This window comes from Cryptomeria japonica, unplaced genomic scaffold, assembly GCF_030272615.1.
Source record: "Cryptomeria japonica unplaced genomic scaffold, Sugi_1.0 HiC_scaffold_914, whole genome shotgun sequence".
Taxonomy (NCBI): domain Eukaryota; kingdom Viridiplantae; phylum Streptophyta; class Pinopsida; order Cupressales; family Cupressaceae; genus Cryptomeria; species Cryptomeria japonica.
The window spans coordinates 1-51,000 of NW_026729620.1; the positions used below are offsets into that span (position 1 = coordinate 1).

General features: G+C 34.1%; 5 protein-coding genes and 1 long non-coding RNA gene across 6 annotated transcripts; 1 reads left to right on the top strand and 5 right to left on the bottom strand.

Moving 5' to 3' along the window:
- Window positions 1-15,098: 15,098 nt before the first annotated feature.
- LOC131050538 (uncharacterized) lies at window positions 15,099-15,707 on the bottom strand. The gene has a single exon (XM_057984741.1). It carries the CDS (start codon window positions 15,705-15,707, stop codon window positions 15,099-15,101), a length of 609 nt encoding a protein of 202 aa, XP_057840724.1.
- Window positions 15,708-15,731: 24 nt separating this feature from the next.
- Window positions 15,732-17,735, bottom strand: LOC131050537 (uncharacterized). The gene has a single exon (XM_057984740.2). The coding sequence runs from the start codon at window positions 17,733-17,735 to the stop codon at window positions 15,732-15,734; it is 2,004 nt and encodes a 667-aa protein (XP_057840723.2).
- Window positions 17,736-17,759: 24 nt separating this feature from the next.
- Window positions 17,760-19,691, bottom strand: LOC131050536 (uncharacterized). The gene is made up of 2 exons (XM_057984738.2): window positions 19,404-19,691; window positions 17,760-19,310 (listed from the first exon to the last, which is right to left on the bottom strand). Exons 1-2 carry the CDS (start codon window positions 19,689-19,691, stop codon window positions 17,760-17,762), a joined length of 1,839 nt encoding a protein of 612 aa, XP_057840721.2.
- Window positions 19,692-21,262: 1,571 nt separating this feature from the next.
- LOC131050535 (replication protein A 70 kDa DNA-binding subunit A-like) lies at window positions 21,263-23,217 on the bottom strand. The gene is made up of 3 exons (XM_057984737.2): window positions 23,200-23,217; window positions 22,874-23,151; window positions 21,263-22,772 (listed from the first exon to the last, which is right to left on the bottom strand). Exons 1-3 carry the CDS (start codon window positions 23,215-23,217, stop codon window positions 21,263-21,265), a joined length of 1,806 nt encoding a protein of 601 aa, XP_057840720.2.
- Window positions 23,218-23,480: 263 nt separating this feature from the next.
- LOC131050542 (uncharacterized) lies at window positions 23,481-30,636 on the bottom strand. Its single transcript, XR_009106967.2, has 3 exons — window positions 30,536-30,636; window positions 28,855-28,939; window positions 23,481-23,668 (listed from the first exon to the last, which is right to left on the bottom strand). It is a non-coding gene; the product is annotated as an uncharacterized LOC131050542 (long non-coding RNA).
- Window positions 30,637-47,736: 17,100 nt separating this feature from the next.
- LOC131050541 (protein MNN4-like) lies at window positions 47,737-48,825 on the top strand. Its single transcript, XM_057984744.2, has 2 exons — window positions 47,737-48,082; window positions 48,199-48,825. Exons 1-2 carry the CDS (start codon window positions 47,741-47,743, stop codon window positions 48,586-48,588), a joined length of 732 nt encoding a protein of 243 aa, XP_057840727.1. The 5' UTR covers window positions 47,737-47,740; the 3' UTR covers window positions 48,589-48,825.
- The last annotated feature ends 2,175 nt before the right edge of the window (window positions 48,826-51,000 follow it).

The following is a 51,000-nucleotide window of genomic DNA, read 5'->3' on the forward strand; positions in this document are numbered from 1 at the left end:
CTAGGAGAGAGAAAGGAAGTCACTAGGATGATTTTCACTTGGGAGAAAATTTACATTCAAAAGAGGGGCTTGAATCCACTAGATCCAAATCTAAGGGAAACAAGGATAAGAATTCCAAGTGGATTGCAAAGGTTGGAAAGTGATTTGCCCTCTTTTGTAAATAGATATGTTGACTTTGTGACTATGTAGAAAAGGGAAATAAAATGAATGAAATAAGGAGCTACCCGTTCGGGATTGCGTTGTAACTTCAGATCTGAGATAATCAGACTAATATGGATCCGCCCTGCAAATTTGGAGAAAAGTCATTAGGACCGTGTTGAAAGTGCACACGGGCATCCAAAAAATTTGCGTGCGGAAAAGGGTTTTTTTGTCTTTGTAAATGGATTCCAATCCTGCAATTCAAGTTGCGCACCTGCAACCTACACAGAGAAAAGAAGGGAAGAAGGGTTGTGGATAGGGGTTTGCCTCAGTCAAATCCCAATTGAGGAATCAAGCTTGATAGAAAGTAATTGCAAATGCTTAAATGTAAATAATAGAAATGTATACCTTGTAGATCTGCAATTGATGATGATGATTACTTTGCTTCTTGATTGTAATCACAAATGTTGTATGAAATGGCATGTAACATGATAAAACCCTAATACACACATTCTTACAAATGAATTTTGTAATTTTGCTCCAATGGATGAATGAAGAAGACACATGAAGAAGAGAACTTGGTGGATGCTTGAAGACTTGAATTCTTGATGAAGACCTTTCGCTTGAATTTCTCTTATTATCCTTATCTTGCCTATGTATCGCAATTGTCCTTCGTCTCTATCAAATGAGGGAATTAAATCTCCTTTTATTAATGCCTAAGAGGATTACTTTTCATCCATTGAAGGCCAACAAAGGAATATTGCAATCCACGAAGAATGAAATTAAGCAAAAGGGGTCGGATGGACCCATCTTAGGGCCTCCCTAAGAGGGAGGACAGGGGTGCCACGCCCCTATCCTGTCCTATCTTGGGGCCCGGACAAGGCCTTAAAATAGCAAAATGGTGACAATAGGAAGAGACTTGGGATGAAAGTGAAGAAAGGGGTCTCAATCGAGAGAGAAATGTAGTCGCTTAGGTGAGGACCTAAAATGTGATTGAAATTACGAGGGTCACACTTTTAGGACACTACATTAAGCCCCACTTTATTGGGAGTATGGCTTACACCAATACAGTCGGAAAAGTAGAAGAAAGAGAAAGATGAAGATGAGAGATACATAGCAATACCACAAGGAGTATAAGACATCACTAATCTTGAGGAACAAATCCCCCAATCTTAAGATCTTAACTCACTCAAACATATATGCAAGAGCATACAAGACCTACCAAAAAAAGAAAAAGCACAAATGACACACAAAAAAGATAAAACACACAAAACCACACATCAACTAGCCGAAGAGACCTTGATACCAACATCTCAAACAACCAACTCAAACACAAAGACCAATGTCATCACATAAACACCAATAATCACATAAAAGAGCAAAGTTGACATCATCCATCAACCATCAATAGTAGAACTATGGTTTCAAGAGAGGAAGGAGAGAGAGGAAATGAATACACACATTTGTGATCCATGAGAAGAAAGGCTAACAAGAAGAAACCATGGACATCTCAGCCCTAAAATTAGGTGATCCATGGAGAAAAGGGACATAGAAAACTAGTCCTTAGAGTTTGTCTAAGTGATCCAAGTAAGGGAGGAAGGTGAGATCATCATTATTTCCACTCAACCTCATGCGCATGTGTGTAAGTGAGGTTCGAAGCACCTCATAGGAGTCTATGCCCGGGTATGCTATAGCCTGTATAAGACGTATAGCAAAAATGTCATGAAAGGCATGGCATCTCACTCTAAGAGACCGTGCTCTGGTTCCGAGAATAATCACCTTGTATAAAAGAAAAAGTGGTGGCATCTCTCTCTAAGAGGTTGTGATTTGGTTCCGAGAGTGTCCCACTGTATAGGAGGAAAGTGGTGACATCTTTCTATAAGAGGCTGCCCTCTGGTTTTGAGAATGACCCACTCTACAAGAGAAAAGTGGCGACATCTTTCTCTAAGAGGCTACCCTCTGGTTCCAAGAAAGACCCACTATACAAGAGAAAAGTGGCGACATCTTTCTCTAAGAGGCTACCCTCTGGTTCCAAGAATGACCCATTGTTCAAGAGATGCCATGTGTGAGAGAAATATAGAACAAAAGGAGCAGTGCAGGTGCCCCCCCTTAAGATGTCAACATAGTTTTATGTTGATATCTTAAGGAAAGTAGAACAAGGATACCTACCTTCAATGCAAAGAAGATATGCATTCTGCAACAATGTCATAAATCCAAGAAAGAGAGGGAATACTCTTCAAGCAAGGGTAAGATAGTTGAAAAGAGATATCTTGATGTAAGTGTAAAGGAGATCCTTGGAGGAGAAGAGATATTTATTCAAAAGAGATCTACCTCCAAGAGGAGTTGTCTTAGACAAATATAACATCTTCTAGAATGAAGCATAGAAGAGAACCAGAATGCAATCCTTCCTCCTATTGCTAGGTGAAAAGGATTCTTAATAAATGATGACTCACTTTTATCCCGATGTGGATGGGTGAATTTATTATAGATGTACATTACCAAGTGTAAAAGAGGTTGTAGTCAAGGAGTTACAACTCTTGTATAAGAGAAAACCCTTGAGCGAACAACAACGATTTCACACAAGGATAGACATCAAGTAATGAAACTCACATCATCCCCAGCATAGGAAAGAGTGGATCCTTAAAGAAAGAGATAAAATGAGAGATCATTATCCCCCAAGTGTAGGAACAATGAGAAGAGTTTACACAATCTTCTAGAGAGAGATTAAACATAAGCAAATGCCCAATAAACTTACATGAACATATGCAAGAAAAAACATTAGTAAATGTAAAATACACGTCTCAAGAAGTGTTAATCTTCTAAGAGAGGAAAGAAAGAAAATAGCATATTCCTCAAGAGGGATTAGTCATGAGTACATACCAAATATGATAAATGCAGCCCCTAAAGGAAATAATGATAAATGAGATAAAAAGGGGTAGAAATGAGTGAAGTCCTTGCCTCCCAAGTGAGGAGAACAAGGAGAAATATTACACATCTTCTAGTGGAGATCAATTTCAAGCAATATGCCTTCCTAATGGAGTGAATCCTCTCAAGGAAGGGTCGTGTACTTTACAGGAAACCGTTCTATGCTAGGGGCATATCATATTTGTAAATAATCAAAACCGTAGAATAGTTACTTTTTCCAATAGAATGAAAGCAAGAGAAGAAGTGTATTACTCATTAAAGATGCTCCTCTTCAAGCAAATATTAAAAACCCAAGAACAATTATATGCTCTCATAAGATTAACTCTATGCAAGAAAGGAGATCTAATAATGAATAATGCATGAAGAGAAATTAATGGAAAAAAGAAGAAGAAGTGAGCCTCATTTTGCTACCCCAAATTATTAAAATTGAAACAATACCACCACAAATGATAAAGAGACCCTAGTTAAGTTGGCTAGTTATGTCATCAGGTGAAGAGCAACATGAAAATAAAAGAAGTGCTAAGGCACTATGTTCATGTCAAGGAAGACATCTAGATCTATTGTAGGAGAAATTCGTGCATGATCATATTCCTTTTGAAAAAAATTCTTAAATGCATGACATTTCCCAAGAGAATGTGAATATGAATCATGAAAAATTCCATATTTCTCACCTTTCACTTGCTTAAGATTCTTGATTGGATTTCTAGGAGGAAAGGAAATATTCTTATCAAATTTTAATCTCCAATAGATTTTTGTCGCTAGTCTATCAGGAAGATAAATGTGTTTTAAGTGATTTTATTGACATGGAAGAGGAGAATAATTAGAAGAAGAAGCTTTATCATACACAATTATAATTTTGCCACTGTCAATGCCATCTTGAATAGATTTTTGAAAATCAGGCCAATCATCAGCATTATGATCATGGGTTTGATGAAATGAGAAAAATGGATGTTTTTAAGAAGAAGCATTCTTGCGGGCTCTTTTGATTTGTTGCTTTTGAAGATAGTTATTAAAATTTTCAAGTCTAAGGAGTTCATCCTTAGAGAGAGGAATTTCTCTTTGTAGGCGTTCTGTAGTAGCTTGAATAAATGGGTTTATAGGGATACAGATTCCTTGTTCAAATTTCCCAATTCCTTGTCCTCTAAAACCTTGTTTTGTTATTATATTAAAGCCACAACTGTAAGAATGTTGCAAATGGAAATTTGGGGGAATAAGATCATAAATTTCTTATAAACCAAATGTGTAAGGTGGAATGAGAGGTTTTATAGATGAAGAAGGAATATCATGGGAAAGGATAACCTTCTTTCCTGTGTCAGGATTATCCTTTTCGGGAGATTTGTGATGAACATCTTCATCATCTAAAGGTTCATCTTTACTCATTTCTATGCGAGGGGAAAGATCATGAAAAACATCATCCTCTCTATATATACTTTGATGTTAAAGATAAGTCCTAGGAGAATAAGGAGGGTCTAAAGATGTAAGAATGTTGATATTATGATTTTGCCCCCCTTGCTCAAGGGTACGTGTATAAGAAGAGGATGGGTCCATATTGTTTTCCAATTCTTTCTCTTTTACAAAAAGATCATTGGTTGATATAGTAGCTCTCATCTTATTCACACAGGATACTCTAGGAGAGGTGCAAGAATTAGGTTTCTTGGGTTGTGATCTACAAAAGCCTTAAGGTGATTAATACATGAAATGCATTTTGTTAATATCCCCATAATGCATCAAAAATGATACACGAAAGCTTTGAGATCAAATTGAAAAGGAAATGACTTTGAAATCCAAGCAACACAATATGACTAAGTGCTATGAATGAAAAGAAGTAACATGAAATCAAACACATGATTATAATAAATATATGTTAAAATTAATGTAATCATATGTGAAATAGCAAATAAATCTAATCCATTGATTGCCATTGAAAGTCTCTTAATTAAAATCTTAATTTAATTGAAAAGAAGATCTAAAATTAGGACCTTTTTATGAAAATAAATTTAAGTGTAGAAATTTGAATTTGTATTCGACCTAAGGGGTGCAAAAATTGATAAAGTACGCCAATGTTTTGGATTTAAGCATAAAAATACAGTCAATTCCAACTCCCAAAATTTCGGGAAAAAAGTTAGGGACCGTGTGCAAAGTGCACTCAGTCCGACCAACTTTTTTAAAAATTTTCAGGGATGATAGAAATTATGATTTTATTGGAGAATCCAAAAAAACTGTCGATTTGGAGATGTCTAGATTGGTCAAATTAGTAGCCAAAGGTCGAAATAGGAGATTCTTAAAAATTAGGGTTTTGCCTTTTAACCACATAATTTTTAGAATGAAAAGATAAATTTGAATTACAATTTTGAAATAGAAATCAGATCTGAAACAAGCAATTAAAATGCTACACTTCACAAGCTTAATTTTGTCAAAAAGAAAAATTAGCGTTTTTATGCAATTAACCTCTAAATTTTGTAAAAAGATTAAACATGGAAATGAATGTTTGAAATTCAAATTGCAATAATTCAGATCTAACAATAAGAGATCAGAATTAGAGTGTAAGACGTCGGGTTCACCAAAATGTAAAGTGGAAAATTGGACCCTAGTGACTCCCCACCTAGGAGAGAGAAAGGAAGTCACTAGGATGATTTTCACTTGGGAGAAACTTTACATTCAAAAGAGGGGCTTGAATCCACTAGATCCAAATCCAAGGGAAACAAGGATATTAATTCCAAGTGGATTGAAAGGGTTGGAAAATGATTTTCCCTCTTTTGCAAGTAGATATGTTGACTTGCTGACTATGTAGAAAAGGGAGATAAAATGAATGAAATGAGGAGCTACTTGTTCAAGATCGCTCTATAATTTTGGATCTGAGATATTCAAACTGATGTGGATCTGCCCTGCAAATTTGGAAAAAGTCATCGGGATCGTGTTGAAAGTGCACACGATCCTTCGAAAAATCCACGCGCCGAAAAGGGTTTTTTTGTCTTTGTAAAGGGAGTCCAATCCTTCAATTACAGTTGTGCACCTGCAACCTACACACAGAAAAGAAGGGAATAAGGATTGTGGATAGGGGTTTGCCTCAGTCAAACCCCGATTGAGGAATCAACCTTGAAAGAAAGTAATTGCAAATTCTTAAATGTAAATAATGGAATTGTATACCTTGTAGATCTGCAATTGATGATGATGATTTCTTTCCTTCTTGAATGTAATCACAAATGTTGTATGAAATGGCATGTAACATGAAAAAACCCTAACACACACATGCTTCCAAATGAATGTTGTAATGTTGCTCCAATGGATGAATGCAGAAGACACATGAAGAAGATATCTTGGTGGATGCTTGAAGACTTGAATGTTTGATGAAGACCTTTCGCTTGAATTTCTCTTATTATCCTTATCTTGCCCATGTATCGCAATTGTCCTTCGTCTCTATCGAATGAGGGAATTGAATGTACTTTTATACATGCCCAAGAGGATTACTTTTCATCCATCGAAGGCCGACAAAGGAAGATTGCAATCCCTGAAGAATGAAATTATGCAAAAGGTGCCGAATGGACCCATCTTAGGGTCTCCCTAAGAGGGAGGACAGGGGCGCCACACCCTTGTCGTACCCTATCTTGGGGCTCGAACGGGGTCTTAAGGTAGCATAAGGGTCACAATAGGAAGAGACTCGGGATGAAAGTGTAGAAAGAGGTCTTAGTCGAGAGAGAAGTGTAGTCGCTTAAGTGAGGACCTAAAACGTGTTCGAAATTATGGGGGTCGGAATTTTAGGACACACACACACATACGATGATAGAGAGCATGTAGAAGTGAGAAGATGTCACCCTTCTTTGATCGTTGTGCCTCCTCCCTCCTTTTTAGCTACCTTGGTTTGCTTCTTGGACATCTTCTCACTTATGCATGCTCTCTATTATCTTGATGATGGATCATGGAGTGTGATCCAAAAGGTTGATGCAAAAAATTCACACACAATGTAATCCAGAAATAGTCAAGATTAATATCTCATGGATTGTGGAAGCTTGATGTCTGTTATCACTTCTAAGTTTGTTGATTATTTTAAATATGAAAAAAAGGTTCATGTGAAACAAAAGAAAATTAATATATCATTAACCTTAGGATATAAATATATATTTGGATGACCTTTTCTAAAATCAAACAAATATTAACTTATTTTACATCTTATCCTTGATCAACAGTTAGCAAAGTTGTCGATGATTACTAAAGAAATTCAAAATTAACAATTAAATGAAGATAATAATTACAAACCATAAAGAAAATATTTGGAAAATGATGAAAGAAAGGAATAAATGAACAATTCCACTAAAAAATAGCATGTGTAATTTTGCCAGTTTTATATATATATATATATATATATATATATATATATATATATATATATATATATATATATATATATACGCACACACACACACACACACACACACACATATATATAACTAATCATACCTATACACATAGTTATATTATGCTCATAGTTGAATTCAAAAAAAGCTTATTACACTTCTCCTTTTTGACAAAATTATCATATTAAAACTCCATGACAATATTCAAATCACATAATATAAAAAATAAAATAAATCAATTCAAAAAAAAAATCTTTTTAAACTAAGAGTAAGAATGTGGCATACTATAAATCAAATCCAAAAAATAAGATTCATCGGTTTTTTAACAAAATATTTGAGATGGTGTGTGAATGCTTAAACAGTGTGATGGTGGTCACACTATTGTTTTTTATTACGAGTAAAACAAGTTTTGAAGGGACCTGAAACCTTATATACAAAATGTTGTCATAAGGATACTCACAACCAACCAATAGCCAACAATCAACAAAAACTCAAAAACACACAAGTGAGAAAGACACCAACATATGATAGCAAAAAATAGGAAGCATACCCACATGATACTAATGGGGTTTTTGAGTGCTTCCACAACCTTAGCCACTGATCAAGATTATGAGACAGATTATTTATATCATGCAAATCAATTTTTGCCTACTCCATGGACTTCTTTAAGTTGCCTCGAGGTTGAGTTTATAGGCCCTTCTCATCAATACCCCGTTTACCCTTATCAACATTATTCGGATCAATATAAGTATTATTCTAGAAGACTTTGGAACTTGGAACTTCTGTAATTTTTCATCCATCACCTTTATGTTGTTCACAATGGTTTGAGTGGTTTTATAACTCATATTGACTACATTAATAAGATTATCATTAATATTCTTCATCTTAGCCTCGAGCACTCCAATACATTCCTCATAATTAGTTTTCAAGATGTTGACATCTTTGGCAATTTTTATAAAAATCACCAATATTTTCTTCTCATCCTCCTCAGGCTCGGAAATACCATCTCTTTATCAAGTGCTTCATTTTTTCTCTTCATGGAACAAATGTTAATATTGATACGATTAATTTCTAAAAACAACCATTTAGACATTCTCATTTGGTCAATAGTTGCATCCCTAACAACACCAAATAGGCCCTTTACATTATTGTTACGATATATTGATGTAATGTTATAACCTTATGTAATATTTTTAGAAAGAGCATCTATTATCTCTTTCTTCCTTGTTCAAGTCAAAGAGTAGTGAAACAAGCACAAATTTACACTTAGTCTCTGAATTCAATAATTTAAGCATTTATCTAATATCAAAAGTTTCAAATATTCTCTCTAACTTCATATTTTTGTCTAAGAAATTCTCTCAAAATTTTAACTATAAATACATTTCGAAGACTCAAACACATATCTTAGAGACTAAACAACATATTCGGGAACAAGCATGTAATATACATGATTACATCACTATCTATTTATTCTTGTTCATTCCACTCCATAGATTGAAAAAGCAAAACACATGCATTCAATTCATAAATTTGAAAATAATCAATGATATATTTTACAACAAATACAACACAACCATTTAATTGAAAATACTATCAAAATGATGTCTACACTCACATAAGGTGGTGTCTACACAACTATTTTATTTGATTGTAAAACACTTTTAACAACTAACAAGAGAATCATTTTGTTAGTTGGATAGCCATTTCGCTCAAACAACACCAAGGGAAGAGCACTAGTATTTGTTATGGCTAACTTTGTGCACCCAGAGATCTTAAACGGTACATTGGATTTTGAGGATTTTTTTTGTTCTCTCTATGTGACTTAGTTGCTTATAGCTATTGTTTTGGCTTCTAGGTAGTAACGACACACATTGTAAGATCCATAGAAATCTGCAAAATCCAATAATAAAAAATAAATTTTCTATTTAAAAACATCATAACTAACTTCGTGCATCCACAGATTATTAAAAACATCATTACACAAGCAGTTGCACGCTATTGTGCGCGCAACGGGAAGCCGATAGGTAAAATGGTTCGGGGAACTGGTTTGGTTAACGAAGCAGAAATATGTGCAGTATTTTTTTAAGTATGGACAATTAAATAAGCATTTGGCAGCGTGAATTTTGCAAATTTATTTGACCTCTGTTTTACCAAATTACCGCAAAGAAAATGCATCATAGCAGAAGCCAAAACTTTGTATAGAAAATATTAATATTTGAGTGACAAATTTGCACAAGGGTGAAGAGAAAGCAGCAAGTTATGCTCATTCATTGAATTCAGTTGTTAAACATAGTAGATTTCAGCAAAGGGGAACATTGAATTAAATGTAGCAATGATGGAAGAGAGTAACACAAGCAAGAAACCGTGAATGTTACAATGTCAATAAGTGTAAGCAGTCACTGTGGGAGTCTAGATCTTAACGACTCTTTAAAACATGATACGGTAACGGTGTAGTAATCTTTAACATGTTAATATTTGAGAACATAGGGCTGTGAGATGTAAAACAACAGGTTTGAAAGAATCAAATAATTTGAAAGTTGTTGAACGCTGCAAGAGGTGTAATGGCTGATGACGGATTGACCTGCAGTGCATGGAAATCAAGTAAATATATTTGTCAGCAATAAAAAGTGTTACAGAGAACGAAATATGCAAGGTTTAAACCTAAATGAGAACAACTTACTTCTTGATGAGGAACAGCATTAAGCCAATGCGATCAACTTGTTTTAAATTACAACGCCTGCTGAGTTGTAAAGCCTGCAAATTTTGGAATACGGTAAATTTTAAAGTTGTGTATCAAAGTGTTGGGCACATTTAAAAGTGAATTTTGTGTTTCAATGAATGAAGAGTTAAATATATTATTTACGTCATGTTTAGTAGCATGGAGTGAGCAAATGACCTGGTAAAGTAGAATAAATATACATTAAAATTGCAGTATAGAAAGAGTTTTAAAGCTTGTAACTTGGGAATTTTTCAAGTGTTACTTTTATTGAATAGTACAATGCTACAATTTATAAAATAATTTAATAAATACAAAAAAAAATTGGCATGTGAAAATGAGAGTAACAAGTAATATCTGACAAGAAAGAGGAACTGGCAATATATATTTTGCTTATCATGGTGATGAAGGTCATGCCTATCAAGCAAGTCAACCTTCATAGATTTGTAAGAGGCAATTTGTAACTATTGCAACTTGAATGAAGTGCAATTTGCTAAAGTTGGAAAGCAGATATAAAGTATAAATCGGGAAATGACCTGAAAATGTTTGTTTGTAATCGGCATGGAGTGCAATCATGGGTATGTTGTTGTCTGGTAATATGTATCTCTACATCAAAAAGAAGAAATATGGTTAGTTTCTTAAATTCAACATATATACAATTCATGTGCTAAAAGAACTGAAGGGGCGTGGCAAAGGGAAGTAATTGTCATACTTGGGTGAGTTGTTTATGTTGGAGCAGCGACTTTTGAATGGTACAGACACTTTTGTAACGAAAGTCACCAGAGGACAATACACAAGTGCTGTAACAATGAGAATAATAAAAGATGTTAGAAATGTTTGAGTAGTGTAAAGTTTAAAACTGATTAGAAATATATTCATGTTAGTGTTAAAAGTGGTAGAAAGTTAATTCTATGTCTACCTTTCTCTTTAGGGCCCAATCGAATGTATCCTATACTAACTTGTGCTTTGCAAAGTAGCATTTTGGTATGAAGTAACCTTCATATCTTGATATGCTGGGCAGGAAAAGAATCTTTTATTATTCAAAAAGTACCAATGTACACTATGCAACATAAAATCTAATAAAATAACGTATGAGAATCTTTTAATAATTACTTCATATCTTGATATGCGTTAGCAGGAAAAGAATCTTTTATTATTCAAAAAGTACCGATGTACACTATGTAACATAAAATCTAATGAAATAACATATGAGAAGCTTTTAATAATTAACAAGTTACAATAATGCATTTGCAATGCAAACAGAAAATTGGGCTATGGTTTTATATTATAAGCCTTTACCTGTCATGCCCCAATCCTCAAAACTGGCATATGGAAATTGGAGGCTTTGAGATTGGCTCAAGTTGCCCGGTGTGTTGCAGGCCTTGGATCCTTCCTTTGAAATCACACCTGGAAAGTATTTGTAAAGCAAAAGTTTCATATGAGAGGGAAAGATGCAATGATCCATAGGTTTTATGTTGTCTTCTATTTAACTGTCAAATTGTACAGATAAATATTTCTGATACTGTGAGATGGAGCTTAATATTGGTGTACATTGAAAGAAATTTTTCATAGCATATACAGAAACTTAGATACTATTATTTCTCTCTTTTCTATCTATGCATATTAAAAAAAAGAAAGAAAAAGAACAGAGTAAGCATAGCATTGTTATGTCATACCTGGGTGAGCTGTTTATGTTGCAGCAGCGAGTTTTGAATGGAACAAATAGTTTTGTAACAAAAGTTATCAGAGGATAATACACAGATGCTCTAACAATGAGATCAATAAAAGTTGTTAGAAATGTTTGAACAATGTAAAGTTTAAAACTGATTAGAAATATATTCATTTTAGTGTTAAAAGAGTTAGAAAGTTCATGTTTTGCAAAGAAAAAGTACAGAGTAAGTATAGCATTTTTTTTTGTGTGTATAACTTTGTATAATCGACATTGACAAGAGTTTTTAGCTACAACCAGTGCTAACTTGAAAAGTTAGAAGTGTGCAAGCATGGGTATGTTGTTATTTGTTAATATGTTTGTGTACAACAAAAAGAAGGATTGAAATTTGTAACTGACCTGATTAGTGTCATAAATCTGGAATGTAGTGAAGTTTGAAAACACCCTAAATTTTCTTGTTTGTTGTCTGCAATTTTTGCAAGGGCAACACAGTCATAGATTTGAGATATTTAAATCTGTTTGCAATGAGGAGATAAAACATTAGAATAAAGAATGGGAGAAGTGGTCAATAGCTATAATGGTCAAATGTGAATTATTTTAAGAAAGAAAAAGGAATACGACCTGAAATATGGGGAACAAAATGAATGGATATTGGTGAAATAGGAAAGGTGATTTAGTGTGGTTGGTCAAAGGTTTTGCCTGCATTGAAGAAAGGCACGTCAGAAGGATTAATTTGGTAAAGTTGGAAAGCAGATATAAAGTATAAATTTAGATATGACAATAAAATGTTTGGTTGTAATCGACACGGAGTGCAATCATGGGTATGTTGTTGTCTGTTAATATGTATCTCTACAACAAAAAGAAGAAATATGGTTAGTTTCTTAAATTCAACATATATACAATTCATGTGCTAAAAGAACTGAAGTGGCGTGGCAAAGGGAAGTTAATGTCATACCTGGGTGAGTTGTTTATGTTGCAGCAGTGACTTTTGAATGGAACAGAGACTTTTGTAACTAAAGTCACCAGAGGATAATACACAGGTGCTGTAACAATGAGAATAATAAAAGCTGTTAGAAATGTCTGAGTAGTGTAAAGTTTAAAACTGATTAGAAATATATTCATATTAGTGTTAAAAGAGTTAGAAAGCTAATTGTATCTGTATCTTTCTCTTCAGGGCCCCATGGAATGCATCCCATACTAACTTGTGCTTTGTAAAGTAGCATTTTGCCACCAAGTCACCTTCATATCTTGATATGCTCTGGCAGGGAAAGAATCTTTTATTACTCGAAAAGTACAAATGTACAATATGAAACATAATTTGTAATAAAATAACATATGTGAATCTTGTAATAATAACTTCATATGTTGATATGCATTAGCAGGAAAAGAATCTTTTATGATTCAAAAAGTAGCAATGTACATTACGAAACATAAATTGTAATGAAATAACGTACGAGAAGGTTTTAATAATTAACAAGTTACAATAATGCATTTGCATTGCAAACAGAAAATTGGGCTATTGTTTTATATTATAAGCCCTTACCTGCTATGCCCTAATCTTGAAAACTGGCATATGGAAATTGGAGGCTTTGAGATTGGCTCAGGTTGCCTGGTGTGTTGCAAGCCTTGCATCGTTCCTTTGAAATCACACCTGGAAAGTATTTGTAAAACAAAAGTTTCACATGAGAGGGAAAGATGCAGTCATCCACAAGTTTTATGTCGTCTTCTATTTAACTGTCAAATTGTACAGATAGATATTTCTGATACTGTGAGATGGAGCTTAATAGTGGTATACATTGAAACAAATGTTTCATAGCATATATAGAAACTTAGATACTATTATTTCTCTCTTTTCTATCTTTGCATATAAAAAAAACAAAGAAAAAGAACAGACTAAACATAGGATTGTTATGTCATACCTGGTTGAGTTGTTTATGTTGCAACAGTCAGTTTTGAATGGAACAAACATTTTTGTAACAAAAGTTATCAGAGGATAATACACAGATGCTCTAACAACGAGATTAATAAAAGCTGTTAGAAATGTTTGAGTAGTGTAAAGTTTAAAATTGATTAGAAATATATTCATTGTAGTTTTAAAAGAGTTAGAAAGTTCATGTTTTGTAGAGAAAAAGAACAGAGTAAGCATAGCATTGTTTTTTTTGTGTATAACTTTGTATAATTGACATTGAGAAGACTTTTTAGCTACAACGAGTGCTAACTTGAAAAGTGAGAAGAGTGCAAGCATGGGTATGTTGTTCTTTGTTAATATGTATCTCTACAACAAAAAGAAGAAATAGAATTAGTTTCTTAAATTCAACATATATACAATTTATGTGCCAAAACAACTGAAGTGGCGTGGTAAAGAGAAGTTTGTTTATTAATTGATTTTATTCGAAGATTTATTAGAATATGCCTTGAAAGGATTACATGGCCACATAAAAAGAAGAGAATGTAAACTATATGTGTTGGGTAGGTATGCATACCTTCAATTTGCAGTAGGAAAACTAGACTGAATGGTTGATTGAGAAGGTTTGCACTGGAGAGGCAATGTACTGTAGCTGGCGTACAAGGAGGGAAGTTAGTTAAAAGTGACAGAGAGCAATGTTAGAGCAGTAAAAGGTGTCAATAAAGTATGCTTGAAGCCAAAAAAATGTAAATATCATACCTGGGAGAGTTGTTTATGTTGCAGCAGTAACTTTTGAATGCAAGAGACACTTTTGTAACAAAACTTATCAGAGGTATAATACACAGTTCCTCTAACAATGAGATTCATAAAAGCTGTTACAAATGTTCGAGTTGTATAAAGTTTTAAACTGATTAGAAATATACTCATTTTAGTGTTAAAATACTTAGAAAGTTAATTATGGGGTGAGGAACACATGTTTTGCAGTCAAAAAGAACATAGTATAAAATTGACATCAAGCAATGTTGGAGTATAAAAGTTTGTTAACAGAGTATATTCTAAGCAATAAAAGTGACATATCATACCTGAGATAGCTGTATATGTTGGAGCAGTGAGTGATGTGAATGCGCAATGCATTGCAGCTGTATTATACCTGATATATCTTTAGACAATCATTGAAGACTGTATAGATAGGAAGATTTGTGTGTGGTGTTCAATGGAGCATGGAGGATGTCTTAGAATGAATGCAATCTAAAATGAACAATGAGGGAAAAAGAGTTAGTACGAGGCACGATTAAGAAAGTGCATGTTGTGAAGATGTATGACAATGTAAAATTGTAATTACCTTGTTGAAAGTAGAGGAATGTAACAAAGATGGTTTTGGAGCAAAAGATTTTAAGGTGAATAGATATCTGTTTGCGCAGAGAGCAGCTGCAAACGAGTTTCTTCTTTCTTTCTAATGGTTGTATAAGCATTATTTTGCAGTTTGGAAAACCTTTCAAAAGAGAATGGTGGTTCGATCCGTATTCCATCAATTGTCTTCACTCTTGAAATAGCTGTGAATGTGAGCCCTTTCTTTTCAGTATTACCTATGTCAATGGTAGCTCTGTCTAATGTAAGACCTTGGGATTTGTGAATAGTGATGGCCCAAGACATTGTTAAAGGCACTTGCGTACGCCTGCCTCGCGTTATTGGCAAAATGGGTATGTCTTTTGGATGTGCTATATCCCATGGAGGTCCATTATAATCGTTGAATTGGACAACCACATATTTTGGCAAGTCCGGTGGTTTTGTATTGTTTTCATATACAATTTGTTTTATGAGACCAATAGCGCCATTAACAAGGCCAACTTTGATCCACAAGTTAGCTATTAACATCACTTGCTGATCAATAGAAAGTAATACTTCCAATGGTAGCTGTTCATTGGTGTCATATTCAGTATTTGTTTGCTTAGCAATTTTAGCTAAACTTAGAGCGACAGGCAAATTTAATTCTTTGAGCATTTTCCTGTTATGCAAGCGTGCAGATTAATTTGTTGCAAACAGGTGGATCGAAGAGTCGAAATCTTTCTTTTGTTGAATAGTTAATGTTGCATTTGTCTGGCACATCAGAAACTGCCAATCATGTTGGAGTGCTTGAGCGTTTCTTAAGTTGTGAAGAAGTGCTCTGAATTGTTGTTGTCTTATAGATGCAGCTTGCTGGCGGAAAATAGTGTCCAATGTTATGACAATAGTAAAAGAATGCCATAAACTGAGGGCTGTAGAGTGCGAAGCATATACAGGTTTATCCATTACAGGGGGAAGCTGAGCAAGATCACCAACAAGAATCATGGACACGCCACCAAAGTTGTCATGTTGTTTGTTAGGGAATGCTTGGCGTAAACGGTTATCTATCTTAAGTAGTAGTTTCGGGCCCAAAAAGCTCATTTCATCTATCAGAATATATTTGATAGGTTTCAATTGCTCTTGCAATGTCATTAATGACTGCCCTGTCAAAGGATGCATTTCTCTTATAGGTATGCGCAACCCTGCATGGATTGTTGTCGCTTGTATATTAAATGCAGCAACTCCTGTTGGTGCTAAAACAAGCAATGGGTTTGCCGTCATAGGTGGAGATATGTTTAATTCTTTTCTAATACAATCTATTAAAAATGATTTACCAGTGCCAGCAATGCCTTGAACAATCATTCGTAAAGGTGTTGTTACAGATTGATTATTATGATGTTGTAGAATAATGTTGAGCGCAACTTGTTGCTGAGGCGATAGCTGTTTTTTTTTTGTGTCTTGGCTGGAGATTTGCATGCTAGTGTGTTGGGGTGTTAGCTTGCTTGTAGCTATGAACTGAAGGGCAGTGGAGTCTAGTTGATCAACCACAACAGTTGCTCCCCAAAAGTGGCTAATATCGTAATCACGACGGCCTAGCATTTGCAGATCATTCTGGACAAAGTTATTTGTAGCTCCCATTTGTGAGATCTGCTCCCACTCGTACAGATTTGTATCATCTTGATGTTGGGAACCATTATTGTCACTGTCATCTTCGTTTGGAAGGCTGCAATCATCTATAATCTGTTGATTTCCCAAACGGTTGTAATTTGTCTTTTTAAAGTTTTTCCAATTTTTTATAATTTGTTCCTTTGAAGCTCCTATTTCAGTTGGGATGTCACGGAATGGTTTGTATAGCAGCAATTCAGACAAACAAAAAATCTCAAACTGATTGATATCTTCATTTGGAGGCTCTATAAACTGAGGATATACAGTCACAATTGCTTTTTTATCCCTGATGTGCCATTTTGTTTTTTTGCGTTGAGAATTATATGAAAACCCTTGTGCTGATTGTAGCAAATTTGTTGCATTTAATTCAAAAGGGCGCTGCATATAAGCATGGATATAAGTTGTGGAAAGGTCAGCTCCATTATCTGATTTTATGACACGGTGCAGTATTTTTTTGCCAACATTTAGAGAGACAAATTGTCGGCTACAACTTAGAAGAGGCAATTTCTGTAACATATGGCAAGTTTCTTGTGCACTGATATCACGGTCTACTACTATGCCCATCATAAATTTCTGATATGTTAATAAAATGCTATCTTCAGATTTACTTGTATTTAGTATTGTCTTCAGCATTTCAATATAGGATTGCGATTTGTTTTCTGATTTTGAAGCATACTTTGAAATGTATTGGAGGACAGCTTTTTTTGAAGTGACTGGTTGACAATCAATATTAGCTCTCCATAGTGAAAGCATCCAAGGATTATGAATATTCAAACGATCATCATTCCTTGCAGGTTTATAGCATGGGTTGTTGTCATTGTCAACTGTCAATGTAGACATCTCTTGTTGAACCCATGGAGCTTTGTAACGACATTCAAATGTGGGACCTTTTTTCTTGAGGCATGTATGTTCTGTACATTTTGTGTGTCTCTGTAAAGTATTAACCAATGCTTCATAATCCAATGTAGCATCCATGGTGAAGATTTTTTTTGTATCAGCTAGGCAAGGGTCATCCATTGCAGTGTAGGGCATTGCATTCATGCGGTCTGCTGCAATGCGAGGATTTCAAGCAGAAACATATTGGTCGAAGAAAGTTTTTGCCATCTGCACCTCATTATCATCTGTCCAATTGATGGTCTCCATATTTGGTGCTCCAGGGAGCCATAAGAAGCCATGAATATGGCCTGAGCCTCGATGTTGCCATTCATACCTATACCAATGATCCTTTGCTTGGAACAACTTTTGAATAACTTCTTCACGAAATATTGTAAATCTGTTGTGAAGGTATAATGTTGTTATATGTGGATTGCAGATCACATGGTCTGTAAGTTGTTTTCTTGTAAACTGTGTGGTTTGGCCATCATTTTCAGTGAAAAGCCTATGCAAATCAGGCCATTTGGTATCAGCTGAACTTAACGTAAAGAACAGTGTTGGGGGCCCCAATTGGAAGATCATTGCAGTAAGCTCTTTTCTAGATTTACGCCAATATGCACGGGTGCCTCGAAGTGTTGCACCAAAACGCAACAATTGATTAGGCAGCTGATCATCAGGAGTGTTTTGCAATCGTCCATGGAGTGCTTCGATAGTGGTTGGGATAGACTCTCCCAAATTAGTTCTAATGAAGATAGCTGCAGATTGTTGCGAACGATGTCTCATAATTAGATTGTAAATATAATACCGGAATCTAACATGCTGCCCAAATCTTTGATCAGCATATCTAAGTAAGTGGAGAGCATATTCATGTAAATGAACATGCTTGATACGTGGCTGTAGTGGAAGTGCAACTCCAGATGGGAAAAGGGTTGGGAATGCCATGCTTAACAAGCCTATTGTATTATATTCATTTATCGGAGACAAGTTTATTTCAGGCCAAGGCATATTATTATTGGTATTAGCATCTAACTGCAAGGTTCTTTTAACTATATCTAGTTCGCGGGGTGGAGTAGGCAGTTTTGGAATAAAAGACGATGACATATTTGCATCATATTCATTGCAATTGTCCAGAAGGTCTTCTGTTGGTGGAATACCTGATACATCAGTATGTTCTTCTAAAGAGTGTAGCATATTTGATATATCTGTTGTAGTATTAGGAAGCAGGTTGACAGCATCAAAGTCTATGACAACATCATTATAGTATTGGTCATGTTGTATTTTATAGCTCAATGCATCCATAACATGGAATTTATTCACATAACAATCATATTTTGTGCCTTGTATATTACTTCGGTGGACAATAAGAACTTCAAGGTCTTTTAGTCTTCGTGGCAAAAGCTTTGCTATTTCTGAAATATCTTGGGGAAAACTTATTGTGTGACCAGAATATTTGTATTGGCCACCTTTTCCATGTCTGACTTGCAAAACAAGAGCAACCCTAGCTATAAGCATCTCTTCTACTTGGGTAAGTTTTTTTAACACAATAGGTTGCTCGCCTGGGTCTAAGTTATTTGCCAAGGAGAAACGATGAACACCATTTTCAGAAAAGCATCTTGAACAAATAATATGTTGTTGGTTCCCGCGTAGCAGCATTCCAATATATCTTTCCTTACAAATACTACATGTTTGAAGCATGGACAGCGAATCAATGCGATGGCGGAAGGCTTGCAATGTTTGAATGTACTGTACAGAAGAGAAACAATTTGTTGTGCATGGTTGTGTTGTTGTAGGCTGCAATATTGTCTGATGGTATAGAGGCTACTTGTTTTGTGTTACATGTTTCTGTTGTAGTTTGCTACTATGCAATGAAGGTTGTTGTATTTGCTGTGATACAATACTGTTCCGGCCAGATGAGAAAGGAAGGCTTTGATTCAGAATAAGCGAATCTGAATCCATCATCTGTGGGGTGTCGCATGGTGCAGGTGTAGGCAAGAGCATTTTGTGTTTCATTCGCTCCAGGCGACGCTTTTTAGAGATTTCTTCTCTATGTTGTGCATAATAGCGACAATTTTGTTCTCTTTTTTTCGCTTTCCTAAGATTGCATCCTTCTGGTGTGTTCTGCATTAATATTTAAGACAATTTAAATGAACAGAGAATATAAGATGTTGAGTGTGCAAGAAACAACCGGTAAAGATTGTGTCTATGTTGTAATCTATATAGTTACATTTGAAACTTCTGTTTGATGCAATCTTTGAATTGCACATGTTAAATACTTTTGCACAAAGATTAAGCACATGACCATACAGATAACTATACATGCATTGAGACATGTATGCACATAAAAGAATATGGCTAGAGACAAGGTTACTTACATATGTAGGTACATAACTTTCAAGAGACACAATGTTGTGCATGTTCATATCTATGCACCGTGAGTGGCTTCCTTTGTGTGAGCATGTTTATAGGTGTGTGGTACTTTGCAGCTATGTCAAAATGTGTTTGTATGGTTTTTCTTTATAAATGTATATACCAATTTTCATGATATACACATACATGTGTACGTATTTCTATACAGAAGCACAAGCACATACATACAATCATTTATGCAGTGGTGCATACATGCACATAAAAAAGATGTTGCAGATGGATTTACTTACGTATGCAGGCACATAACTTTCAAGATATATAAGATTGTTCATGTGTATATATATCTGTTGTGAATGCCTTCCTTTGTATGTACATGTATAGAGATGCATATATGGTTGTGTGTATGTGAGTATGCAGCTGTGGAGGACCATATGTATGCATGTACATGTATGGAAATATATGTAAATGGACATAGAAATCTATAGGTATCTTTGTATATCGTGATACATAAATGGAGATATTTATCTTTGTGCATGGCAGTAAATATTGGAGAGAACATATAAGGCAACAAACATTTACATAAATTGAATGAATACAAAGAAGAATATGAAAGTTGTTGGATGCTCAAAACTTGCATTTTAATTTACAGTTCAACATTAATGAGAAGAATAAGTGTGTCTGGACCAAGCATCAAAACGTATCTAAAAGGATTCAAAATATTACAATAAAAGAAAGAGACAGGTCAACAAAATGCTTTGAATATATAATAACAATAAACATAAAAGAACATTGTACAAGATATTGACATTGCAGATTATAATTTGAAATGGGCAGGGAAAGCGTGGTGAAATAGTACAATATAGAAATCATGATTTTGAGATCAGGAAATGTGTTAAAACAACATAGGTTGGAGCTATTGGTTCTTGTTTTAATATTTGCGTCAATGTGTAATCTGTATGGTTTGTTTCTTATCATATTTGTACAGCATAGTATAAATATAGTTATAAAAAATAAGTTTTTTTGGAAAACATGGTTGTTCAATAATTACATAACATAAAAAGGCACAAAAGGATGTAAGATAATAAGCTGGAAAGAAGGGAAACTGCATTTGATTTGTTTTTGTATGATTGGAAGCATGACAGAACAAAAGCAATGTCAAAAACCAAAAGTCCTAGGCACCCCAAAAAGCACTTTAGATAGTGTTGATATAGACAACGACCGATAATTTAGTTCCGTTTGTCAATGACCACTAAAAACTAGGAACAAGCTATATATTGTATGAAGATCAAAAGGCACGTGGAAAGCATCACTATCCAATTGGTTTGGAACTATGCAGTTGTAGTCATCCGAGCAATCTCTGCAAGCAGAAGAGCACTTTCAGCCTGGTAATCAATTCTGGCAACTTTGGTTATCGTTGCTTTGAGCCTGGGTTCTGAATTGTACATGTCTGTTGTAATAGAGAGTGTGAAAACAAAGGAAGACAAAAGGACATGCTTGATAATGGACTGAGGTGTTTTTTGTGTAGTCAAATCGTACTGCAGCATGTAAAGCTCCTTGGCAGATATTTGCAGTATATTTGTGCCAACCTCATCAAAGGCAGTAGCCCAAAGAGCCCCTGTATGATCTTGGAGCTTCATCTGCAATAAGTATTTGTAATTGCATTCTGGCACAGCAGTTTGACATCTTGAACAAAACCATTGATTATCACTTTGCTGGGTGCATTTCTTTTTAAATTCTTTTCCATTGAATTTCAAAGGGCAGGCTGGATAGCAAAAAGAATCAGTTTTAATGATTCTCACAACAGCCCTAATAGTACTTTCAACTGTTTCAGAGAGAACACTTGTACGCTCTAAAAGAGCTGTGATTGTCATCCTACTGTATTGTGAGTTAAGCTGGGCAGCAACACACGATAGCGGTAAAAGGGCATCTGAAATCTTTCCTCTTGACATAAGTGTCTCTGTTTCAGGTATAGAAGGGTTTATATTTAGAGTTGTTGCTGTGGTTGTGTTGACCACCTTTCCATTGAAATAACCAACACGAGCATTTCTGGCTGCAAGGACAACAGCTGTTTGGTTTGTGTGCATGCTCTTCAAATCTTCACCTAGCCCTTGCCATGTTTCTCCCCATAAGTTTACATCAATAGTAAAAGTTGAGGCATCATTTATTTTTACAATTCTCTTTGTTACTTCGCTTCCATCCTTCCTGCGAATTAATGAGGGTTCTCCAACAGCAACTACAATACCAATAACATCAACTAAAGTGTTGTTGGTGCAGTATGTAATTTCATTGATTGGTGTGAATTGAGAATTATTTGCTTCACTTTCAACAACATCATCACAACGCTTCAATATTGAATTGTTGTCCAAAGTTATCTCAAGATGGCTGTTAAGCTTATTCCATTTAGTGTTAGCTTCTTTAACACAACCTTTTGACACAGTATAATATGTTCCTGGTTCAACCCTATGATAATGCATTTCTGCTACATCGCCAAAGCAAGTTATTCTAATTTCAGTACCTTCACCATCTATCATGTCAAAGCTAAATACTTGGCCAGTGGACTTTGGTGTACTGTATTGATGCATCTTCCTCTTGTTTGTCACACGCCCCTTTATCGTCCATTTATTTTGGAAGGGGTTCAAGGCTTTAATCGGGCTAATATTAACAGAAGATTCGTGCTGCACAGGTGGGAGGTGAATTCCAAATTTAAGGGATCGTTTAGTTGTGGCAGGTGTGTCTCGACCCAACATTTGTTGTTCTTGCTCTTTAAACAGATATCTAGGTTTCCCAAGCAATGGAGAATTGGTAAATTTGACAGCAAGGCTGAATATTATTATAGTCCTGTAAAATGAACAAAATAAGAGGTTGAATAATCTGGATAGTGTGGAAAGGGAGATTTGAAAAGGCAAGAACAAACCAGCATAACATATAGAGGGCCATACCTTGAGTTCCAAACATTTCTACAAGCATAAGTTGTCAATGATAGGATAGTGCCAATCTTTAATGTCTCTAAAAGCAGCAAGCCACTATACTTAGGTGGGAGGATCGCCAATTGCATGTGTGTGGCATCAGACAAAACAACCTTATACCGGGCATTGTCATTTTCATCGTCTATCAATTTTTCAAAAGACAAAAGCTGAAGCACTGGAGAGGGGACATCATCCCCAGCGTTGATGCAGAGCAGTGCATGTGGGGTCAATTGTAGATGTAGTTCCACTTCCTACAAGGATAATAGAAGACAACCAAATAGATACACAAGGTCATGTACATTCATACGCATTGGCATGGGCACGACAGCCCTTTTTTTTTTTAAGCTTCCAATTTGTATTACTAGCTATGTGTGTTTTTGTTTACAGGTGTTTTTTTGGTGTGCATGGACAGATTATAGATTGATGTATTGAAGCATACAAATGCACAAGGACAATGCAAAGAACATCTGTTTCAATTTATTTATATATATAAATACGTAAACAGATGCAAAAAAATAGTTCAAGCAGCGACATATGTTGGTATATGCAATTGCATTGATGGATGAGAAGTCTACGGAAAACTAAAGAACAAATAGAGATATAATCTTTGTAAATAATATGAATAAGAGAAAACAAATGTATAAACAAGCTCACCGAAGTTTCTGTAGAAGGTTGTTGCGAGGCAGCAGGAGAGGCCATCGGAGATGACATGGTGGCCACTGTGTTTGAGAGATGAGGAATGGGGTTTTGAACGGTGAAATAGTGAGTCTATGTCACAACAATTAAAACAAGTGAATATATTTTAACGGTAAGCACAAGTCATATTGCACTTGGGATCAAGAGGAAATATTCAGTCCAACGAGATCGCAATGAAATTTCAAAGTTACAATCAGCAATGTATATGTATAGTTAGAAGACAAGCACTTATCAAGAATACTTGGAATATCTTTGTCTGCTTTCAAAGAGTTTTAGTGAAAGGAAAAATAGAAAACGCTCTAATTAGCGATAAAACAAGTGCTGCATAGATACAATAAATGCTTTTTAGACCCCAGTAAATTTCTAATTACTTATATATGCACAAATGTTCAATATTTAGGTTTAGTTGGCTACATCCCTGTTGGTTATTTTGTGATGTATTTATAATACATTAGTATAGCATATTTGTCTTAAGTGTGCTTTTTGATTCGGTGAATCCTGTAAATATGTGTGAAAAAAACAATTATATTCCGACGTGATAAGCTACATTAGATGAAATTAATGAAATAGAATGAATTTTGTATTTGGTTTTGCCGGCCATTTAAGGCTGTACATAAAATGCGAACAAAGTTAAATTTATTTCATAGCTTCCTAAATGTACGATGTTCAGAGTATTTAGTTGGAGGGTTAGTTTCGTAGCGATCGATGGGTATAATTAATTCACAAATCTTAAGACATGCTATGCTGTCCGAATTTAAATTTAAATGGTCAATAAATGCGTCTTTTGATATTCTGTATTTTTTTTTCACTGGAAGACATACGGTTCAACACTACAAAGGTCTAAGTGGCAAATCCTAAAACTCTTAATTCTTTGTCCATTCTTCTTCTATAGAAATATTCCTTCATGCTTTAACTTAAGTAGATTTTCATAATTCAAAACCTGCAATCTTCGGAGTTATGGCCATTTCCAAGAAGGAAAAGAAAATGGAAGTTTACGAGAACTTGGAGAAGATTGAGCAATTGGAGAAGGAACTTATGGTAAGGTATACAAAGTGAAGGACAGTAACACAGGTCAGTTTTTCGCGCTTAAGAAGCTCAAGATCGAGAATAATGATGAGGGAGTTTCTGTCAGCACACAAAGGGAGATATCACTCTTAAGGGCACTTTCTAATAGCTCTTACATTGCAAGGTAAGAAATGTATACACCACCTCAATGTAAACTGTCAATTTGCAAAAAAAAACAACACAAATACTTCAAAAAAAATTGTGTATGAGTTTTGGGTTTCACAAACAATGAATTGACTCTGCATTGGATGTTTTATCAGATTGGTTTCTCGCAAGCTTTACTTTTTAAGGCGAGAGGGGCATAACCCACTTGAATAACCATTAAAAAGCTGATGTTAAAATAATGTACAAAAGAATTGAAATATGATGTCATCTTACCATCTTAGTGACCCATTATCATGTTTAAGTTCTGTGGTACTGAGTGTTTCTCTAAAATTTAGCGAGCTTAAAAGTCATAAGTATCAAGATAACCATCGTCAAACAAAATAAAATAATAATCAAACTACGAGAAAATTGGCGTAGAAGTTAAAACCACAGGGCAATACGGGCGGATTTAGCCATCGATAAAACCCTAAGAACAAAGGTATCTGCAAGTTATGCAACTTCAAAACATACTAAACATGCATGTTTTAAATTTGCCTCTTATACAGTGATGTTAAACAGAACTATACAGATTTTATTATCACAGTAGAGTATATTATTTTTTTGGCTGATAGAATAGTTCATGGAAGTCTGTTGCCTTCATGGAGACCCTGTATTAAAACTTGTTAATAACATTGGGGTACATCCCTGTTGGTTATTTTGTGATGTATTTATAATATATTAGTATAGCATATTTGTCTTAAGTGTGCTTTTGATTCAGCGAATCCTGTAAATATGTGTGGGAAAAACAATTATATTTGGATGTCTTTGAGTTTGACAAATATCTCTAAATTTAACTATGTTCTATCATCTGTATTACCAGATATGTTTTCTTCCCTCCAAAAGCAATGCGTTTATATGAAATCCCCTATTCAACAGCTATACTGATGAATTAGTATTTTATTGTAGGCTATTGGACGTGAAACAAATAAGGAACAAAGTGGGTAAGCTCCTTCTGTATTAAATTCTTAGGAAATAGGTTCTTATATTCCCTCAGCAACTCCACCACCTGTTCACAGTCTATTCATGCCAATAAGCTACAATACTAACCATTTTAGGGAACTCACCTGCAAACTTGAAACAAATCTTCAGAGCTTCTGTCCTTTTCTCCTTTGATTCAGCAAACGTAGACAGGGCAAAGAAATCACCTTCTTCTTGCAAAAACCGAAACAGGCAGCAAACATTACATGAGAAAACTAAAGAAAACAACAGGGAAAAAAACCAGGCTTAGATCCCACAAAGAAAAACATCTCACTCACCTGCAAATTGCAAAGAAGTGTCCAACAGAAGATTACGAATGCAGTAGTGGAGAAGGTGGATCTACACTTCACATAAAATGACCAAAATGACTGGAAAACAAGCAAGGATGTAAACAAGTAAAGAAACACCTCGGTCAACGCAACGCTAGTTTCGAAAAAACAGCAAGGATGTAAACAAACAAGAGATCTGCGAGAGCTAGAGTCCCTGCCAAATGCAAGAAATATTAGTGAATATATTGGAGTAAATCTGTTTTGTATAGAGTCCCTACCAAATGCAAGAAATATTAGTGAATATATTGGAGTAAATCTGTTTTGTATAGAATAGCTTGCGCATGTGTTTTGTAAATATTAATGGAACTAAATATAGCATTATTTTGTAATATAATGCTAAATGGATAGCACAAGCATCAATCAAAACTAAGAAACCAGTCATTATAGCTGTGGCCAGATAGAATCAGAACTATTGGTGGAGGAACAGTGTTGTATATTGCTATGCACTTGTTGCACACATTATGTGCAAAATATGTTAGTAGAGACAAGGCAAATGATTTGTTTCCTGAATGCTATATAGTGAATACATCGCAAAGAGATTCTCTTAATTTTTTGGAAGGATTTCTCTTGTAACTTTTAACAATAAAATTTTCAAAACGCTTATGGTTATGGCTTGTTCTTGAAAGAGGCAAGTTCTGGAAAATGGGAAAATAATTTATATGAACATTGTGCTGTCAAGCTAGGCATTATGACAGATATCATACTTTTAACAGAATATACTATAACCTATATATGAAGTTGCAGTACATAAAAAAAGTCTACAATAAAAAACTGTCTCTAAAAATAATCTATGTTTGAAAATGAAAAATTCTTTAATTTAATTATGAAAAGTAGGGGAAAAAAAAGTTTTCACATTTGTTGTCTTCATAATACTTGTATAGCTGCAGGTAAATGCCAGTTTATCATTTCTGATGTAAGCCTTACATAGTATTCATACCAGATTTTATTCTATTGGGATTTTTTTAAACTCTTATTGTTCTTTTGTTTGAACAACGATAAAGCAAACTATTCATAGGAAGTTTCATATGAAGTTAGAGTACGGCATTGATCTCTTCATCTTTAAGCATTGGCTATTTTCAGAGATAGTTTTGATGCCATACCATTTTTAGGTTTCTAAACTTTTAGCTTTACCTGTAGCATCACTTATTCTTGAAACTGTTCATTGTTTGCCCCACTCTTAAAACAGCTTACAAATTCTTTAGTATATGGAATTATAAAGCTAGGCATTCTAATAGGTACCATGCATTTAGGTTGAATAAATTAATTTAGAAACATTGTGTATAATTCAAAGCTTGATAGATTGATATTATTATGTTTTTGGTTCAGCTCTTCCCTATTAGTTTGTGCAAATTGAAGGTAAATTTTTTGCCTTTTAATTGGCTTGTTATATTTTTCATGGTGCTCATGAAAAATAAATCCCAAAACTTAAAATGTGTAGCTATTTAAGGTATGCTCACACATACACATTCATAATTGTAAATTTTATTCATTTAAGCTGAGAGTAGCTTCTGAGGTCAATTTATATAGTAATCGTTGCATTATATTATTCGAAGTTGTAAACAAAAGTTCTTGACTAACAATTAAAAATCTGTCATTTACTCTTCTTATTTTCTTGGGTTGCAGTATTAGATTTTACAAGTGAGGCGGGAATAGATGATGCTTGGATGCCATTTTCTTATTTGAGTGAATTAAATTACCTTCTTGGTGCTAGTAATTTTCGTATTCGAAGAAGAGGATGGAGTTGATTGAAAAGTTGTTGTTGAATCAATATCTGGATCTGTCATGACTTGTGGAGTTGTGTTTGGAGATTCTCATGCTGCACCTCCTAGGTAAATCTTTCAACAAGAGAAGGAAGGTGGTTGCACATAATTCCTATAAAATTATTTGAGTCATCTATATGGCAAAGAAATGAAATATAAATTTATGTTTCCACACCTTAACTAAATTGATTGACTGTCAGAGGTGCATGGTATTAGCTCCAAGTTTCTAAGAGTCCAGATCTTGTTTTTAACTTTATGGCTTTGGTTTGCCAGTCTTGCACTGTGCACTACATCAGTAAACTTTATGACTTTGGCTTGCTAGTCTTGCACTGTGTACTATATCATTTACTGATATAGGAAAACTCAGTGGTTGAGTAATTAAAAGTTTTGGACTTGAATAAATCATAGTGAAATCAAGCCCATGTTAATTTATGATAAGATCCATTGCAAAAACTCTTCAATTATATTGAGTTAGAAACTTGGGCGAGTAATACAACATGGGTATGGCAATTTTCAATGTGTATTTGCAGTTTTCAAATTAAAAATATATGAGAAACTGGAAAGAGACTACTTTGGAAAATTGGAATGATTTCAACCTTGAACATAGAAAATACATTTGCTAAGGTTGATTTTTTGTATATAGGTTGAAATGTTCTCAGAGAGATTGGTTTCCAGTGGCCTTCTTAAGACTACTTGTTTATCCGTTTTGGCTACTAAATACAAACTAGTTATGCAGATGTTGGGACAACCAGCTTTCCATGTGCAGCTAGAATCTTTAAGAGTCTATAATGAAGAATGGGATAACCAACATTCGGATTATGTAGAAATAAAAGCACCAACTATTTATAGCTTTGACATCTCTCTAGTTAGCGAAAATTGGAGATAAGAATAGAAAGTGCACCTCAATGGGTGCTTAAAATTGTTTTTTGCATTGTTCTAGAGGTTAATGAAGGAATAGGAAAAAGAAAAGCAGCGACCATACCTATAGCCAAAGATATGTGTTCAAAAAGTATTTCCTCAAGCATGAATCCTAGTAATATTGTATATTGGTTGTACTTGTTGTGTACCTACACACATTATACAAACTGTGTTAGTAGAGACAAGGCACACCATTTGTTTTTTGAATGTTGTGTAATGAATAAAACACAAAGAAATTCTTTTAATTTTTTGGAAGGATTTATCAGCTAATTTTTAACAATAAATTTATAGAATGCCAGCAAAAATATAATGAATAAACAGTAAATGCTAGTTATTTTTTTATTTTTTATTGTTAAAAATCGATGAGAAAATCTTATGGCATTCAACAAATAGTTCATGTGCCTCGTCTCTGCTAACACATTTTGTATGACATTGGTAGGTATGGTGACCAATTTTCTTGTTTCTATTTCTTTTTCTAGCTCTATTAGATCAGTCCTTTGATTTCATAAGTTTAGCTCTATGACTATTTTTAGTTTTATGAATTTCTTCATTTGGCTCTTCCATGATCTATAGTTCAAACTCTACATTGTCACTATTCTACTATCCAAACAACTTGTGATTTGTTTACAATATGAAATAATGCTAAAATGTAGACATTAGCTTGCTTCTACAAACAATACTGTTGATAAGCACAATTCAAAATCAGTTGCATTACATGTGTTGTACTTCACAACTACATTAGCTTGCTTTGTCAAACAACACTGCTGATAAGCACAGTATTGCATTGATGAATTAAAATAGAATCTTTATATATAGAAGAAATATAGTATTCTTGATTAAATTCTTCTATTGTTGTGCATATGAGATCCTTGGTGGGAGATCACTTGTCGGTTATGTTGAAAGTCTATCTATAATGGTTACAGAAAACCTAGTTGAATGGAATTAACTTAAATGAAAAATTATAGGAAACCCCAAAATTCAAATCTGTGGAAGACATGTGTGATATTGTAAAGCTCAATTTGACTGGAATGAAGCTGAATGCAAAAGTATAGCAAAGCCCAAAATTCAAATCCTAAAGGCATGTTAGATATTGATACTTGAGCTGATGAAAACTAAATGCAAAATTGTAGCAAAGCCCCAAATTCAAATTATCATAACAGATGTTTAGCATTGAAAGCCTACTTGAATGGTATGATATAAAAAAATAAAACATAAGTTACGATAAAACCCAAAATTCAAATCCACAGAAAACTTGTCTGGTATTAAAAGCTAATTGAATGGAATAAACATAAACCTAAAACTATGGCAAAACCCCATATTCAGATCTCCATAAGACATGTTATGTACTGGAAGAGCCACAGAATCTGCTGTAAATCATAGAACTATTCCAACTTTATGTGGCGAGGAAAGAATTCTCCGGCTCTTTGAATCCACTCAAACCTCAATTAAAAATAAGTCACCCTCTAAAGATTTCATGCTTTAAACAAATTTTCAAACTAAGGATCCAAATGCCGAAATTGTAGAAGACAAGGATCACAATATATATACTCTGTTTCTAAATCTTGGACTAGAAAGATTTCTGCACAACAAAGTCTAACATGAACGAATTGGGCGGATTATAGATTCAACATAACTCAGAATTCGGACTCAAAATTGAATATAAATGCACACATATTATAATCAAACTTGTAGATTTGCAGGAAATTAAGCTCTGGCAATGACATCAGACAAACAATGAACCTAACCTGTAGTCAAAGCAGGGTATCTAGCGAGCTCCTGTCGGTAGTTGTCGATGAAGTTGGCGACGTATAGAGTCTGGTAAAGGGCTTGAGCCTACTGACGCCAGCAAACACAAACAGAAGAAGAAAGTTAAGACAATACAACAACATCTAATGTGCTCAATGTTTTATCCTGATTCTAGTTACAGGGTTTCGCAGACAAAATGCATTAAAAAAACAAATTCTAGTTAACTGCGTATGAGGGGAAACATTACAATTTATTTTCCTAATTGTTATAAATCTACAAAACGAATTCTGAGACAACACTGCGCCTTTAATCATGGAAAGCAAAAACCCTAACTACAGGGTTTCGTTGATGAAATGCAGGAAGACAAACAAAAACTTACTTGCGAATGAAGGGAACATTACCACTTGAATCCCATAATTATTGATAGACCACAAAATGAATTTTGTAACAGAATTAGGGCTCCATCCATGAAAGGTTGAAGAAACTAAAAATCTAATTACAAGTTTGAATAATAAAATAAACAAATACAGAATTCCACTCAATTGGGTATGAAGGGAGAATAAAATTTTTAAGTTACCCGTATGTGCCTTCTTCAATCTGTTTGAGTTTTTCGAAGCAATGTATGCTGTGAGAACACCATGCAAGGGCTTGCTTCAAATTGAGCTAAACAAAAAACAATACGAGCTAAATCCCTACTCCGTGCTTCTTAATTGTTACATCAGCAAATGATGAACTGGCCTGTACCTGCAGTGTACAGGTGTTACGAAGACAACACGTGAAATAAATGCCATTGCCCAGTTGATGCCCGGCGAAATAAACCCTTCGAGTTTGCAACATGCGAAGTAATGTTTCCAACTGGCAGTAATAAATGGTAATTATGAATGTGTGTCCGGTCAAATAAATGTCATTGCCAAGCAAGTGGCAACTTTCCAACAAGTGAACTATAAGCCGCCTTTTTTCCCGATGCCTTTTCCGGATGGCTGACACTTTTCCGACAAGCAAACCCCCATACAAAAATACTATGGGCTTAAATATTATTAATAATAATAATAAAACAATACTTAAAAAAAAACTTCAAAACTAGTACATAAAGCTCTGAAGTAGTATGATTGATTGCCATACTTGTACACCAACCTATCACTTGTTTACATCATGATCACGCAACACTTATCTTACAATTCAGATCCCCAAAAAATCTATTTAGACCAACCAATCTCCGTAATTAATTTCGGCGGCGCTTGATTTAATTGTGGGTGAGAAGTGCGATCCAGAGAGATCTGCGAAATCTAATTTAGGTTGGAAACGATTTTAGGCGTACGTAATTTAATTTAATGTTATTGTGGGTGGCAAGGCTGGCTAGATCGCCTATCCTCTGCAATGCAATCTAATCTCTGGATACGGTGGGGCCCCCGCATTTGCATTTTTTTGCTTCTGCCGTGTTTTATTGGGCTTGCCGTTGCCGCCGTTTTCTCCCTGGTTGTCGGTGTTCTTTATTTTTTATATATTTTAATATCTTTTAAATTATATATATATATTATTTTTTTTATTTTTAATATATTCAATTAATAAATCAGTAGTCTTTTAACATAGCAAAAAGAAAGCTTAACAATCTATATAAAATTATAACACTAACATTGACACAAATTCTAACACTAGCGTATATAACTTTAATACATTATAAAAATTTAACACTAGATCTAATTTTAAGTTTAGTGTATATATCTTTAATAATTTTATATAACATTCTAACACCAATCATAATTTTATCCCAATTTCAACCCTAAGCCTAACTCTAGCACTATTTATAAATCACCTTAACCTTAACCTTGACCCCAACTTTAAAATTAACACTAATTCTAACTCTAACTAACCAGACCATAACTTGGCACTAACGCTATTTCTAACCCCAACCATAACTCTAAATCTATCTCTAACCCTATCCCTAATTCTAAAACTACCACTAATTATAATTGTGACCCTAAACCTAAACCTAATTCTATATTTAATTGTAAATTTAATTGTAAAATTAACACTTTCTAATTGTAGCCCTTACCCTAAACTTATACCTATCTTATCACTAATTGTAACTCTATCCCAATAATAACTCCAACTCTAACCTTAACCATAACACCATTTCTAATCCCAACCTAACTCTAACTCTATCTCTAACACAAATATTTATTTAATTGAGAAACAACTTTTGATCTATTGTATGGATTGTGGAAATCTCTTATCATTAACTAACACTAACCCTAACTCTAGTCCTAATTATAATCCTCATGGTAATTGTAAATAATTAAATTAACATAATTGTTCATACTAACCCTAATTCTAACCCTAGCATTAACCCTAATCTTAATTGTAAAGGTAACGCTTACTAATAATAATTAATCAATTATCAACTCAATATAAATTATTAGTATTGGAAAGTAAAATAATTTAAATTATTTTTTAGAAATAATTATAAATTAATTTATTATATAAATAAATAATAATATATCAATATTATTACTTATTTTAATATTAATATATTTAAAAAAGAAAAGAAATATAATATAAATAAAATATATTAAAAAATGAAAAATAAAATATAATTAAACTACAGTTAAAAAACTATATATATTAAAAAAAAATCTTAAAAAATTATTAAAAATATAATTTAAAAGAAGGGGAATGGGCCTCGTAGCCCTAGCTGAGGCCCATTCCCATTTTTTTAATTATATATAATATAATAATCAATTTATATAATATAATATTATAATTAATTAAAATAAATAATATAATTAAAATAAATCATTTAAAATAAAAATGTTAAATTATTTTATAATTGAAAATAGTAAATATAATTAAGTAATGGTTATCATTGAGTTGGGTTTATTATTCAATTTTGTTTAGGGTTATTTTAGCATTCAATTATGTTTAAGTATGTTTAAGGTTATTAGGGTTACTATTTGATTTAGGTTACAATTTGGTTGAGTTGCGGGTGAGACACTCGTGAATTCAATTCCTTCGTCGTTGTGAGGAAGTTTGAGTTTGTTTTAAAGAAGACGTGAAGCGAGGATGGGAAGGGTTGACAATGTTTGTCTAGATTATGGATATCGAAGATGTAATTCGGAAGGAGGGTGGGGATGTGAGATTGGCAGAGAAGATGAGATACATGAGGCCGATTACGCGAAAATTATTAGCGGAATTGGCAAGACAGGGTGTAGTGGGTGGTGCGGCAGGTGGGAGCGATGCTGAGACAGAAAGACCAGCTTCGCGAGGGTTAGTGGCCGAAGATGCAGAAGCAAGAACTGGAGATTCACACGCCTTTGTGGGAAGATGAGGATGAGGATTTCACTGAATCAGGGTACTTCTGGGCACATCTTTTTGTTTAGATGTTTCTTTTTTAATCGATAAACTTAAAACTTTATTTTCTTGTAAACGGTAAACTCTTCGACCAACTTTTGGCATGACGTATTTTGAATTTCTGTTACGGATTATGTGGGGGTGGGGTAGGGTCCGAGCAGTATACATTTTGAAAAACCATTGTTTTAGACAGTAGGACTGGATGGTGGTTGGGGATGGTTTGGGGGAGTGGTTTCTTTTTTGGAAGTTTGATGCAAATGTACTTTTTAGTTTAAATAAATAAAATATAACTATTATCAATCAAAAAATATATATTAGAAGGTATTAAAACTAAAATTTAAAAAGAAAGGGCTTCGGCCCTAGCTCACCCGGTCGTGGATCGCAACTTAAGGCGTGGGTATGCTCCCCATGGTCTTGAGTTCGAGTCCCCGGCTATGTTAACTCTGTGTGTGTTGCTACCTTGTGAGTGGGTTGTACACACTGGGGGATTAGTCTTGCTTCGGCAAGGACACCTCCAGATTCCACGATAGTGAATATAAAAAAAATTTAAAAAGAAAGTAAAAACTTTTCCTATCAAAATATAAAAATTATTAAAAAAATAAAAAAAAATAATAACTTACACACCTAAATTTATTATAATATTATTTAATTTTCCCACCTAAAAATAAATAGTAATAAATAATATAATATAATATTATTATATGTTATATTATATAGCTATAAAATAATATATGTCTTTTTAGGTGTGTTGTATTATATAAATTAATATATATAGATAGAAACACACAATATTATATTATATTATTTAAATTTCCGTATCATCATATAATAAAATATGTTGTATTATATAAAATATTAAATATAAATATACTAGCTTTTATATATATATATATATATATATATATAAAGAAAGGCTAGAGATATCAAGGCTTTCATTTTTCTATTTTGTTGAGATATATTATATAATGAAAGCCTCAATATGTCTCGGCTTTCTTTATATATATATATATACATATATATATATATATATATACATATATACATATATACATATATATATATATATGTATATATATATATGTATATATATATATATATACATATATACATATATACATATATATATACATATATATATATACATATATACATATATATATATACATATATACATATATATATACATATATATATATATATATATATACATACATATATATATATATATACATATATATATATATATATATATATATATATATATATATATATATATATATATATATATAAGTAAGTAGCATCGCAACCCAAAAGAAATTAAACAAATAAATATTTATTAATTTATAAGTCCATAAATTTATTTTAAATTAATTATTTAAATAATTTGTAAAGAATGAATAGTTTATAATTGAGATTTTTTTAAAAATATCTTCATTTGGTTTAAGGTAGAATTTGGCTTAGGTTGAGGGTTCCATTTGGTATAATGTTAATTGGTTCATTTTGGCTTATTGTTTGTTAGGTTTACAATTAGGGTTTAAATTAATATAGTGTTCAATTAGGTTTAGTATTATTATTATTTAACTTGGATATATTTTAAAGTTATAATTAGGTTCACATTTGGGATTCAATTATTTTAGGGTTATGGTTCAATTAATTTCGTGTTATAGTTAGGGTTCAATATGCTTTAGGATTGGTATTTAAATTAGTTTAGTTTAGGGGTTCAATTTTTTTAGTATTTAGTTATGTTTATTGTTAGGGTTCAATTTAGATTAGTGTTATGGTTTAGTTGAGTTTTATGCAACATGAAGGTTCAATTTGATATAAGGTTAGAGTAAGATTTAATAAGGTTCATTATTAGAGTTAAATTTGGTTTACTATTAGAGTTACAATTAAAGTTAGAGTTCATTATGGTTTAGGTATCAATTAGATTTAATTAGGCTATTGTTCAATAAGAATCAATGTTAATTTAGTATTAGGTTTATGGTCGAATTCGGTTTATTGTTGAATTAGGTTGAAGATTAAGAATGTATGTAGTTTAGTCTCAAGGTTAGGGTTCAACTTGGTATATTTAATTAATTTTAGGGTTAGGGTTTTATTGTTTTGGTGGTTTAGTTAAGTTTAGGGTTTGGGTTTATTTAAAGTTAGGGTTAATTTTATTCTGGTTTCTTGTGAAGGTTAGAGTTGTAGTGCCTCTCATAGACTTGCATTTTGATTTATGCATTAATAGACTTATTTAGACATACGATTGGTTCTTAGATGTCATCAATGATGCTAGTTACTCTATGTGGATATATGTTATACGATATGACTCATGGATTTATATGTGTTCAGTGTTCATGTGGATTATATGGCATGATGTTATAAAGGTGCTAACCCTATTTCATGATCATGTTTCCATGCGATGTTTTGATGTTATATTGTGTGATTGTCTTCGTGAGTAGAGACCATGTCATATAACTCATAGCGAGCAGGATATGTCAACGCAATTCTCTATCACATGTTTGTTTATTATGATGTGTATGTATTGTATATGTTGTGTTTAGTGTTAAATGCAGGTTTGTAGGTACTAGACATCGACTCCACTTGGCTTCATAGGTCTGAGCGTGTCTCTGTCCCAATGGAAAGTTGTTGGAGATGACATAGTTTCCCTCACACACTCTAGGTTTAAGGTGCATACCTTGTTAGTTGTGCCACAGTGCAAGTTAATGTTAGAGTCTTGAGTTGTGATTGTCCCCTTTGTTGGCATAGGGTGATGTGATTCTATGATTATTTATTTGGAGATGTGTGATTGTTTAATTATTTAATATTTATTTTGATTTGATTTGATTAATGTTTATTTGATTTATTGTTTAATTAGAGCTTCTTCTTTTTGATAGATAATGAGCCATTTGCTGAATAATTTTATTATCTTTTAAAAAAAAATTACAACCCGATTCAATGTGGGCATCGATAGGAAAGAACCGGGTAAAGAAAACCTTCGGTCTTGCCCAAGAAAGACAAATCCTAGAAACATACTAGGTGTTTACATATAGTGGTGATCAACCTCTATATAGCTATACAATCGACATTAAACTTTGAATTACATCTTTCTTGATTATTACAGGATATTTGCATCATCTTAAAGGAATAGATCAATTGTCTTGTCTTCCAGAAATAGGCTTCTTGAATTTGGATACGAGCAAAGATCATACCTGCCAACTATCCTACTATCTTCATCACACAAATTAGTACTGAAAGTAAGCTCGCTAATAGCATCTATTTACCATCATAACCCGAAATCGCAATACTAAATGCATAATCATTACTCACAATCTTAACCAATAAGCATTTTGAAACTAGTCATTCCTTTACTTAGAGTCCTACCATTAAGCTCATCATTAGTATCCAAGTAAGCCATGAAAAGTCAAAGAAGGCATTCCCAAAATATTTATCTAATCAAGGTGAGAATGTTTAGATGTTAGTCTCTTCATCAACCAAAATGTCATAACAATCCCAATCCAAAGTATAGGCCAACCTTGTCGAGGAAATAGCCGAAGACTACTATTCTACCAAGGTTAGTCAACAGAGAGTTGTCCTATCAAAATATTCTCTAGAGAATAAAATTAAGTCCATGTTTAGCCCATATCCGTAAGCAACAAAACCAGTCACGACAAGGATACATTAAAGTAGAAAGGTGAAAGAGGACAATGAATCTGGAACCAGATAAGATTCAAAACTAACTAGACAGAGAATGCAACTTGGACCCAGACCACGAGAAATAAAGCTAAAAGTATATGACAAGACCAAGAGAAGACTAAGCATAAATTATCTCTAAAAAGACAAATCATCATACCTAGAAAGACTAAGCATATATATACATATACATACATATACATACATATATACATATATATACATGTATATATATGTGTGTGTATGTATGTATGTATATATGTATGTATGTATATATGTATACATATATGTATGTATGTATGTATGCACACACACACACACACACACACACACACACACACACACATATTTGTAAATATATTCATCAATAAACATCTGAATCAATAAATAAATTAGCGAGAGAATGCATAATTCAATAGACATAAAATGTTTAAGAAGTCTCTGAGAAAAGCTCAAGAGACCCAACAACGAAATCGTGCAAAATTCAAAACTAACCTGCATCGAAGATTAATATTTTGTCTGCAAAACCAAAACCATGTCAAAACTACCATTACCATAACATCCATAAAATCATGCAAAAATATCAAATCTAAACCTTAATGTTAAAATTTTATCCATACATATAATGTGTATATGTTTAGAAAGCCAAACATCCTAAAATCGTAACCATTAAGAGAACAAGTCTTTGCTGCAATGTCATACATCCCCAAAATAACACAACACAATATAGGGAACATCCCTATACCAAAAGTCTAAAGTAAAGTTTATCAAAGAACATCACAACACCACAGTATTATTTGCTACTTAAAAGTAAACCAAAATAGGTCAATACCGGCCCTAGCCACCTAATAACATGAAGAAGAGGGCTTCACCCTCTTGCGCTGCTTGTACTCATTTGGAGAGGCCTTATAAGAGGGTTCACGTATAGAGGAAGCATTTGGAAACTCCTCTTCCCCTAGTTCATCTTCAATGCCCTCTTCTTTAGGTAGAGGGGAAACCAATTTTTGCAGCAAGGATGCTTAACATGAAAAAGCTGTTGGAATCCAAGAACACTGAGGGGGGGGGGGGTGGTGAATCAGTGTTCTACAAGAATGTTCAATTTAAACCTTATTATAACATGAATTCACCAATCGGTAAACTGGTACATATAAGATTGAAAGAAGTAAAACAATCAATAAGAAAATCACAAAAATGAATACCATAACACAAAGAATTATACGTGGAAAACCTCAAAGAGTAAAAATCACGGTGGGATTTGTGACCCACAATATCAATCCACTGGCCATATGAAAAGATATTAAAAAATATGGGGACCTGCACTTGCAGGAAGGCTTACAACCTAGAGCACACTTCTCATCACAAAGGAGTCTCACTAACTACAATCACTTTGAATAAGAAAACATAAAACTAAACTCATATAATGCATCTTCTATGCTTGATAGAGTTCCGGTTCAAGCTTTGATTGTTCTAGTTCTAAAACCCTAAACCCTTACCGAAATAACCTCTTACAACATTCCTCTCGTTACAAAATATCACTCTCATATCCCTTAACACATTTCATACATCTCACAAAATGATCTAATCAACTGACCTATATACCCTTACAATCTTTCATGCCTCATTTTGGCTTACATAGATAATTACAAAATGAATATACATGTCAGCTCATTACATATTTACATGAATATCAAAATCAATTGTTGATTGCCAGATCTCCCAAATGATGTCGGCCTCCAATACCGATAACCTGATGAAGTCATGTCGGCCTCCAATGTCGGTACCCAAAGAATCCTTCCTATCAGTGAAGATACATTTCGGTACCAATGCCAGTGTCGGTGAAGTGTTTACCACTAAACAACCAAACCAAGGACAAGTAAAAAAGCAAACATGTGTATCACAGTAAATAATAGAGGAAGAGTATGTTGCAGCATCAATGAATTTCAAGAAGGTAATCTAGATGAGACATGTGTTAGAAGGTTTTAAACTTAATATGTCTGAACCGGTGACAATACAAGTACAATTAATATTTCAAAAAATCATGTATTACATGCAAGAAATAAACACATAGAATTGAAATATCACTTTCTAAGGGAGAGAGTACAGGAAAAACAAGTCAGAATGGAGTATGTGACAAGCAAAGAGCAGCTAGCAGACATTTTCACAAAACCATTGCCGAAGACTACCTTTGAGTACCTCAGAGGTAAATTAGGGGTCAGACCCCTACACAAGAAAAACTAGGATGCAAGAGATGCATCAATCAAGTATTCTTATTGAAAAAATTTCACTATGGATTGATGAAATGATGGCTACTCCGCAGGGGGGAGTAGCTTAGATGAGATTTGCAGAGATGTTCAAGACAACAACAACACATTTGATGACCGATGATGCATATGCACCCTTGGCATTGTTGTCAAAGGGGGGGGAATAAGATATTTGATTGGGGAGAAGAAATATATTATCCTAAGAAGGAGAAGATGTGTAACGGAAAGGGGGAGAAGAAATGAAGATTTAGTTCCAGGTGGAGAAGACAAGAACCGACAAAATAGTGAAGTGTAACAAAGAAGTTCTAAAACTGAGCAACATGATTTTAGTTGAATATGGTGGTGTTTATGTTGGTGTTGCCATCAATGCCAAAGGGGGAGAATGTTGGCATGATTGGCATAATTGATGCAGATGAAGAGTGATGACTAAACCGGTAAAGGACTGCTTGTGATGACATTGTGATGAAGAGATTGAGATTGCATGGTTGGATGAATTTGATCAGTTATTTGTGTTGTCATTGATGGCAACTGATGTTTACTATGTTGTATTTTGGCATCTTAGTCTTTTTGGTCTACCGGAAAGAGCTTACTGGTAAAGAAACAGGAAACGGGGAGTTAGGACCTTAACCGGTAAATGAGGAAATGTTTTGATTAGATCTGGCTCGATTAGTGATGATTGAAGTGTTGCAGATTGGAATGTGAGTTTGTATCATTGTAATATGTATTTGAACGGAACTGCATCATGTTTTGGTTACCGGAAGTCATGTTTATGATTTCTGTTGTATTTTTGCTAGGTTTTAAGAAGGGTTTAAGGACCAGTAAATAACTCTCTTAACCGATAATGATTTTTGGTTTGGCGGTGATCTACATAAAGTTCAAATGTTGGAGGTGACGTGACTAGAACCGTGCGAAGTGTTTGAATGATGTTTTGGCACATTTAAAAAGCGAATTTCTTGGGAATGTGTGAAGTGCTTAGTGGAGCATTCTAAGGATTTGACTTTTTATCAGATCGAGATGCAATGATAATTCAACTGTTGTAATTGATTGTAATGATCCATATGATGGTCAATGATGATCTGTAATGAGTTGTAAAAGATCTGTGATGATCTATGTTGTAAGTCTTAGGGTTTTGTAATCGACTAAGTTGTGAAGGTTACTTAGGTCGGTACAATTGATGTTTGTTGTGTTGGTGGTTTTGAGAAGATTGTGAAGCCGAACCAGAGTGTGAGAGATGTGCCAGAGTGTAGCGGATTTGGAGTAGAATTGGATTTTATCAAGCAAGCAGTTAAGTGTTATACCCAGATCATTCACTATTGTTCCCTAACAGTTGTAGCAGTCAAAATCCCTTTACTGGGTAGGTTCTAATAGGCCTTACATTGTAAATCCCTTAACCGGGTATCTCAACATCTGAGTGTTAAATCCTCTTGTGAGGTTGATCCTAACAAGTCAAAGCTCCTAACAGGGCTCATCATCTAAATCCCTTAACCATGTAGTTCAACATCTGAGTGTTAAATCCTCTTGCGAGGTTGATCCTAATAGGTCAAAGCTCCTAATAGGGCTCACCATCTAAATCCCTTAATCGAGTGACTCCTAACAGGGTTTGTTCCTAACAGGGCATCTTTGTAAGCTTCTAACTGAGCTAGGATCCTACCAGGGTGCATTCTGAAAGAGTGCACAATTTTTGTGGGTACCAATTCCCACCGTGGTTTTTCCCTATTTGGGTTTCCACGTGAAAACATGGTGTTCATGTGGTGATTGTTTTTGATGTATTGATTTGATTTACTTTTAATTTATGCATGTTGATGAACGCTTGATGAGTAATTTTGTTAAATGAGTTTAACAGTTGGTTATCAGTGATTACTGGTAATGGTAAAGAGTTTATTATTGGTTTATGATTGATTGATGAAGTTTAATAAGTTCAATTTTTAAGTTTGAAATTGTTGTTAATACTGATTCACCCCCCCTCACACTATTAACCAGATCCTCTAAGATTAACAAATTGCCGATACTAATTTGGCTGTCATGTTTTCAGATGAATCTGATGCCCATGTCCATCAATGACTGTCAGCTCTTCACAATCTCTGTCAGCTCCATCAATGGCGTACCTTATTTGCCAGCTTTTCGTAGTTAGTACATTGCAGGCAACCTCAAATACTTTATATGAAAAAAATGAGATGGGTGGAATTTTTTTATTAGTGTTGCTTTCCAAACCAATTATATACTATACCACTCCTACTATTTTTCTTTTGCATTGAAGCATATACTTAAAAAACATAATTGCAAAGAAATAAAATTTTATAGTTTTTAATTATATATTCTCGCTAATTTATAAATTAATTAATTAAATGTTATAATAAGCATATAAGTAATGTAAATGTCAATAAAATCAAGTAAATAAATATTAGAAAATTAAATGAGAAAATATTTGAATATGCATTTATATAATTTAAATTTATTTTCAAAATAACATAATATTTTTTTTATTATTCTATTTTTTATTACAAATTTTAAAATATAAATATAATGTATTATATTATTAATATATAACACAATAAATTATATATAAATAATTATACATTATTATATAATATTACATATACATAAATTATATTATTATTATATTCTATAATATATAATAAAAAATATTAATTATAATACAAATAGTAAATGATCTGGAATATACAAATTATAATACAAATTAATTTATATAAAATATAATTATATATGCACAAATTATATATATAATTATTAAATACAATTTTTTTTTTTATAATTAATATTTAAGATATTTTTATATAGTACAATTTACTTATATATAATATAATTATATTTAAAATTATGTACAATATTTGATATAATATATTGCTTTGTTATTATATAATATAAGATCTACTTTTTAAATTAATATTATAGTTATATATTATTTAATGTTATATTTTATACTAGAAATTGTTAAATAGAATATATAATATATTTGTTATATAGTTTTATCTCTAGATCTCTCCCTCTCTTTATGTCTCTTTGCATCCCTCTCCTCTCCTCTATCTTTCCCCTACATCTCTATCTTCTCTATTTCTCTCCCTACATCTCCCTCCCTCTCTATTGATTTATATCTCTCTACATCTCTATCTTCGTCTCCATATACCTCTCCCTCCCCATCTCTATCTCTATATCTCTCAAACATACACTCTTGTCTCTCTCTCTCTCTCTCTCTCTCTCTCTCTCTCTCTCTCTCTCTCTCTCTCTCTCTCTCTCTCTCTCTCTCTCTCTCTCTCTCAATTGTCTCCATGACCTCCCTTATCTCTCACTCTTTCCCCTTCACCTCTATCTTCTCATCTCTCCATATCCCTCTATCTATATATCATTATATGTCTTTCTCTCTTATTTAATCCATCTCTCCCAATACCTCTCATACTCTCTTAAAGTTACGTATATATGTCTGTCTGTATATATCACTTCATATATCTTCATCTTTCTATCTCTCCATCTACCCCTCATTCTCTCCTTATTTCTATCTCTATTTTTTCCTCTCCCTATCGCACTCCCCTTCCATCTCCCCCTCTCTATACATTTATTTCTCTCTCACTCCCTATATCTTTCCCAAGTCATATCTATCCATATCTGTCCTTTCTATCCCTATCTCTCCCACTTTCTATCCATATTTCTTCCTCTCCCACTCTCCCTATCAATAGGTCTCTCTCTCTCTCTCTCTCTCTCTCTCTCTCTCTCTCTCTCTCTCTCTCTCTCTCCTCTCTCTCTCTCTCTCTCTCTCTCTCTCTCTCTCTCTATTTATTATTATCTATATATATCTCTCTCTCACTCATACAAAAACACTCCTTATTTCTCCCTCACTGTCTCTATCTCACTCTATCTCCCCTTTCCACTTCTCTCTATTACTTGTCTCTATCACCTTTATCTCTCATTAATGTGTCCTCTATATCTATCTCCTCGTCTCTCCCCCCTCTCTATCTATAACTTATTATCTCTACATCTCTCTCACTTTATATCTTTACCTGTCTATTACTCTCTTTATCTCCCCCTTACTCTCCTCCCTATCTCTTTATATCCATATCTCTCTACCTCTATTTCCCTACCTCTTCCTCTATCTCATTACCTCTCTCTTATTCACTCTATCTCTCCTACCCTCCCTATCCTTCTCCATATCTATATATCTCCTTCTATCCATATCACTCCCCTCCATATCTATCTATTAAGTTATTTTTCCCTCTCCCTTCCCTCCCTCTCCTTCTCTTTTTTTCCTTCTCTACCTCTATCTCCTTACATCTCTCCCCCAGTCATTTTATCTCTCCCACTTTATATACTGGGCCATCTTTCTCTCTCTCCCCTATTCTTGATCTCCCTCCTCTACATATCTTCCCCCCCTTTCCCTTTGTCTTTCTCCCTCCACCCGATCTCTACTCTCCCCATCTCACTCCCCTCGCTCTCTTTGTATCCCTTATATATATCTAGATTTCTACCCCTCTTCCCCCCCCCCCTGCTCTCTCTCTCTCTCTCTCTCTCTCTCTCTCTCTCTCTCTCTCTCTCTCTCTCTCTCTCTCTCTCTCTCTCTCTCTCTCTCTCTCTCTCTCTCTCTCTCTCTCTCTCTCTCTCTTCCCATATAACTCTCTCTTTCTCTTCCCATATATATCTATATCACCCTCTTTCTCTCTACCTCTCTCTATCTCCCTCTATTTCTCTCAATCTCTATTTCTCTATCTCCACTTCTTTATGTCTGTATGCCTCTCTATCCATCTAATCATCTCTCTCTTTCTCTCACCCTCTATATCTCCTTATATATCTATATACCTCCAACCCTACCTCACTATTTATATATCTCTCTATCTCTTCCTCTTCCTCTATATATTGGTATATCTCTCCTTCTCCCCTATTATTTCTCTGCCTCCTCTACGTATCACTCTTTCTTTATCTTCCCCCCTCTTTAACTCACCCATCTCTCCTTCCCTCCCTTCCTCCATATCTCTTTTTTATATCCCTATCTCTTCTTCTCTCTCCCTTTCACTCCTCATACATCAATATATATTCTTTATAATTTTTTATTTTTATTTTATCAATAAAGGGCAATAGCTGGAATATATTTAAAATATAGTATAATATTACATTAGAAGTCTATAAAACATTAAAAGATGAAAAGCATACCATAAGAAAATTAGGAAAAAATGCCTAACTAGAGCAAGACACCAGAGCCCAACGAGTAAAATGAGACCATTTCTACATACAAAACAAAGTTAAAAGTTTCAAACGAGAGACCAAAGAGAACAAAAGACTCTCAAAGCATATTCTTTTTTTTTTATCAGTAATATTTTGTATTTTATTGAATAAAACTATATAGTACATCTTCATCTGGATTATATCCCTCAAACCACCCAAAAAGTCACCCATAAAAGACTCCAAACGACCCATAAAAAAAGTATCCATAAACCCGTAGTCTGCACAAACCCTACCCCACATCTACAAGTATGAGAATGTCATATACATAGTGCCAGACAAAAAACTGGCATAAACTATTCAAACTATTCTAACTGAAAGTTCAGATTTTCAAAACAAGAATTTAACATAAAAAAGAAATGGCATGAAGAGGCACCCTTCCCTGCAGCATGTTTATCACTCTTTCTTCACCGCCTTTGCATTCGATGAGCTCGCAGCTTCCCTAGCCCTGTTCACTTCACCAGTCGGTTTGTTAGCCTGTGATATATTCTGCTTGGCCATTTCTGTAGTTAGGTGCCTGGTTATCGGTCACATCCTTCGTTCCTCCTCCACCACCCCAGCTTCCTCCTTCGCCTACCTGATAATCTCCTCCAATTCCATGATTTGAATGTACATTATCAGGCCCTCCCAACCTCTCCTCGCATCATCCTGAAATCTTTCTTTTACTTCTTCTCGATGTCTTAGAAAAGGAATTCATGCCTGCCTTTAAGCTCAACGTGCTCCTCCGGAATGCCTTCCCAAACATTAAAGCCGCATCCCGGGATCGCCCACTCCAACAAAGACTCCATATTGAGCAAATAAACTCTTGGCACTATCATCATCATCACTTTTCTCACCTCCACACGAGAATAAGCAAATTCGAGTCCCCACACCATAATTAAGGCATAGATAACCACCCTTGTTCTTTATCTATGCTCGATAACAACCACCTCCTCACCAAGAACTAGTTGAACAACCCTCAAGAACAGGGGATCCTTCGGAATGAACATGTTTTGCAGCCATTTTGCAGGAACCAGACCCCAAAAAGCAAGCATAAGCTTAGTTGTTATGAGTATGAAATTGGCTTCCATATCGCTCTCCCCACAAAATCGCCTAACTCTACACAAAGACCACTATTACCACCACCAAAATCGCTCGACTGCCACAATGAACGAACGCAAATTCTCATTCTAACAATAAATGAAGCTCTCCCAACTCCCGCCGTCAATGCAAAGGATTTTGGCATTAATTGCTTGTAATACTCAGCCAGCCTAGGCACACGAACAAAGAGAAAAGAAATACATTTCACACATTTCAAGTATGACAAGGTACTGTAGTTAGCAAATTATCTTAACTCCATGGAATGGTACTATCATTTCCATCCGACCAACTCACCTCTCCCTTAGCTAAATCACATGCCACATTGAACAATCCGTCAGCATTGACATTTCCACTTCTCCTTACATGAGAGATGCAAAAATCTTGAAAAGATTTTAATATTTAGCAGATTAATGTGATAAACTTATTTAATCTCCAACTCAGGGTTACTCCTTTCATGATTGCGTTAACCACAACTTGCAAATCTCCCCTAAATGGACTTTCAAAACCTTCATGTTTACTGCCAAATCAGTCAGTTGCTAACAAAACCGCTTGCACCTCTGCCTCATTATTTATTCCATCTTGCAGTCTTTTTGCTCCTTTAAAAAGAACCTTCCCTTCATCATCGCAAGCTACACATCCCGCTCCAAAAGTACCGGGTTACCCCTAGAAGCCCTGTCATAGTTGATCTTAACCCATCCTTGTTCGGGTTTTAACCAAATCTCCTTCTTGTTTCCAAAGTTCTTACAAACAGGATTAACCCATGAATAGATCTCAGAACATTATCTTTATTTATATATTCTATATAAATTATATCTTCTATATGATTTAAATAATTTAAAAAAAAATTTATTACGACTATGATTTCATAAAAGAGGTTAAAAGAAAAGTCATTATTAAAATACATTATTTTAACCTTTACAATAATATTAACTAAATCTTATTCCTTTTCAAATTAATTTTCATCTTTATTATTATTTAAAATTAAAATTTATTTTAACTAAGATAATAAAAAAATCATTTCAAATTAAAATACTAAGATTTTACCTATTCTAATCCCCTTCTCCTTTGTTTTTACTCACCCACATGTGCGAATAAGAACGACAGGAAAATAAATGGTGAACTAAGATTGACCACTTTGCCTCTAAATCATTGAATATTCATTTAAAGCGGCCTACAAATAACATTTTGGCAAAATTTTGCAGCTTAAGAAAATAACAAGATATTCCGACAGTTGTATCGGAAATTCGCGAGATTCGCTTCAAAACCTATCGGCAAACTTTTATTTGATTTGAAATTTTTGACTTCGGCGAATTTTATCCGACTTCGGTGGGCAAAGGCTTGTGAGGTACCTAGGTAATTAATTTTAGATTGAAAGAAAGCTACTCATTTTAATTATATTTCCGTCATAAATCTGCTGATCTGGAAACCTCATTACCGTGACATTTCCATTAAAAAGAGCATCGGGTTTTACAAAATGAGCGTGTCGTCTGTAACACGCCATAATACCCGATATAAATCCCTGACCAAAAAAAGCTGAGTTTCCCTAGAAACGCGCCTTCTGTGTTTTTTCTTTGCTTTACTAAGAAAAGCCTCTCCATACGGCGTTCTTTTTACGGCATGGCGGCTTCTTCAGAGAAAACCGCGCCATCAAATAATAGGCAGGGCGGAGGGAACAATGAAATTGTTGAGGTTTTTTCAATACCCATTTCAACGAAGAAGCGCAAGAGAGGAGAAGAGTCGAAAAATGAGAGGCATACAAGTAGCAAAGGCAAGGAGAAACAAGAAAAACCTACACCTGCCTCCGCTGCAAAGAAAGTCAGATTCCAGGAGGAGGTAACAACTGAGACCAAAGAAATTGATGAAAGGGAAAACAGCATTTTGAAGAGGAGAAAAGAGAGCAGTCTGGTGGAGAATGATAAAAAAAAAGGTGAAGGGAAAGAAAAACACTCAAGTGTTGAGGTAACGATTTCGAAAAACTCTTGTTTATTATCATTTTAATATATATATGTTTTTTGTTTATAGTGGCATTAAAATTTGAATTTGATGGTGGTTTTCAAATCCAAATTTCAAACCAGGTGCTGGATCACATTCACACCAAGAATATGATTGAGGGGTGTGTGAAATCTATGATAAGTGAAGCAAAACAAGAATTTGGGAAAGAGATCAAGAGTATTATGGATGCCTTTCAAAATAAGGTGAGACAAGGAAATGAGAAGCGCAAAGGGTCAGCCTCTTACAAGCACAGGGCTGATATGTTTGATAGTTTACCATGTTCTCATTACATAAGAAGCGATATGTTGGAAGCCCCACTGAGTGATTTTGAAATTGAAGAACTAAACGAGAAGTGGCGGCAGGTGCAAGAAATTGAGTTGAAAGCTAGGATTGGACGAGTTGCGTTAATGAATGAAGAACTGCAAATGAGGATGGCGCGAATTCGTAAGGAGTCGAATGATAAACGTTGTTAGGGTTTTTGTTCTTAGACTAGACGCTTTGCATGTGAAGATTTTATGTTGGCAGTGAGTTAACTGCTGTTCAAACTTTAGACCTTGTTTTATTGCATTTTGTTATTTTGTTCCATCTTTAGCAGCAACTCTAATTTCAGCTAAAGTGTATAGGCTTGGAAATTTCCAGTTTTTGGCAGTTTGACTGATGCAAGATAAGATGCACGTACCGTTCTTAGCCATCTTCATCTAAAGAAAATGCATGGGTATAAGACTTGAATGATATCTCATTTCTATTTTAAGCTACTGCAATATATTTCTAAAGGCAGTTGTAGTTTTTTTTTCTTTCAATCAGTACAAAGAAAAGAAATAGTTGTAGATTTGAAAGTTAAATACTCTGTATTCTCACCATTTGCATTTTCAGCAGTATGTGTTTGTAGATTAGAATAGTCAGAGATTATTGTTTTTCGCCATTTGTATTTTGATTGTCGAGTAGTGAGTACTAAGCATTTCAATTGTGTGAGTACCAAATATTGTAGCCCGTTTTGCTTTTTATTCTTTTACAAGGAAGATATATATTTTATTGGTGACTATAGAGTGTAGGTCTTACGATCGCTGGGATAATTTGGCACTGTTATAGATCAGCTGGTTAAAGAGATTCAAAGAGTACTTTTACACAATGTACTTTAGTCAATAATTTTCTGATAATGCTTAAATTGCTGTTTTGAAAGGAGTACTTTTACACAATCTACTTTAATTTATAGATGCCAACTATTCGAGCACAATTTCTTTGTGTTGAGATTAAAGGGTGTTTCAAAACACTGTTATTTTCTGATCCATGAATGTTGCAAGGTTGCTATCTCAATATTTCAAGTGGAATTTGGTAGATTGAAGAAGTTTTTTTTATAGTTCCAGGCTGAATGATCCCTTCACAATTAACTCTTGAAGTATGTGTTTGTAGATTAGAATAGTCAGAGATTATTGTTTTTCACCATTTGCATTTCAGCAGGATGTTGCATTTTGATTGCTGAGTACTAAGCATTTCAATTTTGTGAATACCAAATATTGTTGAATACCAAAACAGGTTACAATTGTGTGAATACCATCTTCATCTAGAATTGTTTGCCAATATAAGCAATGCAGTAAAATATTGGCATTCTAGATTAGGGTAAATTGTACTCAGAATTGTCTATTATAATACCAAATTTATTGGAACAATTGTTATTTATAATCAGCTCTTACCTTCAAGGTTGAGCATTCCAATTGTGTGAATACCAAATATTGTTGAAATTTAGTCCCAAGAAATTTAATTTGCTTGGATGAGCCTAATGCTAAAAATATTATGAAGAAGAAATGATTGGTGAGTAGTTCATCTAAATAATTAAATAGTCAATTTTGAGAGGTTCATGAAGTTCTATGTTACATTCTATGTTACATTCTAGTAAACTGGTAAACTGGTAATGTTTGTGTAATTTGTGTGTATGTTATGTCATTTGTGTGTATGTTATGAAATATTGATGCTCCGACTTGTATTATGAAAAACAAAAATCTCCTCAAATAGAGGTATTTAGTATTTACAGATTAGATTGGACTTTGCGGACACTCAATGCACTCTACAATTCACTTTCCTTGTTTAGTTCCTTGGAGACAGGTGGTTGCACCTGGGCTCCACATAAAGGGTGTATTTTATTTTATCTGATTATTTTTGTTTTCAGAATTGCCCCAACGAGACGGTGTAGATGCACACCGAGATCTCTGCTCACATGTTCATAATGCATTGATTTGATCTATATGCTTGGTGTGTGAGCTGACCCCTTCCTAGCATCCATCTGTCAATTCCTACTTCTGATCTATATGCGCACTTAAATCTGTTAAGTTTTCGCAGCAGCTGGGCAGATTGGTTCAAATGGTTCTCAATTTTAATTGCTATTCTTCCTTGGAAATTCTGCCCCCTTTTTCATTGCTTTGATGGATGCCCATACCCATTTTGGCATAGGCAGGGAGAATGCTGGCAAAAGTTGTCGAGTCTGCCTTTACACCTGTCAATTACATTTGCTCGAAAGTTTCTAAAGCCTTTTCAACATATCCATTCTGCGCATATCCTGCAATCATTGCAGTACCCAAGATAATATTTGGTGAATGTTCCAAAGCTCCCATCTTGGCTCAGGCTGGGAGTATTCTGATCAGGTTGGAGACTTGTTTGTTGTATATGGCCAAATAGTGTGACTGCCTTTAAGGAAACCCAGGTCTTCCCAAGCTTTAAAATATTTTCAAAAGAGGAGGTATTAAAAATAAATTAAACAATTATATTTAAAATAAATAAATTTACAATTATATTTATAGTCATCAAAATAAATTTATAATTATATTTAAAGTAGATATATTGTAAGTATAAATTATATAGATTTAATTTTTAAAATGATGTCTATGTTTTGA

What these genes read in the sequence shown, in the direction of transcription:
- LOC131050538 (XM_057984741.1), bottom strand. Translation starts at nt 15,707, where the DNA reads ATGCTCAAAGAATTAAATTTGCCTGTCGCTCTAAGTTTAGCTAAAATT.
- LOC131050537 (XM_057984740.2), bottom strand. Translation starts at nt 17,735, where the DNA reads ATGAATGCAATGCCCTACACTGCAATGGATGACCCTTGCCTAGCTGAT.
- LOC131050536 (XM_057984738.2), bottom strand. Translation starts at nt 19,691, where the DNA reads ATGCAGAACACACCAGAAGGATGCAATCTTAGGAAAGCGAAAAAAAGA. An exon ending in GCAAACTACAACAGAAACAT is followed by an intron (nt 19,311 to 19,403) that starts GTAACACAAAAC and finishes TCTTCTGTACAG; the next exon opens with TACATTCAAACATTGCAAGC.
- LOC131050535 (XM_057984737.2), bottom strand. An exon ending in AGAAATGTTTGGAACTCAAG is followed by an intron (nt 22,773 to 22,873) that starts GTATGGCCCTCT and finishes TTCATTTTACAG; the next exon opens with GACTATAATAATATTCAGCC.
- LOC131050541 (XM_057984744.2), top strand. Translation starts at nt 47,741, where the DNA reads ATGGCGGCTTCTTCAGAGAAAACCGCGCCATCAAATAATAGGCAGGGC. An exon ending in AAAAACACTCAAGTGTTGAG is followed by an intron (nt 48,083 to 48,198) that starts GTAACGATTTCG and finishes ATTTCAAACCAG; the next exon opens with GTGCTGGATCACATTCACAC.